Source organism: Erinaceus europaeus, chromosome 7, assembly GCF_950295315.1.
Source record: "Erinaceus europaeus chromosome 7, mEriEur2.1, whole genome shotgun sequence".
Classification (NCBI taxonomy): domain Eukaryota; kingdom Metazoa; phylum Chordata; class Mammalia; order Eulipotyphla; family Erinaceidae; genus Erinaceus; species Erinaceus europaeus.
The window spans coordinates 5,428,786-5,500,874 of record NC_080168.1 but is presented as its reverse complement, the minus strand read 5'-3'; the positions used below and the strand labels follow the sequence as shown (position 1 = coordinate 5,500,874).

At 43.6% G+C, this 72,089-nt stretch overlaps 1 protein-coding gene and 1 pseudogene across 1 annotated transcript; both read right to left on the bottom strand.

Moving 5' to 3' along the window:
* Positions 1-40,737: 40,737 nt before the first annotated feature.
* LOC132539221 (guanine nucleotide exchange factor subunit RIC1-like) lies at positions 40,738-50,631 on the bottom strand (the record flags this gene model as incomplete). The annotated part of the gene is made up of 3 exons (XM_060193362.1): positions 40,738-40,831; positions 49,963-50,036; positions 50,173-50,631. Coding segments are annotated over 3 exons (627 nt in total), but the record flags the coding sequence as incomplete, so codon positions are not given.
* Positions 50,632-53,611: 2,980 nt separating this feature from the next.
* Positions 53,612-60,354, bottom strand: LOC132539358 (ubiquitin-conjugating enzyme E2 C-like; annotated as a pseudogene).
* Positions 60,355-72,089: the final 11,735 nt, after the last annotated feature.

Genomic DNA, 72,089 nt, shown 5'->3' with positions numbered 1-72,089 from the left:
ACATTTGGGGGGCCAGGTGGTGGCGCACCCAGTTAAGCGCACATAGTACTAAGTGCAAGGAACCAGATTCAAGCCCCAGCTCCCCACCTGCAGCGGGGTCACTTCACAAGCAGTGAAGCAGGTCTGCAGGTGTTTGTCTCTTTCTCTCCCTCTCCACCTCCCCCGTTCCCCTCCCAATTTTTCTCTGTCCTATCAAATAAAATGGGGGAGAAGTACAAATTTTTAATGATTTATCAGTGGAAGAGAGAGAGAGAGAGAGAGAGAGAGAGCATCAGTCTGGCACCCATGATGCTGGACATCAAACTCAGAACCAAAGCCTGAAAGTCCAGTGCTTTACCCAATGTGCCACCTCCTGGGGCCATAAAGAAATATGACTTTTAAACACTGAGTCTGCTCAATAGTCTCTAAATTATTTTTAAAATCCTGCCACATATTCTAGGACTTTTTATTTTCTTCAAATTGTGTGAACCCTTAGGAAGTTTGGTTCATAGTGCCTTTGGGCTTGCTTAACTTTCAGCATCAGTTCAAAAGGAAGATCTTTCTTTTCAAATTGCTTCAAGGTGTGTTTCTGAAATGAAGTCTTCCATTTCCTGCAGAACTCACAAAGTTGTGTGTATCTGAAAGACTGTCAGAGGTGTACTTTGGAACATAAAACTACATTTAACTCACCTCTTAAAAAAACAGATTTGGGCAGAGGGTAGATAGTGTAATCGTTGGTAGGATTTGGGAAGTTATTTTTCATTCTGGGCTGGGAAAATAAGTAAATAAATAAAACTCATGTTCCTGTACCATCCCAAGAAGGAAAACATTCCACCACCTACCTCTTCTTTACAATCCTCTATTCCTTCAAATAGGCACCATAGTTTTCATAGAAACTAAGAGTGAGTTTGGTAATTGTTATTTTTACTCTTGTTTCATTTTTCTTAACTCCACATATGAATTAAGACTAGTCAACTTTTGCTTCATTCATCTTGTAACAAGTGACACTATGCTACATTTTAAATAGAGGGGTAATAATTCCATTAAGGAAACAACTCATAACTTTTTTGTCTAGTCATCTGTAAATAAATAAACACCCCCCCAAAAGCTTTATATATAAAAAAATATTTATTTACTCCCTTTTTGTTGCCCTTGTTGTTTTTATTGTTGTAGTTATTATTGTTGCTGTTGTTGATGTCGTTGTTGTTGGATAGGACAGAGAGAAATGGGGAGAGGAGGGGAAGACAGAGAGGGGGAGAGAAAAACAGACACCTGCAGATCTGCTTCACCACCTGTGAAACGACACAAGCAGTGAAGCAAGTCTGCAGGTGTCTGTCTCTTCCCCTCTCTGTCTTCCCCTTCTCTCTCCATTTCTCTCTGTCCTATCCAACAACGATGACATCAATAACAACAACAATAATAACTACAACAATAAAACAAGAAGAGCAACAAAAATGAATAAATTAAAAAAATCTTTAAAAAGAAGATATCACAGAAGCAGAATACATTTGGGGCTTCTCTTGTAATTTATTTATTTTTATTAGTGATATAATATAGATTCACAAAATTATAAGATATATTGTTGCCACCACTAGAGACCTGTGTCCCTCCCCATCCCCTCCATAGGAAACCTTGATAGTTCTCCGTGGTCACAGATATGGGTTGACTATTAATTTATCTACACATCTGTAACTATTAATTTATCTACACATCTGTTTTTTTCTGTGGTCCTGCCTTCACTTTCTTTCTAAGTCACACTTACACCTATTACTACTTTCTAGTGTTCTTCCTTTTATTCTCTCCTTTCAGAAACAGAGCCTGGTGTTTTCCAGATTCACTTCCCTTTCAGTGATGGCATAAAAACAAGACTCCTGGTGACAAATGCTGCAGGTACTGGTGGAATGCGACCCGAATGGGACCTATTCTTGATGGAATAGTCTTCCCCTATCATTTACCCAACTGTGAGTATGGACCAGAGATCTTTATGGGGTGCACAAGGTGGGAGTTCTGGCTTCTGTAATTGCTTGTCCACTGGACATGGATGTAGGCTGGTCCATCCTTACTCCCAGTCTGTTTCTGTCTTTCCCTAGTGGGATAGAGCTCTGGAAAGGTGAGACTTTAAAAGACATCAGTGAGGTCGTCTGCTTCCTGCACTTGTCATTGGTGATGTCTTTACTTCGACATTTATTCGCTTGTATTTGTACAACTTGCTTTGACAACCAAGGAAAGCACTGTGTTGCATATATCCTGCTCTCCACCTGCAGAGCAAGTTCAGGAAATGCCTGTGATGCATTTTCTGTCATGGGGTCCAGAAAGTAACTTTGGGTTGTGAGTCAAAAAAAACCCAAGTTCTACTCCTAGAATCCAATCAAACGCACTCCTGTAAGGTAGTCTTGTAGCCCACTGGAGTCCAGCTATCAGCTACAGAATGATTTACTAAGCTGACCTGGCACTGACAGATGGGTTAACTGTGACCTAATCATGAACACTAGGCCTTCTATGTACTATCAAGGTACTGTGTGGGGCAGGGGAGATAGCATGATGGTTATGCAAAGAAACTCCCATGCCTGAGGCTTCTAAGTCTGACTCTGGCAGTGGCTAGTTCTGGGTTTCTAGCTTCACCCTGTTGCTCTCTACCTTGAGAAATTCACTTGGTCTCTCTCCACCTTCATTTTGTCATGGGCAAAATGTTAATTCCTACCTTGGGGCTTTGCAGTAAGGATTTAATAAAATAATATAAGTTAAATGAATAATGGACTGAATGCCTGGTAGGCGTTCTGTAAATGGCAGTGATTACCCTTGTTATCCAAGGAGAGAATTCTAAAATACCACAAAAAGATAATTGGGTTGAAAAATAAGAGCTTCCTCAGGATTTTCTTTGAATAGATAATTAATGACCTTGAAAATCACCAGGCTTTTCTAGGTCTGAGTAGGTGGAGACATAAGCCCACAGAGCAGAGCTGCAGCCAGGCCCGCATGTGAGCAAGAAAAAGCCCACAAATAGTGTCTCTTTGGCTCCCGTGTGAGCACACCACCTCTCCCTGAATCCAGCTCCTCCAAACATGTCTAGTACCTTCCCTGACCCTCAAGAGAAGAAGTGGGGGTGAGCAGTGTTGGATTGCTTACAGGGTTGAGTGTGTGCCTCACCAAGCAAGAGTCCCTGGCTTGGAGGCCGGGCACCACATGGCAGCACTATGGACAGTGTCAAAACACCTCCATGAGTGGTGGAACTGTGGTGTGGTGTCTCTCCTCTCTCCGTTTCTTTCCCTCTCCACCTCACTATTTAAATAATAATGATCAAAAAAATATTGGGTCAGTGGTATCCTGCAGCCCAGAGAGTGTGGTTTCTGTCCCCAGTAGTACCACATTAAACACACACACACACACACACACACACACAACACACACACACACACACACACACACACACACACACGCCAGGCAGTGGCACACCTGGTTAAGTGCACACATCACAGTACACAAGGGCCCAAGTTCAAGCCCCTGGTCCCCACCTGTGTGTGGGGGGTGTTTCATAAATTGTGAAGCAGGGCTGAAGTTGTCTCTCTGTCTCTTTCCCTCTCAATTTCTTTCTATATCTATTCCATAAGAAATAAATGAACGGGAGTCAGGCGGTAGCACAGCGGGTTAAGCGCACATGGCGCAAAGCGCAAGGACCAGCATAAGGATCCCAGTTCGAGCCCCCGGCTCCCCACCTGCAGGGGAGTCGCTTCACAGGCGGTGAAGCAGGTCTGCAGGTGTCTGTCTTTCTCTCCCCCTCTCTGTTTCCCCCTCCTCTCTCCATTTCTCTCTGTCCTATTCAACAATAACTACAACAATAAAAAAACAAGGGCAACAAAAGGGAATAAATAAATAAATATTTTAAAAAAAGAAAAGAAATAAATGAACAAATAAAATATAGGAGAAAACACACAGAAGTGGGAAGAGAAGCTACACTGATATATATTTCTACATATTCATTCTCTCTCTGTATATATATGTGTGTGTGTGTGTGTGTGTGTGTGTGTGTGTGTGTGTGTATGTATGTATCAAGTGGATGAAATACAGTTGAGTGAATTATATCAATAAAAAGGAACACTGCCGGGCTAGCTTTGCGGGTGTTTCTTTCCGGGCGCATGCTCTCTGGGTTGGAGAGAAATCGACCGGAGCCAACCTGGGCTGCTGCTTACTCAGCAACGCAGGAACTCATGGCGGAGCGGGAACACAATGCAATGCCTTTATTGATCAGAGACAACACCTTTTATATCTTAGAAACCGGAAGTGGCAAATCAGAAAAGGAAATGGCTAGGAAAGGGGGTGTAGGAAAGAGCGCAAAGGTAGAAAGCTTCCATAGCAGCTGTTGTGAAGGTTCTAACTAGTGGGATTAACCAAGACCCTGCAGGCAAAACAATGATTATGTAAACAGACCATCCTGTCAGCGATGGAGCAGGGGGGCTGGCGTAATGCCCAACAGAACACAATCATTTTTGTCCCCATGGAAATAGCCAGAGACAACAGACAATCCTACAGGACTCAAGCCTGAAAGCAGACAGGACACCTGGACAAGTCTCTTTTGCATCTGTCTGCCACTAAGAAGGAAAAGAGAGTAGAGAGGAAGTGTGACCTGGGTATCTGTATTTATTACCCCCTCGCCTGCCATCAGAAGACAGCAGAGATTTATTTCATCCCCCACCAAAGGGATCTATCTTTTCTTCCAGATGGGGTTGGAGGTGGCCGATGAGTGTCAGATTATGGACGGAGGTCATCCGTTTGCACTCAGAGATGGGTTTGGGGCTGGGCAAATTACCCAGTTCTGACCAAAGCAAAGGGGGCATCTCAAGACTAATGAAGGCCTCTTATGAAAATGGACGGTCTTAGAAGGCTGTCACCATTCTGTCACCTGCAGCTGCTGGATGCAGGCAAAGGGTGAAGAGATGCCCTGAAAACCTGAATGTGGTGGCCTTGGAAAGAACTATGAACTCCAACCTTATCTGAAGGCTATATTTGGACTTTTAACTATGTGAGTGAATAAATTCCTCACTTCCCCATTTTCTATATTTATCAGAGAGATTGTTTTTTCTGTCACTTGTAGCAAGTTCTGGTTAGGGGGCTGACAGTTGACTCACTCTGTAGAATGCACATGTCACATACATACACATGGATCTGGGTTTCAGCCCTGGTTAGTACCTGTGGGAGAAACTTCACAACTGATGAAAGAAAGCTGCAATCTGACTGGGAGTATGGACCGACCAGTCAACGCCCATGTTCAGCGGGGAAGCAATTACAGAAGCCAGACCTTCTACCTTCTGCAACCCACAATGACCCTGGGTCCATGCTCCCAGAGGGATAGAGAATGGGAAAGCTATTGGGGAGGGGGTGGGATATGGAGATTGGGTGGTGGGAATTGTGTGGAGTTGTACCCCTCCTACCCTATGGTTTTGTTAATTAATCCTTTCTTAAATAAAAAAATAATAAATAAGAAAGAACTGTAAAAAAAAAAATAGAGTACAGTTCCACACTGTTCTCAAACCCTAGTTCTCTGTCTCCACTCCCTCCATCGGAAACTGTAGTAGTTCTCCCAAGGTCACAGATATTAAAAAAAAAAAAAAAAAAAAGAAAGCTGCAATCTCTCTCTCCCTCTCTCTCTCTCTCATCTGTATCTCCTCTCTCAATCTCCTTCCTCACTCCCCCCTTACACTTCTTTTTTTTTAAACTGAATTTTTTACTTTTTATTTACTTATTATTGAGTAGAGGTAGAGAGAAATTAAGAGAAGAGAGAAAAAGAAACAGAGAGACACCTGCAGGTGGGGTCCAGGGACTTGAACCTGGGTCTATCTTGAGCTCTATCTTTCTGTCTCTTATCTTCTAGCTAGAGGACAGACAGAAAAAAATGGCCACCAGGAGTAGAGGGATTGTGTAGACACCAAGCCCTAGTGGTAACATTGATGGCAAAAAAAAAAAAAAAAAAAAAATTAAAGAGGTCCTAGTGGCTGGGTGATGGTACACCTAGCTGAGAACACATTAACAAACAAACCAACAAAAACGGGGGAGTAGGCGGTAGCGCAGCGGGTTAAGCGCAGGTGACGCAAAGCACAAGGACCGGCATAAGGATCACGGTTCGAGCCCCCGGCTCCCCACATGCAGGGGAGTCGCTTCGAGTCGCTTCACAGGCAGTGAAGCAGGTCTGCCCGTGTCTATCTTTCCTTCCCCCTCTCTGTCTTCCCCTCCTCTCTCCATTTTCTCTCTCTGTCCTATCCAACAACGATGACATCAACAACAATAATAACTACAACAATAGAAAACAAGGGCAACAAAAACAGGGGAAAAAACCATAAAAACATAACACATTTAAAAAGTGTGCATTTAAAAATTTCTCAGTCAGGAGCCAGGTGGTGCACACTCGGTTAAGCGCACGTATTATTAAGCACAAGGACCTGGGTTCAAGCCCCCAGCTTTCTCCTGTGGCTGCAATGAAGCAGGGCTGCAAGTATCTCTCTCTCTCTCTTTCTCTCTCCCTGTCTCCCCCTTCCCTGTCGATTTCTGTTACTACCAAATAAATAAATACAGTGTAGTGGTCCGGGTGGTGGCGCATTGCAAAAGGCATTGGACTCTCAAGCATGAGGTCCCAAGTTCAGTCCCCGGCAGCACATGTACCAGAGTGATGTCTGGTTCTTTCTCTCTCTCCTATCATTTCTCATGAATAAATAAACAAAATCTTTTAAATAAATAAATAAATAAATACAGTGTAGTAGTATATTAAAAAAGGAAGTCCGGGGAGTTGGGCGGAAGCGCAGCGGGTTAAGCGCAAGTTTCGTGAAGCACAAGGACCCGCATAAGGATCCTCGTTGGAGCCCCCGGCTCCCCACCTGCAGGGGAGTCGCTTCACAGGCGGTGAAGCAGGTCTGCAGGTGTCTGTCTTTCTCTCCCCCTCTCTGTCTTCCCCTCTTCTTTCCATTTCTCTCTGTCCTATCTAACAACGACATCAATAACAACAACAATAATAACTACAACAATGGCAACAAAAGGGAAAATAAATATATATATATGTATTTTAAAAAGGGGAAGTCCTAATTAATGCCAGGTTTCTTCCTTCCTTGATGCCAGATGGAGTATTGCTGATGTGCTGACTCTGCCAGAAAGCCCAGCTGAAGTCAGAGCCTGGGAGTCCCACATACCTACAGCCCTGACCTTGACAGTGAGCTTCCAAAACACCTTGAAACACCTTGGGAAACAGGTCTTCACTACCAGAAGCAGTTCCTTGTTTTAAAATTTTTTTAATTATCTCTATTTATTTATTGGATAGAGGCAGCTAGAAATCAAGAGAGACAGGAGAGACAGCGAGGGAGAGAGACAGAGTCACCTGCTTCACCACTCGCAAAGCTTTCCCCCTGCAGGTGGGGACCTGGGGCCTCGAACCCATGTCCTTGCATGTTGTAACGTGCACTCAATCAGGTGTGTGACCACCCGGCCCCAGAAGCAGTTTCACTCTGAGTGACTGACTCTCTCTCTCTCCATATATATATATTCCCTTTTGTTGCCCTTGTTGTTTTTTATTGTTGTACTTACTATTGTTGTTGCTGTTGGATAGGACAGAGAGAAATGGCGAGAGGAGGGGAAGACAGAGAGGGGGAGAGAAAGACAGACACCTGCAGACCTGCTTCACTGCCTGTGAAGCGACTCCCCTGCAGGTGGGGATCCAGGGGCTCGAACCAGGATCCTTACACCTGTCCTTGAGCTTTGCAACCACCTGCGTTTAACCCGCTGCGCTACCAACCGACTCCCTCAGAGTGACTTTCTCTAAGATCCTATAGAAATGTCTGAAGTTAAGCACTTCACTACTTAATACTGTTTACCAAGTCACCAGAAACTACATATAAAGTATTTAAAATGACACATGATTATCCTAATCTTTTATACTGCATTGCAATAAGAGATATTTAGATGCGACTGAAAAAGTTTTATTTGATTATTTATTTATTTATTTGTCACCACAGTTACTATCTCTGGGGCTCGGTGCTGGCACTACAAATCCACTGCTCCTGGCAGCCTTTTAGTTTTTTCTATTTTTTAAAAATTTATTCATGAGAAAGATAGGAGGAGAGACAGAAAGAACCAGACATCACTCTGGTACATGTGCTGCTGGGGACCGAACTCAGGACCTCATGGTTGAGAGTCCAATGCTTCATCCACTGCACCACCTCCCAGATCACTTTCTGGTTTTTGTTTTTTTTTTTCTTAATTAGATAGGACAGACAGAAATTGAGAGGGAAGGGGAGTGATAGAAAGAGGAAGCCTTTTTCCCTAACATGAGAGCCTTGAAGTTGAGTATTTCAAAAATACAGGAAGTTAGATTACACGGAAGAGGAAATGACGCACTGTCTCTTGGTTGTGTGTAACATGAAATACCTTATTTTGAAACTGCAAGGGTGACCCCATTCTTTGTCAATATGTTATGGATGGGTAGTAACCCTATTCCTTTTTATTTCTTTTTTAAAATATTTATTTATTCTCTTTTTTTCTCTTTTGTTGCCCTTGTTTTATTGTTGTAGTTATTATTGTTGTTGTTATTGATGTCGTTGTTGTTGGATAGGTCAGAGAGAAATGGAGAGAGGAGGGGAAGACAGAGAAGAGGAGAGAAAGACACCTGTAGACCTGCTTCACCGCCTGTGAAGTGACGCCCCTGCAGGTGGGGAGCCGGGGGCTCAAACCGGGATCCTTACGTTTCGCGCCATGTGAGCTTAACCCGCTGTGCTACCGCCCAACTCCCACCCTATTCCTTTAAAAATTTAAAAAAAAAAAAATAATTGCAGATTCTCTTTCTTTCTTTTTAAAGAATTTATTTATTCATTCATGAGAAAGATAGGAGGAGAGAAAGAACCAGACATCACTCTGGTACGTGTGCTGCCAGGAATCGAACTCGGGATCTCATAGTTGAGAATCTAATGATTTATCCACTGCGCTACCTCCCAGACCACTTTTTAAAAAATTTTTTAAATTTTTATTTTATTTATTGGATAGAGACAGAGAGAAATTAAGAGTGATGGGGAGATTGAGAAGAAGAGAGACACCTCCAGCCCCGCTTCACCACTTGTGAAGCTTTCTTCCTGCAGGTGGAGACCAGAGACTTGAGCCTTGTGCACTGTGATCCATGCGCTTAACCAGTTGCACCACCACCTGGCCCCTTTAGCCCCATTCCTTGTCCATGTGTTACAGATGAGTAGTAAGAAGTTCCTTCACTCAGAAACAGAAGCCAGTTACGTGCAGACTTGAAAGGTGCTGTGGTTAGTACAAGAAAAGGAAATAAATTGATTTTCAACGTTGATGTACTTTGACTATTGATTGGCAGTTTAGTGCTGCATTTAAGTCTATTTAGAGGATATCACTGAGTAGAACACCTGTCTTTCCCAGTGTGTGGTCCAGGGTTAGAGACCCAGGACTATGTAAGACCCATTACTGGACTAATGAGTCTCCAGATTCTGTTGGCAAGATTGTTGGAAGCGTTTGGGGTTCTTGGGTCAGTGCAGCCGTTTGGGGTTCTTGGGTCAGACTGCCAAGAGAAAATAGACTTCCTGCACATCCAGGTAAGCAGGGTCTGAGTGATTTTTTTAAAAAATAGATCATTAAAGGGAGAGGTGACCTTCTCTGAACCTTGAACATGACAGAGCAGGTTACACTAATTAAAATAATACAATGCTATGAGTTCAGCGGGCACTGGGTACCCCACAACAATCATGCTAGACCCCATAAGCAGCCAGATAGGTATATTTGCTTCTGTTCCACTGTGCCCCTGTATTCCTGGTCAGAGTACAATTAGGCAATTACCCTTTCTTCCCTTTCCCTTTGAGAGAAATTGAGAGGGGAGGGGAAGATAGAGAGAGGGAAATGGAGAAGTGAGGAAAAGAAGGAAGAGAATGAGGGAGGGGAATGAGGAAGAAAGGGAAAAAAGAAAGGAAGACTGAGGCAGGAAGGGAGAGAGACAGGGAAGAAGGGAGGATGGAAGATTTAAGTGGGGAGCTATTTAGACACATAACAAAAGGCACAAGTCCCTCAGCAACCTATCAAGACATATTTAGCACAGTTTCAGCCAAGTTAGAGATGGGCATGGGATCAGTGAGAAAGAACAGTGAATTAGAATTCTGGTGCCATCACATTAATTCCATCCCATCTTTCAGTCTTCCCCGTAACGGTCTGCCTACCCACCTCTTTCTCTCTCTCCTCTTCCACCCCTTTAGTTCCACTGTGGGGTGGGGAAGAAGAGTAAGGCAATTATAAAAAATGAGTCACAGCTTTCAGGTAGAAGAGGTTAAGAGCTACTGTGAACTCCACTCATCCTGAACAAAAGGCTGTTATGTAAGACAGCAGAGACTAGCCAGGCGCAATTCATCTACCCTGACAGGACAAATGAAGGCCAGTGTCTCCAAATCTGTCCAGAAATGTCTCTCATGGAGTCACTGCAAAGACTTCTGGATGGTTCCTCTGGTCTCCTCACTTTCTCCTAGTTCATGACATTAGAGGTGTTGCTGCTGGGCTTTGTGATGGATGCAAATCCTTGTTCAGTCTTGGGAAGTGCTTAATTGTTACTGGATCTTACTGTTCTTTTTCCAGACTCTTAGCTTGGCTAGTATTAGATCTTCCTGTTCTGTCAAGTAAGGCCTATTAATAAAGACTGGGAGTATGGATCGACCAGTCAACGCCCATGTTCAGCGGGGAAGCAATTACAGAAGCCAGACCTTCTACCTTCTGCAACCCACAATGACCCTGGGTCCATGCTCCCAGAGGGATGGAGAATGGGAAAGCTACTGGGGAGGGGGTGGGATATGGAGATTGGGCGGTGGGAATTGTGTGGAGTTGTACCCCTCCTACCCTATGGTTTTGTTAATTAATCCTTTCTTAAATAAAAAAAATTTAAAAAAAAATAAAGTTTTTGTCTGATTCTAGATCTTCATTTAGTTTTGTCAGAGACTGTGTGTTCTCCTGTAACCATTCTATTTTCTTTCTTTCTTTATTTTCCCTTTTGTTGCCCTTGTTTTTTATTATTGTTGTAGTTACTATTGTTGTTGTTATTGATGTCGTCGTTGTTGGATAGGACAGAGAGAAATGGAGAGAGGAGGAGAAAGCAGAGAGGGGGAGAGAAAGATAAACACAGGCAGACCTGCTTCACCGCCTGTAAAATGACTCCCCTGCAGGTCTGGGAGCCAAAGGCTCAAACCGGGATCCTTACCCAGTCCTTGCACTTTGCACCACGTGCGCTTAACCCGCTGCGCCACCGCCCGACTCCCTCCTGTAACCATTCTAAATCTACGGCTTTTTTCTTTTCTCTCTCTCTAAGGTTATCACTGAGGCCTGAGTAAAAATCCCTGCAGCCATTTCTTCCTCTTTTCTGAGTCTTTTAAAGATAGATAGATAGAGAGAAAAAGAGGGAGGGGGGAGGGAGAGGGAGAGAGAGACCTGCACCACTGCTCCACCACTCATAAAATTTCCCCCCTACAGGAGTCCGGTGGTAGCGCAGCCGGTTAAGCACACGTGGCACAAAGCGCAAGAACCTGCATAAGGATCCCGGTTCGAGCCCCTGGCTCCCCACCTGCAGGGAAGTCGCTTCACAAGCGGTGAAGCAGGTCTGCAGGTGTCTATCTTTCTCTCCCCCTCTCTGCCTTCCCCTCCTCTCTCCATTTCTCTCTGTCCTATCCAACAACGACATCAATAACTATAACAATAAAACAACAAGGGCAACAGAAGGGAATAAATAAATATCAAAAGAAAAAAACTTAAAAAAAACAATTTCCCCCCTACAGGTGGGATCCTTGTACATGGTTTCATGTGTGCTCTGCTGGGTGCACCAGCAGTTGGCTGCTCCTCCTCCTTCACATCACCATCACCATCGACCTTCTCTCTCTTTTTTTTTTTTAGCACTCTTAAAAAATAATTTTAATCATATTCTTCTAACATTGTTCTCTCTTCTTTTTTAATATGAAGTATGGATCAGAATTTGTGCAACTAAGTTGGTAAGCAAAAAAAAAAAGAGAACAGAAACACAAAAATAAAGGCAGTTAAGTCCCATTCTGAGAAAAACTTAACATTCAGAGAGAATGATTTTTTGTTTGTTTGGATTGGTTTGTTTTGCCCCTGTTTTTTCGGCAGTTTCTCTGTGTTTCTATCTATTAGACATGGATCCCAGTCACTTTCAAAGCCATTGACTGGCTACGGAAGAAGGGCAAACGCTAGAAGAAGAAGAAGACAATAGAAGTCAACTCTGCTAAGTGATGCTATTACCATTTATCTCCTTGACCCAAGAATCTTTGTTTTATTTATTTACTGATTTATGTATTTTGCTTCCCAAGTTATTACTGGGCTCAGTTTCTGTATGGAGACTTCACCGTCCCCCATGGTATCTACCTATCTCCCTTCCTTCCTTCCCTCCTTCCTTCCTTTCTCTCTGATAGAGGGTGAGAGACAAAGAAATAAAGAAGGGAAAAAGAGAGGAACAAGAAACAGAAAGACACACTTCAAGCAAAGCTTTACCATCATGCACCAGGACTTGGTCCCCCTCCACCCCCCAAAGTCCTTTGCTTTGGTGCAATACACCTAACCTAATCCAAACTCTGCTTTGCGTTTCCACTTCCTGTCCTTAGTTCTCAGCTTGTGTCTGTGAGTGAGATCATCCTATATGCAGCCTTCTTTTTCTGGCTGTTTCTCTTTCTGTTCTCAGTTGACATGGCTCCTTCAAGCTCTATCCAAGATCGGGTGAAGAGGGTGAATTCCTCATTCTTCATAGCAGAGTAGTATTCCATTGTGTGGAGTCTTATTTTAGAAGTCATTCACCCAGGCCCTTTAAAACACTCAGATAGGAGGGAGTCGGGCAGTAGCGCAGCGGGTTAAGTGCAGGTGGCGCAAAGCGCAAGAACCGGTGAAAGGATCCCGGTTCGAGCACCCAGCTCCCCACCTGCAGGGGAGTCACTTCATAGGCGGTGAAGCAGGTCTGCAGGTGTCTGTCTTTCTCTCCCCCTCTCTGTCTTTCCCTCTTCTCTCCATTTCTCTCTGTCCTATCCAACAACAATGACATCAGTAATAACAAGGACAACAAAATGAATAAATAAATATAAAAAAGAAATAAAAAAAACACTCAGGGTGATTTTGAAATCCCTTTCTTCTGCGTTGCAAGACAGAGAGACTGAAGCACTGTTTCCATAGTATCCTCATGCAGTGTTCTAGCGGCTCAAACCTGAGCCCTACATCTTGAAAGACAGGCATTCTGCCAGGTGAGATAACCCTCTAGCACCATTAGTTATTTTTTTCAGATGCTGCCTTTCATGCTATGTGTGTAAGTCACCATCAGCTCATTAGCCATCAGCATAACTCTGAAGTTACCTCTGTGAGCCATTTTATTATCCTTTTTTAATGAACTGAGAAACTGCAACAAAAGCAGTGACATGTCCAAGGTCACACAAGAGATTAAAGACCCAACTTGAAATTATGAATCTTCCTTTCTTGGTCGGAGACATTCATCTTCCTGTTAATAAACATTTGAAACATTCAGGTCCTGGCACATATTTCATTAGGCTGGTAACTTAGAGACCGTAACAAACCTTTCTCGGTAAGACAATAGGCTTACTAGGATGAAAGTGTAAACTGAGGGGAGTCAGGTGTTAGCGCAGTGGGTTAAGCACAGGCAGTGCAAAGCGCAAGGACTGGCTTAAGGATCCCGGTTTGAGCCCCCAGCTTCCCACCTGCAGGGGAGTCGCTTCACAGGCGGTGAAGCACATCTGCAGGTGTCTGTCTTTCTCTCCCCATCTCTGTCTTGCCCTCCTCTGTCCATTTCTGTCCTATCTAACAACGACAACATCAATAACAACAGTAACTACAGCAAAAAAACAAGGTCAGCAAAAGGGAATAAATAAATAAATAAGAAAATATAAACTGAGGATTTCCTCCTCAATGTGGTTATAGCATGTACTAGATTTAAATGTCCCTTACCTCCCATCTTCAAGTTCATTCATTCATTTTTTTTTTTTTTATGGAGGCATAGAATCTCAGCAACAAGTGATATTAGTTTAGATAATACAAAGTAAGAGGGGAGGCACAAAGCAGTGCGAATGTCAAGAAAAAATGTATCTGTGGCTAGGACCTGTGGTTCATCAGGACAAGCAGAGCACCTGCGGGCCCAGGGTTGATCCCCAACACTGCATCTCACCAGAGCACTGCTCTGATCTCTGTCTCTCTCATTAAAAAAATGAATCAGTCAGGAGTAGGGCGGTAGTGCAGTGGGTTAAGCATATGTGGCGCAAAGCACAAGGACCCACTAAGAATCCTGGTTCAAGCCCCCGGCTCCCCACCTGCGGGGGAGTCACTTCACAGGCGGTGAAGCAGGTCTGCAGGTGTCAATCTTTCTCTCCCCCTCATCTTCCCCATCTCTCTCCATTTCTCTCTGTATTATCCAACAACAATAACATCAGTAATAACGACAATAACTATAACAATAATAAAAACAACAAGGGCAACAAAAAGGAAAATAAATAAGTATAAAAAAATGAATCATTCTAAATTTTTCTTCATTGAAAGGTTTTCATACTGGGCTAGAGGCAACATAACTTCCTCGTTCAGTAAGGAGAAGACCTACCTCCGTCTTCTTTTATTTATTTATTTATTTTAAAACATTTTTTTTTATTCCCACCAGGGTTATCAGTGGAGCTCAGTGTTGGCACTACAAATGCACTGATCCTAGTGGCCTTTTTTCCTTTTTTTTTTTTTTTTAATTCTTTCTATTTTTATTAGATAGGACAGAGAGAAATTGAGAGGGGAGGGAAAGATAGATGACAGATAGATAGATAGATAGATAGATAGATAGATAGATAGATAGATAGATAGATACAAACTTGCTTCATGGCTCCTGAACTTCTCCCCCTGCAGGGGCTCAAACCCAAGTCCCTATGCATAGTAATGTGTGTGCTTAACCAGGTGTGCCACTGGCTGGCCTCTACCCCCATCTTTTGTATTCTTTCTTGTTCCTTCTACTTGGAGGGATCCTATAAACTGCTGAGCCTTTTCATGTGATTTCTTTCAAGAGGAGAGAGATGAGTGGGAGTGTCTCAGTTGGCAGGCCACTCAAGTTCTTGGGGCTCTTGTGTTCTCATTATGAAGTGACAAGGATGTGGAGCTGATGCCAAGAGTCCCACTGAGTTCAGTCAACCCAAGAGTCTTCTTTTCTTTGTTCTTTGCCTCTCCCCAGTGTTACGGGTTTTAAAGGCCGAGTGCATTTTATTTATGTCAGCAAAGGTACTTTGTCTCCTTCTTTGAAAGTTTCATAAAGGCAAATTTTGTTGAAGGGCATGTGATTTATTTTATTTTTACTTGCTCAGTCTCTCCCTCCTTTCACCCCTTGTTTGTTGAACACCTACAGAATGAACATCCAACAACTTCAAAGACAACTCTTCTCAGATGCCTAAAGCTGTATCACGAAGGGCTGTTTCTCTCCCTTCCTTCCTTCCTTTCTTTCTTTCTTTCTTTCTTTTTTTCCCTTTCTTCCTTTTTTCTTTCTTTTTTGCCTCCAGGGTTATCTCTGGGGCTCAGTGTGTGCCTACAAATCCTCTGAGCCTATAGGCCATTTTTCTCACACCAGTTGTATCCTTGTTGTCATGATTATTGTTATCTTTGCTGTTGTTGTTGTTGGATAGAACAGAAAAAAATCAAGAAAGGAGGGGAAGACAGAGATAGAGAGAGGAAGACAGACACCTGTAGACCTGCTTCACCCCTTGTGAAGCGACCCCCCTGCAGGTGGGGAGCCAGGGGTTCGAACCGTGATCCTTAAGCTGGTCCTTGCTCTTTGTGCCATGTGTGCTTAACCCACTGCGCTACCATCAGGCCCCCATCTTTATTCTTTTTTTTTTTTTAATGTTTTTTATATTTATTTATTTATTTTCCCTTTTGTTGCCCTTGTTTTATTGTTGTAGTTATTATTATTGTTGTTGTTGATGTCATCATTGTTGGATGGGACAGAGAAATGGAGAGAGGAGGGGAGACAGATAGGGGGAGAGAAAGACAGACACCTGCAGACCTGCTTCACTGCTTTTGAAGTGACTCCCCCTGCAGGTGGGGAGCGATCCTCACGCTGATCCTTGCGCTTTGCGCAACGCCCAACTCCTGTACTAGTTATTTTCAAATAATTTTGAGGTAATTTTAAAAAATGATTTAATGGCACAATTATGTCAGGTGTGTGATGCACACCTGTGTGTGTGTGTGTGCACAGTTCACCAACCTCGTCACCCACATTCCCATGTCCTCCCCCACATGCAACGCCCCCCCATTAGCCACCAAAGTTCTTACAAAGTCTAAGAGATGTTTTTTGTTTGTTTGTTTGTCCTGTTTTGTGTTTTTTTCCCAGAGCACTGCAGGGCTCTAGTATATGGTAATGGTGAGGTATATGTGTTTGATGAGGTGGGAGATGGGACTGAACCTGGGGCTTTGGAACCTGGGGCATGAGAGTCTTTTTGCATAGTCATTGTTCTGTCCCCCCCCCCCCCCCCGCTGCCGCCCCGATAATCTGTATATGGCCCTCAAAGAAAGCTTTTTATATGAAACAATAGTCCCAAGTAGACTAATTTCACCCAGGATTATTTTTATCAGTGTTACCTCGGTCTAGACTCAATTTCCTTTTAAGGATATTCTTAGAAATGTCACAAATAAATTTCCTTCTATTAGGTCAGGATCAACCCTTTTATTGATATCAGCACTTTTTAGTGATCCTAAAAGAACCACACATTAATGGATTTTGTTTCCCCAAAAGAACATTATAGAAAGCAACATCTCTTTAATCCATGATACAAAAGTATTAATGACTAAAATCTCTTTCAATAGGATTGTTCTAAGAGCAGATCTTGTTAGGTTGCTCTAAATATTTCATCTGATACCAAAAAAATCAAAGATGTTAACTACCCCCAAACTCTGGTCTTTCTTAACTAAGTATACTAGCACTTCTGGTGACCATAGTTTAGAAACTACAGATTTTGATGTGAGGGGGGCTGGGCAGTAGCGCAGTGGGTTAAGCGCACGTGGCACAAAGCGCAAGGACAGGCATACTGATCCTGGTTCAAGCCCGGGCTCCCCACCTATAGGGGAGGTCATCTCACAGGCGGTGAAGCAGGTCTGCAGATGTCTGTCTTTCTCTCCCCCTCTCTGTCTTCCCCTCCTCTCTCGATTTCTCTCTGTCCTGTCTAACAATAATGACAGCAATAACAACAAGAATAGTAACAACAACAACGTTAAAAATAAGGGCAACAAAAGGGAAAAATAGCCTCCAGGAGCAGTGGATTTGTAGTGCAGACACCTAGCCCCAGCAATAAGTCTGGAGGCAAAAAAAAAAAAAAAAGATGTTGATGTGAGAACAAACATATTCTTCTCTGTCTACTTAAAGGTACATTCATTGCATAAGAGAATAAATTGTACCTATAAGTGTGTGCGAAACTATACTCCTGAAATGTTCTAAGTGCATAAAATAATGTTAAATTAATAACAATTAGATTGGGGATGAGGCATTTCTGGGGCTTCACTGCTTGCTCTAGGCTGACTTTTTTTGCCAAAAAGGCAGAAAAAGAGGGAGAGAAAAATAAATTAAAAAAAAAAAAAAAAACCAAAACAGCACCGGGGAGCCAGGCAGTAGCACAGCGGGCTAAGAGCACATGGCACAAAGACTGGCAAAAGGATTCCAGTTTGAGGCCCCAGCTCTTGCAGGGAGTTGCTTTGCAAGCGGCGAAGCAGGTCTTCGGGTGTCTTTCTCTCCTTTTCTGTCTTCCCCTCCTTTCTCGATTTCTCTCTGTCCTACCCAACAACAGCTATGACAACAATAACGACTATACAACATGAGCAACAAAATTGGAAAAATGGCCTCCAGTGTCGGGTTGCGTCAAGGGGGAGAGAACTTGACTGGAGCCAACCTGGGCTGCTGCTTACTCAGCGACGACGCAGGAGAGGAACCAGGAACTGAGTGGCTGAGGAGGAAAGCAATGCAATTTCCTTTATTGATCAGATACACCGCCTTTTATATATATACATATATATCTGGAAGTGCATGTGGGAAAAGGAAATGGCTGGGAGAGGGGGTGGAGAAAAGAGAAGAGCACAAAGGTAGCAAGCTTCCATAGCAGCTGTTGTGAAGGTTCTCACCAGTGCGGATTAAACCAATACCCAGGAGCAATGGATTCATAGTGCCGGCACTGAGCCCCAGAGATAACCCTGGAAGAAAAAAAAAAGGCACCAAAGCAGTGGGGGGCCCCACTCTGGGGAGAGAGGGGCAAAGACAGAGGACTGGGAGGCAGGTGGTTCTGGAGTCCTGGTACATAATGATGGAAAAGTAAGGGCCTAGAGTGCTTTGTACACCCTATCAGGGAAGATGAGAAATTGTGTGCACGAGTCAACAATTATACTGTAACCCATTAACGCCCAACAAAGTACATCAAATAATAATAAATAAAAGGAGGAGAATTGTGAATGATTTTTGAAAGAATTGATGCTAAAAGAATGCTCACTTTGGTAGACACGACTTACTTTATATTTCCAGTTACTAATTGTGTGTAGATCATTCCTTAATTCATTCTGCAAATTCCCTTTTCACTCAGGATGTAAATAAATGTGACTTTACATCTAGAAGGAGTGATACTTTTATGGAAGTTTACCAGGGACCAGGTTTTTTATGGATCAGCTTTTTATGGAAACCAGAAACTAGAGCCAAAGGGCTTAGCCCTCCCTCTTTGATTGGTTGCAGGGTCACATTACATCGCAGGGAAGGGCCAGTCTCTTGTGCCCATAAAATCGCCTTCAGCCACTCCACGTGATGGTGGAGATAAGCAAGTCTGAAAACACTCCCAGGTCCAATAGCAACCACCAAGAGAAACAAGTGAGCCCAAGCCAACTGTTGTTTGTGAAAGGCCCTGCACTGCCAGATCACACAAACCTGTTCATTGGTCCAGAATGCCAGGCTGCATTTCAAATACAAAAGGCTGAGTTAGTTACTGGAACCCAAATAGCTCGCTAGCTTTTGGCAAGTTGCATGACACAGCCAACTGCAAACCAGGCACTGTCCCTAGATGCTCCCTTTCTTTGGTTTATGTGACCTATTGTTTATTTTATTTTATTTTATCTTATTTTACTTTTATTTGTGGGGTGTTAATGCAACACTTTTTAAAAACATTTTCTCTTTTTTAATATATATATATATTATTTTCCCTTTTGTTGCCCTTGTTTTTTTTTATTGTTGTTTTAGTTATTATTGTTGTTGTTATTTATGTCGTTGTTGTTGGATAGGACAGGGAGAAATGGAGAGAGGAGGGGAAGACAGAGAGGGGAAGAGAAAGATAGACACCTGCAGACCTGCTTCACTGCCTGTGAAGCGACTCCCCTGCAGGTGGGGATTCAGGGGCTCGAACCAGGATCCTTTTGCCGTTCCTTGCGCTTTGTGCCACGTGCCTTATCCCACTGCACTGCCACCCGACTCCCCTTTTTTAATATTTTTAAATTTGTTTATTATTAGATAGAGACAGGAAAATTGAGAGAGGAGGAGGAGATAGAGAGGGAAAGAGAGAGAGACACCTGCAGCCCTGCTTTACCACTCGTGAAGCTTTGCCCCTGCAGGTGGTTACTGGGGTCTTGAACCTGGGTTCTTTTGCACTGTAGCATGTGTGCTTAACGGGTGTGTCATCTCCTGGCCCCTCAGAATAGACTTTAACATACAGGCACAGCCTCTCATCTCCCCTCGGTTGGTGTTTGGGAGACATAAAGGGACCCCATTGTCCCTTCATCCTGTCCCTTCCCCTCTTTCCCCAGAGTCCTTTGCTTTGGTGCAAGACCACCCAGCCAGCCCAAGTTTTACCGTTATATCCTTCCTTACTGTTTTTTTTTTTATTATTATTCTTTATTAGAGAATTAATGTTTTACATTTGATAGTAAATACAATAGTTTGTACATGCATAGCATTTCTCAGTTTTCCATAAAACAATACAACCCCCACTAGATCCTCTGTCATCCTTCTTAGACCTGTATTCTTCACCCCCCCCCCCTTCCTTGTTGTTCTTGACTCTTCAAGTTCCACCTATAAGTAAGGCCATTCTGTGAACTATTGTTTTTAGAAGGGGAGTGCAGCTCAGCCCTCTTTTGTGTTGAAGTCAAGGGCACTTAGCACAGGAGAGTCGTTTTAATGTTCTAAAAGCAGGTCTGAGTCACAGAGTCCTGACTACAAGATTAACCACACAGACTGGGTGGGCCATGTTTCTGTGAGCCTGACAGAGCATCTTGGAGTTCCATCTCCATGTACTTACCCAGCCTTCATGCTGATTCATTTCAGGGAAACGGACACCACCTCATCTGCAACCCATTCCTCTCTATGCAAAGCAGTTCCCTGTTGACTTCCTTTATTCTCACATGTGCTTCAAACCTTATCTAGGTGGAGGTGGTGGTTATAAAATAATAGATACTCATCTTTATCTTTCTTTCCTTTTTTTTTTTTTTTTTTACCAGAGCACTGTTCAGTGGCTTATGGTTCTTCTTCTAGCATTTGCCCTTCTTCCGTAGCCAGTCAACAGCGTCAGGTTGAGCCTGATATCAAGTTTCGAGACCTCCTTTGAATCTGGAGAGGTGGCAGTCGTTGACTATGTGGGTCATAGTCTGTCTGGAGCCGCAGGGGCAGTTCGGGTCGTCTCTGGCTCCCCAGCGATGGAACATAGCAGCGCACCGGCCATGGCCTGTTCGATAGCGATTGAGGAGGACCCAATCATAACATGCTAGGTCAAAGCCGGGTTGACGCTTGCAGGGGTCTGTGATAAGGTGTTTGTTCTTTACCTCAGCTGACTGCCAACTCTGTTTCCAAGAGACTGGAACAGAGAAGTTCAGTGTAGGCATAGGGGACCAGATTGGGTGACGAGACGTCAAGCGTTGGACAGGGTGGGCGAAGATATCCGCGTATATTGGCAGGTCCGGTCGAGCGTAGACGGGGGAAATGAACTTAGATGATGCCACATCCCGATGAATATCTGGCTGGGCAATGTTGCTAAGAACTGGCAGCCATGGAACTGGGGTGGAACGGATGGTTCCAGAAATGATCCTCATGGAGGAATATAATTTGGAATCGACCAGGTGGACATGGGGGCTACGGAACCATACTGGGGCACAGTATTCTGCAGTGGAATAGCATAATGCCAGAGATGATGATCGAAGTGTGGAAGCGCTCGTGCCCCATGAGGAGCTGGCCAGTCTTGCAATGATGTGATTCCTCGCGCCCACCTTTGCTGCAGTTTTTATGAGATGTTCGTGAAATGACAGGGTGTGATCGAGAGTAACGCCAAGATAGACTGGCTGGGCTTCATGCCGATTCTCGTATCGTCAAGCTGCACATTAAGCTAGTGGCTTATGGTGGTGTGGGGGGATTGAACCTGGGACTTTGGAGCCTCAGGCATGAGAGTCTGTTTGCATAACCATTATGATATCTACCCTCTGCCCATCTTTATCTTTCTGACTTAGCTCACTTAACATAATTCCTTCTAGCTCCATCCAAGATGGATCAGAGAAGGTGGGTTCATTGTTCTTAATAGCTGCATAGTGTTCCATTGTGTAAATAAATATAACACAGCTTTCTCAGCCATTCATCTGTTTTTGGGCACCTGGGTTGCTTCCAGGTTTTAGCTATTACAAATTGTACTGTTATGAACATAGGGGTACACATCTTTATGGTTGGGTGTTATCCCTAGGAGAGAAATTACTGGGTCATGTGGGAGGTCCATGTCTAGCCTTGTGAGACTGCTCTCCACAGGGGTTGGACTATTTACATTCCCAAAAGCAGTGTAGAGGGTTCCTTTGTCCCCACAACCTCTCCAGCATTTGTTGCTGCTGTCATTTTTGATATATGCCATTCTCACAGGGTTGAGGTGGCATCTCAATGTTGTCTTTATTTGCATTTCTCTGGCCATCAGCGACCAAGCTGGTCCTTCTTGCCAAAGGCAAAACATGTGAAACACAAACACTTAGAAGGAAACTGCTTCATCATCACTGACAGATTCTAACCACCATTCTGATAAAGTCAAGATGTAGTCCAATAAGGAAATGATGAAGTTGCCAATCTCTGTGGACAATCTCAGCCATATAGAAAAATATGCAAAGAAACCACAGGCCAGGAGTCGGGCTGTAACGCAGCGGGTTAAGCGCAGGTGGCGCAAAGCACAAGGACCGGCATAAGGATCCCGGTTCGAACCCTGGCTCCCCACCTGCAGGGGAGTCACTTCACAGGCGGTGAAGCAGGTCTGCAGGTGTCTATCTTTCTCTCCTCCTCTCTGTCTTCCTCTCCTCTCTCCATTTCTCTCTTTCCTATCCAACAATGACAACAACAATAATAACTACAACAATAAAACAACAAGGGCAACAAAAGGGAATAAATAAAATAAATATAAAAAAAAGAAACCACAGGCCAATGCCTTTTTTTTTAAGTATTACTATTACTATTGGATAGAGACAGCCAGCAGTTGAGAGGAAGGAGGTGATAGAGAGGGAAAGAGACAGAAAAACATCTGCAATACTGCATCACCACTTGCAAAGGTTTCTCCCTGCAGGTAGGGACCGGGGGCTTGAACCCAGGTCCTTGTACACTGTAATGTGCATTCAACCAGGTGCATGCAACCACCCGACCCCAGGGCAATGACTTCTTTGGGCAACATTTCAAGAGTTTGATAACTCAGAATACTGAGGAGCTAGGCTTCCCACTGGTGGGCATGCAGTAAAGTCACTTAGCGATAGCTCAGTAAATTATTGCTGCTTCTACTCTCTGCTCCGAAGACCCCAGTTCCAGGAATGTGTTATATGGCTGTGTCAGCACATAGAGGAAGTGGTGGGAGATCAAGCTTACTCACTGCAGAAATGCTTGAAAGGGCAAAGACTGAGGGGAGCCATGCATCTAAAAGAGGCACAAGCTTAAACAAAGGATGGCACCTCTGAAGAAGAAAATATCACTGTCACCAAAAAGGCCAATGCAACAACATGAACAGGCCTCAGAAACATGACCTAGAAACAGCCTTGAAAGGCAAAGCATGAGTCGCACCACTGAGCTTTGTCTTGAGTTCCTAAAGTGTGTATAGGTTTGTACTTTGGTTCATTCAAATGATGGTAAAAGTCTTAGCCGGAAGTGTGAAACAGACATAACAGAAGTGAACAAATTGGTGAACTAAATTCATTAAACACAGATCCCTGAGCTCCAAAGGGTGGGGGACACTCAGCCTGCATTCTGATTCTAGATCCTATGTGATGGAATAACCCTGGAGGTGAAAGAAAGAAAACATAAGAAAGAAAAGATATAAGAAATCTCAGTGAAGGTAACAGTGGACGTGTACATCCAAGTCAGAAGAGAACTTTGAAAAGAAGTCATGATTTCTAGTGCAAGCAGTCCTCATGCAAAGCTGACTGTCTCTCCCCATCCCTTTCTCTAAATGAGTAGTCATGTGTAAAATAAATTAAACAGCTAGATATTGCACACTGATAATTGATCTTGTCCTTATTTCTAAAGAGTGGTTTCATAGATCAATTTTCTTGCACGCTGATATCTAACTAAGGTCACTGACAGTTGGGCTGTCTTTAATGTTTTGCCACCAGAGTTATGACTGGGGCTCAGTGCATACATGGCTTCACCACTCCTGGTGGCCATATTTTTCTGTCTGTTTTTGATAGACGGTGAGAGATGGAAAAAAAGAGAGAGAGACAGAGGAAGAGAGGAAGAGAGAGGGGGAGAATGGGAAAGAGAAAGAGAGTAGAAGAGAGAAAGAGAGAGAGAGGAAGAGAGAAAGAGAGGGGGAGAGAAAGAGAGGGGGAGAGAAAGAGAGGGAGAGAGAGAAAGAGAAAGAGAGAGGAGAAAGATGGAGGAAGAGAATCACTTGCAGACCTGCTTCACCGCCTGTGAAGCGACTCCCCTGCAGGTCGGGAGCCGGGGGCTTGAACCGAGATCCTCACGCGGGTCCTTGCGCTTTCTGCCACATGCGCTTAATCAGCTGCGCTACCGCCCGACTCCCAAAAATAATTCTTATAGGTGAAGGGAAGCATGCTCCTTAAAATTGAAATGAATTTTGAAGCGAACATGACTTAAATATCACAAGAATGCATGTCTAGTTTTCTTTGTTTGCTCTCAGAAGCTATGATGCCCTGTTGGCTCTTGACACAGAACTCTTCATTCCTAGTGTACACAGGCAAGTCTTGTGTTATACTGTTTGACCATTCATATCCTCAGTGTCTCTGCCAGTCCTCGGGGGCATAGGAGTGAGCTTAACGTTTCAGTGTTCTGAAGTAGGCCACCCACAGAATCTCTGGTCAACCTCGTTTCCTGTGATGAGCCGGTACAGAGACATGGACCTGAAGCTGGTGGATGTCCTCCAGTGTTCTAGTTAGAGAGGGAGGTAAGCCAAGGAATCGTTATGAAGCTTCTGGAAGCCAAGCAGAGCCTGTGGGAATTCAGCTCTGGTTAGCAGGGCTCTTCTCTACATTGGAACTGATGACCTGATTCCCATTCCTCTGAGCACACGCAGATAGTCCAAGGAGAGTTTGGGAGGCAAGAGAGACTAACTCCACTCCACCCCTAGTGACATCTCCACTACTCTCTTTAATGAGATCTAACTTCACTTCCATGTCAGCAAAGGCTTTATTTAAGAGAGCAGACACTTTGCCTCATATTCCTTTGTGTTCATCTAAAGAGCTTATGTAAAATACAACTTTCACACTCCAGAGGTACAATGAAGGCTTGTCTATATAATTTGCCTTCTGCCATGTCAAACAGTTAAGGGGGTATTATGAGCACACACATTACCAAGTTCAAGGACTTTGGTTCAAGCCACCCGTCTCCACCTGTAAGGGAAAATCTTCATTAGTGGTGAAGCAGTGCTGTTAAGTCTCTCTGTTAAGTGACATGGCAAGCATGATCAGAGGACCGTGTGAGTTAAGACAAGTAGATGCCAGTCCAGTTGGATATGACTACTCGTGCAGTGAGTCGTGCTGGACCTCCCCTCTGACCTACCTTCAACACTCCCTCCTCCCAACTCTCACTGGGACCAAGAAAATAGCTCAAGGTCAAATTTCCAGGTTCTACGCATAATAACCAGCTTGCAATTATAGAGATAAAATAGTTAAGAAAAAGGTTACCATTCTCCTTAAAAACACCTAGCCCTTTCCCCCACACCTATGGACATTTAATCTTTGACAAAGGTGCCCAGATTATTAAGTGAAGAAAGGAGAGTCTCTTCAACAAATGGAGTTGGAAAAATTGGGTTGAAACATGCAGAAGAATTAAACTGAACCACTAAATTTCACCAAACACAAAAGTAAATTCCAAGTGGGTCAAGAACTTGGATGTTAGACCAGCAACTATCAAATACTTAGAAGAAAGTATTGGCAGAACTTTCATATAAATTTTAAAGACCTCTTCAGTGAAACGAATCCAATGACAGAGAAGATGAAATAAAAAATAAGCCAGTGGGACTACATCAAATTAAAAAGCTTCTGCATAGCAAAAAAAACCACTAACCAAACAAAGAGAATTCCCACAGAATGGGAGAAGATCTTTACATACCATATATCAGACAAAATATATTACATAATAACCAAAATACATAAAGAGTTCACCAAAGTCAGCAACAAGAAAACAAAATGGGGAGAGGATATGAACAGAATATTCTCCACGGAAGAGATTCATACAGCCAGTAAACATATAAAAAAATGCTCCATGTCAGTCACTGTCAGAGAAATGCAAATAAAGACAACAGTGAAATACCACTTCACTCCTGTGACAATGTCATACACCAGAAAAGGCAGCAGCAGCAAATGCTGACGAGACTGTGGGGACAAAGGAACCCTCCTGCACTGGTAGTGGGAATGTCAGTTGGTCCAACCCCTGTGGAGAGCAGTCTAGAGAACTCTCAGAAGGCTAGAAATGAACCTACCCTATGATCCTTCAATTCCTCTCCTGGGGATATATCCTAAGGAACCCAACATATCTATCCAAAAAGATTTGTGTTCATAGCACCACAGTTTGTAACAGCCAAAACCTGGAAGCAACCCAGGTGTCCGAAAACAGATGAGTGACTGAGCAAGTTGTGATCTAGATACACAATGAAATACTACTCATCTATTAAAAATAGTGATTGCACTATTTTCAGCCCATCTTGGGTGGAGCTTGAAGGAATCATGTTAAGTGAGATAAGTCAGAAACAAAAGGATGAATATGGGATCATCTCACTCATAGACAGAAGTTGAAAACAAGATCAGAAGGGAAAACACAAAGCAGAACTTGGACTGGAGATGGTGTATTGCACCAAAGTCAAAGACTCTGGGGTGGTTGGGGGAGGGTTCAGGTCCTGGAACAGGATGGCAGAGAGAGGAGGCTAGTGGAGGCTGAATTATTGTGTGGAAATATTATGCATGAATAAACCATTGTATTTCACTGTTGACTGTAAACCATTAATCCCCCAATAAAGAAATTTTAAAATACTACCTAATCCTTTATTTTTTAAATATTCATTTGTCTTATGTTATAAGACAGAGAGAAATTGAAAGAAGGGGTGGAGAGGGAAAGAGAGAGAGAGAGAGAGAGGGAGAGAGAGAGAGAGAGAGAGAGAGAGAGACTTAACAGCACTGCTTCACCACTAATGAAGATTTTCCCTTACAGGTGGAGACGGGTGGCTTGAACCAAAGTCCTTGAACTTGGTAATGTGTGTGCTCATAATACCCCCTTAACTGTTTGAAAACAGTTAATTTCTTTTAGTCAATACCACACAAGCCTTCAAGAAAGTAATAACAAAATTGCATGCAGGTAACAAACTATAAGATTTATAAGACTAGTGCTTTCTAGTAAGAACTCAGTCCTTTGGTACTGTGGTCAGATTTACAAAGCTGCTTTCACAGTGTTAGGCAACAAAACATGCACCATCCTGTTAATATTTTATTTAGTTTATTATTTAGTTAAATGAGCGATATATAGAGATAGAGAGAGGGGAGAGAGACACCAAAACACTGCTTAATTCTGGCTTATGGTGGTGCTGGTGATTGAATCTGGGACCTCAGGACATCGGCCATGAAAGTCTTTTTGCAAAATCATTATGCTATCTCCCAGGCCCCCAAAACAATGCAGTATTATAATGAAATAATTCCTTAAGAAAATTTACACTGTGTGTGTGTGTGTGTGTGTGTGTGTGTGTGTGTGTGTGTGTGTGTGTGTGTATGAGAGAGAGAGAGAGAGAGAGGTTTGACTACTATTTTGCACTGGGATATGTGGTGCCGTACTCGAACCCAGGACTTCACATATACAAGTCTTGTGCTGCATCTACTGAGTCATATCCTTGGCTGATAAACTCTTCATGCATTTACAAGAATAGCAGGAATGATCTGGATTTATGTATAGCAAGCCCTAAATTGTATGACAGGAAGCAATTTATCCATGGGGAGAAATCTGCCAGCAGCTTCAGCATAAATTTGACTCAAATGTTGACTAGCTCCATGCATAGATTTCATTTCTGCCATCTTCCACAATGGCTCCCTTTAAGATGCCACAATGTGGCTGTGAAAGACTTCCATAGCTCTTGAACATAGGCCAACCCCACTAGATCTAATTTGGCCATGGACCCGTTCTGCCTTAGGTGGATGTGTTGAATCATATCACGTGCCTATACGTGAAATTAGACTCCTCAAATCTTTTTAATTTTTTATTATCTCTATTTATTCATTGGACAGAGATGGTTAGAAATTGAGAGGGGGGCGTCGAGTGGTAGTGCAGTGGGTTAAGCACATGGTGCAAAGCGCAAGGACCGGCAGAAGGATCCTGGTTCGAGCCCCCAGCTCCCCACCTGCAGAGGGATCACTTCACAGGTGGTGAAGCAGGTCTGCAGGTGTCTGTCTTTCTCTCCCCTTTTCTGTCTTTCCCTCCTCTCTCCATTTCTCTCTGTTCTATCCAACAATGACGACATCAACAACAACAACAATAACTACAACAGCAATAAAGAAACAAGGGCAACAAAAGGGAAAATAAATAAATAAATAAATATAATAATAATAAAAGAACTTGAGAGGGAAGGGAGAGATAGGAAGAGAGACAGAGACACCTGCAGCACTGCTTTACCACTTGCAAAGCTTTCCCCCTGCACGTGGGGACTGGGGGCTCGAACCCGATCCTTGCGCATTGTAACATATGCGCTAAACCTGGGGCACCTCGACCCAGCCTCTACTTCCCAAATCTTTATTTTTGTTATTAATAGTATGTTGACGATTGTAAGACTACAAGTTCCACATCACATCTACCACCAAAGTTCTGTATCCCCTGTTGTTAAAATTTCCGGACGGCTCCAGCTGGCCGGGCTAGCTTCACGGTGGTGAACAGAGACGCGGAGACAACGGCTGGGCAGGGCAGCTGTATTTCTTTATTCAGGAACAACGATTCACAAACTAAGACAAACTAATCACCAAACAGAACTCGGCTGTCTCTTTGCGGCGGCACAAGCACTCTCTCTTACTCTGGAACTCAGGAACCCTCTCCCTTACTCTCGAACTCAGAAACTCAGGAACTCTGGCACTCTGGAACTCTCGTACTTGAGAGCCCTCTGAAACTCTGGCACTCTCGAACTCCGGAACTCAGGAACTCTGTTTAACTCAGGAACTCAGGAACTCTTGGACTCCGGAACCCTCTCCCGGGGTCCCTTGGGGCGGGGCCAAGCAGGCCCGCGAAATTAGCAGGACTCATCCAATTCTCTTGGAGGGGGAGGGCTAGAACAAGCCAATGTAAAGCATACGACAATCCCCCATCCTCCCACCTCCCAAAGATACCCACCAGAATCCACACAAGGCTTATAAACAATTTGGTTTTTGTTTGTTTCTTTGTTTGTTTGGGGTTCTGTGTGTGTGTGTATGTGTGTGTGTAAGTTCATGTGATTTAGATCTCTAGATTTTATGTATGAGTGAAGCCATCTTGTAGTTTTCTTTCATCTCTTTACTTATTTTCTGAGCATAATCACCTCCAGGTCCATCCATTTTGTTCCAAAGGACACACTATCATCTTTTTGATTGCAGTGTAGTATGCCATAGAAAATATATCCCATAACTTCTTTAACCAGTCATCTGTTAATGGGAATTTAGGCTGCTTCCACCCATTGGCTATTGTGAATAATCCAGCTATGAACATAGGGGTGCATATGTTGCTTCTAACTAGTGTTTCAGTGTTCTTTGGATAAATGCTTAAGAGTGGTATTGCTGAATACTCCTAAAATCTTAATTATCTTGTTTGTTATAATCTAATGTCAGATAAGTCAGAATACAGTCAATTTAAACAAAAACAATTGCATATTGTCTAGACAGAACTTCCATTTCTGTCTAAGTGCCACTCAGAAACAGGAAGCCAAGTGTGTTTTAGTCACTGGGGTTAAAATAAGCCTTTAATCATCCTCTTTCTGAGTCTAAGCCTCCCTATCTCTGAGAAGCACAATCATTTTCAAGCCAGTAAGTCCAGGAATAGAGTAATAGGCAGAGTTGGTGACTGAATGACTTGAGGCTTTTTTTTTTTTTTAGCAAGGTCAGGAAGAGCAGGCATTCAGAACTTCCATAGGCAATAGTAAAACATCTCCTGGCAAAAAGCAGATGGCATAAGTTCAAAAAATAGACTCAAAATAAGATGTCTATACCTCCCAGAGCCCAAGAAGACGAGGAGGTTGTGGGGGAGATGGGGATCCTATTACCCTCTTCCAGAGCAGCGTAAACTTGAGCAAGTGTCGGCTGTGTTTACTTGCTGGGGGTTCAGAGAACTGATAGCCTGCAGAAATCCATTCTAGAAAACAACAGAAGGGAGAGAGAATAGAATAAATGAGGCAGAAAACAAAATTAGCAAGATTGAGGATGAATTAGAGAAAACTAATAAAAAAGTAAGAGATCTAAAAAAGAAATTAAAAGATACTGAAAACAGCAACAGAGACCTATGGGATGACTTCTAAAGAAATAATATACGCATTATAGGCCTACCAGAGGAAGAAAGAGAGGGAGGGGAAGATAGCATTTTTCAGGACATAATAGATGAGAACTTCTCTAGTTTAGGCAACATAAAAGACATAAATGTTCAAGAAGCCCAGAGGGTCCCAAACAGAATTAACTCAGACTTAAAGACACCATGACACATCATATTTAGAATGAAAAGGAATAAGGATAAAGAAAGTATCCTCAAGGCTAAAAGAGAAAAACGGAGTCATTTACAGAGGAAAACCCATAAGATTAGCAGCAGATTTCTCCATACAAACACTACAAGGCCAGAAGAGAATAGCAAGATATCTATCGAGTGCTCAATGAGAAAGACTTTCAACCAAGACTACTGTATCCTGCTAGACTGTCATTCAGACTAGATGGAGGCATCAAAACCTTCTCAGACAAGCAACAGCTGAAGGAATAAACTATCACCAAGCCTGCCCTGAAAGAAGTTCTGAAAGGTCTCCTATAAACAGTCACACCACCATAAATATGTCATCTCTGAGAACACTCTAAAGATCTATAAGAATAGGGAGCTGGGCAGGTTAAGTGCATGTGGCACAAAGCACAAAGACCGGCATAAGGATCCCAGTTTGAGCCCCCTGCTCCCTACCTGCAGGGGAGTCACTTCACAGGCGGTGAAGAGGTCTGCAGGTGTCTATGTTTCTCTCCCCCTCTGTCTTCCCCTCCTCTCTCCATTTCTCTCTGTCCTATCCAACAATAACGACATCAATAACAACAACAATAACTACAACAATAAAACAAGGGCAACAAAAGGGAAAATACAATTTAAAAAATCTTTTAAAAAATCTATAAGAATAGTATTAAAATATCTTCAATCTTTGATATCAATAAATGTCAGTGGCCTGAATTCACCTATTAAAAGGCATAGAGTAGGAAGATGGACAAGAAAACAGAGCCCAACAATATGCTGTCTGCCGGAATCCCAACTAACTCAACAAGACAAACAAGACTCAAAGGGAAAGGATGGAAAACTACCAAAGAAGCCAATGAACTACAACAACAAAGGCAGGAACAGCTATGCTCATATCTGACATGATAGACCTTATAATCAATAAAATTTAAAAAGATAAGGATGAACATTACTTAGTGCTCAGAAGATCGATCAATCAAGAATACTTAATCATTATCAACATCTATGCACCCAAGGAGAGGTCCATCTAAATACATCAAACATCTTCTGAAAGAGTGACAGCAATATGTTAACAGCAACACAATAATAGTTGGGGACTTCAACACCCCACTCTCGCAAACTGACAGATCATCTAGGCATAAAATCAATAAAGAAAGGAAGGAGCTAAATGAAGAGATAGATAAACTAGAACTACTGGACTTTTCCAGAGTAAAAATGGTGATGTCACTGTTTTCAGCCCATCTTGGATGGAGCTTGAAGAAATCATGTTAAGTGAAATAAGTCAGAAACAGAAGGATGAATATGGGATGATCTCACCCACAGGCAGAAGTTGAAAAACAAAATCTGAAGAGAAAAAACTAAGCAGAAATTTGACTGGAGTTGGTGTATTACAGCAACGTAAAAGCTCTGAGGTGCATGGGTGGGTGGAGAGTTCAAGTCCTGGAACAGGATGGCCAAGGACCTAGTGGAAAAATGAGAAATGTTATGCATGTACAAACTACTATATTTACTGTTGATTGTAAAACATTCATCCCCCAATAAATAAATAAAACAGAAAAAGAAATCCATTCTGACGGGATTAAAGTCTCTTGAAAATGATCCTGCTGTACAGATCCCAGGCAGTCTCTTCTTCAATGTTAGGATCAGAACTGCTTTTCAGATTCTTACTGCAAATAAGACAAACTGTCCCCAGGCAGAGCAAGCCAAGGTCTTTGACACAGAAAGGATAGATTTTACGGCACATAGCTTAGTTGTAGAATGCCTGTCATGGATCCAAATCCTGGCACCTGATGAGAACAACAAAAATAGAATGTGGGGAGTCAGGCAGTAGCGCAGAGGGTTAAGTGCAGGTGGCTCAAAGCACAAGGACCAGCATAAAGACTCTGGTTCGAGCCCCCAGCTCCCCACCTGCAGGGGAGTCACTTCACAAGCGGTGAAGCAGGTCTGCAGGCGTCTATCTTTCTCTCCTCCTTTCTGTCTTCCCCTCCTCTCTCCAGTTCTCTCTGTCCTATCCAACAATGACAACATCAATAACAACAATAATAACTACAACAATAAAACAATAAGGGCATCAAAAGGGAATAAATCAATAAATATTAAAAGAATAGAATGTGAACTGTATGGATGGTAGAACAATGCTATGTTTTCTTTCTACCCTAGCGCTCTCTCTCTCTCTCTCTCTCTCTCTGTGTGTGTGTGTGTGTGTGTGTGTGTGTGTTCTGTCTGCATTGCTTCTCCATTCACCCTCTCATAAGAAAAAAAAAATTACAGAATGTGAAAACGAGAGTGAGAGAGACTAGGACATAACTCACCTTATAGAATGTGAACGTTATCATGTTTAATACGCTGGTTTCAAGCCCTGGCACCATACTGGTGCAACACGAATGATAGTAAGGAAACTCCATCAATGATGGAGAGATTCTAAGATGTCTCTCTTCTCTCTGTCTTTGAACAAAAATGGAAAGCAAAGAAGAAAGAATAGAAAATTGAGCTGAAGGGAGCCAGACAGTTGTGCAATATGTTGTATGAGTGTTGCCATGCTCAAGCCCCTGGAGGGGTCCAGCAGTGGTAAAGCAGTGCTACAGGTATCTCTCTCTCTCTCTCTCTCTCCCTCTCTCTTTCTCTCTCTCCTTTTCTCACTTGCCCTCTAATTTTCTCTCTGTATTATCAAATAAAAATTTAAATATTTTTTTTAAAAAGAAGTAAAAGGAAAAATGTTTTTTTCCCATTTTCTTTTTATTTATTTTTTTAATTTATTTATTCCCTTTTGTTGCCCTTGTTGTTTTATTGTTGTAGTTATTATTGTTGTTGTTGTTGGATAGGACAGAGAGAAATGGAGAGAGGGAGGGGAAGACAGAGAGGAGGAGAGAAAGATAGACACCTGCAGACCTGCTTCACCGCCTGTGAAGCGACTCCCCTGCAGGTGAGGAGCCGGGGTTCCAACCGGGATCCTTACGCCGGTCCTTGTGCTTTGCGCCACCTGCGCTTAACCTGCTGTGCTACAGCCCGACTCCTGCCCATTTTCTTTTTTAATGTTTGTTTACTATTGTATAGAGACAGAGAGAAATTGAGATAAGAGGGGAATATAGAGAGGGAAAGAGACAAAGAGAGATCTGCAGCCCTGCTTCACCACTTGTAAAGATTTTACCCTGCTGATGGGGACCAGGGGCTTGAACCTGGGTCCTTGAGCACTGTAATGTGCAAATAACCAGGTGCACCATCACCTGGCCCCGAGATTTTTCCATTTTCTTGTAGGACTGTTGGAGTCATTGTATAGACACCAAGACTCACTGATAACCCTAGTGACAAAGAAAAGAGATAGGAAGAAAGAGAGAGGAAAGAAGGGAGGAAGGAAGGAAGGAAGGAAGGAAGGAAGGAAGGAAGGAAGGAAGGAAGGGAGGGAGGAAGGGAGGAAGGGAGGAAGGAAGGAAGGAAGGAAGGAAGGAAGGAAGGGAGGAAGGGAGGAAGGGAGGGAGGGAGGAAGGGAGGAAGGGAGGAAGGGAGGAAGGAAGGATGGATGGAAGGAAATGGGCTGGGGAATTGTTCAGTGGTATTCCTATGCTTAAGGCCCTGAGTTACTTCCTTGGTGTCAAATAGAGACAGTAATACAAATTTTTTTAAAAATAATATTTATTTTATTTATTTTATATGAGATATAATTTCATATGAGAGAGAGAGAGATCAGAAAGGGCACAACTCCAGCACGCCTAGCACCACAGAAGGAGCTAGTAGCCTCAGGCATGCAAGCCCCAAGTTCCACCAGTTGAACTATTTCCTCCAGTCACATTAATAAAGTATTTTTCTCTAAGGGCCAGAGAAATAATTGACCAGGTAACTGCAGGAGCTGTTTGGTTGGTTTTGTTTTACCAAAGCACTGCTCAGCTCTGCTGTATGGTGGTACAGGGGGTTGAACCTGGGACTTTGGAGGCTCAGGCTTGAGAGACTCTTTGCATAGCTGTTATGCTATCCACTCCCGCTCAAGGTCACATTCTTTAGCTCGGCAGCTCATGCCACTGCCTTCCGTTCCCAGGATGACCACCACACCAAGATGACCCCCGAAGAACAGACAATGCCCAGAGACCTGATGTCAGCCCTGGCTCTGTACAGTATCTGGCCCAGGGGCCACTCTGTTCATGTTCACTGAGTGACAGACATCTGATCTTGAGCACCATGGCGCCACTGCTAAAGTTTCCAGTCCAGGATTAACATTGCTCTTTCCAGATGTCCCTCATGTGTTGGTGTGTCAGAGACTTGTGCAGTGCCAATATGGAAACAAGCAGTTCTTGGAGCCTGGGGGCAGCAAACCTGCCTCACAGGGAGAGTTGACATGGGAATGTCACAGTTTTCTGTGCCTGGGATTGTCCCTGGGACCCAAAACCATAGAGGCTGTTTTCCAATATGGCCAGACTGATGTTCTCAGTCATTTCAGCCAAGGTGCAGATAGAAAATTGATCAGTCCTCACACTTAGTCTGAGCACAGGGAACCACGGGAGGAGGAAGAGTTTTGGGATGTTTTGGGAGTAGGGAAGGTTCTCTGCAATCATCATCACAAGCTCTATCTTTCTCTCCCCGTCTCTGTCTTCCCCTCCGATCTCCATTTCTCTCTGTCCTGTCCAGCAACGACAGCATCAATAACAATAACAACAACAATAATAACTACAACAATAAAAACAACAAGGGAAATAAAAGGGAATAAATAAATAAACAAATATTTAAAAATTTAAAAAAAAATAGAGAATCCTTACTTGAATACCTACTGATATTGGTTCATATCAAGGGTGAAACAGCTCACCCTCAAAAAAAAATTAAAGAATATACAAGCAAGAGAGGAGGGGGAAAAGAGTAAAAAGCACTTAGAATAGGAAGAGCTGCATTGTGGGGGAGTACGGCTGAGATCACGCCTCACATGACTGTAGATTCGTCACACATAAACTCAGCAATGAATTGGGGAGAAAGCATGATTTTCAAGAATTTTCTTTTTTTTTAATTAATTAATTATTTATTTATTCCCTTTTGTTGCCTTTGTTTTTTTTTTATTGTTGTAGCTATTATTGATGTCATCATTGCTGGATAGGACAGACAGAAATGGAGAGAGGAGGGGAAGACAGAGAAGGGGAGAGAAAGTTAGACACCTGCAGACCTGCTTCACAGCCTGTCAAGCGACTCCCCTGCAGGTGGGGAGCCGGGGGCTCAGACCGAGATCCTTACGCCAGTTGTGCTTTGTACCACATGAGTTTAACTCCCTGCGCTACCGCCCACTCCCCCAGGAATTTTCTTAAGAACTTAAATTCTTATAAATTTATTGAGGTTTGTTTCTTTTTAAAAATTTTATTTGTGATTTAATAATGATTAACAAGATTGTAAGATAACAGGAGCACCATTCCATACAGTTCCCACCACCCGCATTCTGTGTCCCATCCTTTCTATTGGAAGGTTCCCTATTCTTTATCCCTCAGGAAGTATGGACCAAAATCCTTTTTGGGGTGCAGAAAGAAGGTGGGAGTTCTGGCTTCTGTAACTGCTTCTCCACTGGACATGGATGTTAGCAGATTGATCCATACTCCCAGCATGTTTCTATGTTCCCCTAGTGAGGTAGGGCTCTGGGGAGGTGAGGCTTCAGGACATGTTGGTGAGGTTGTCTGCCCAGGGAAGTCAGGATGGTGTCATGGTAGCATCTGCAACATGGTGGCTGCAAAGTGGTAAGCTCTAAAGCAAGACAAATTGTTTAATAAACAGGAGCCCAAAGGTAGGACTAGAGAAGACGAAAGTAGGTGTCTTTGTGTGGGAAGAAGCTAGGAAGTCTATTTTAGGTATTTTCTAAGGGGCCCATGACTAATAATTTTTGCCTGAGCCTGATAACTTATGTCGTTTTCGACGGGTTAGGTTGTTTTCGCTGGGCTGGCTTCACAGGCAGGTAACAGACGACCAGGGACTCATAGTTGAGCTGTAGGCAGTATCTCTTTATTCATGCAGGACGCAGCACAATCTAAGACGAGCTAAGCTAAACTCAAGGTAAAGTACTCTAAAACTCACAATGCTGTCTTTATATATACTTGCCAAGTAGGGTGGAAACAGGGTGTGACATAGAGAGGGTGGAGAGAAAAGTGACTGGTGACAATCAGAGTGTGACAAGGAGGGGGGGTGGAGCAAAAACATATCATGAAACAGTGGGGATTGAACCAATGCCCTGGAGGGAGGTACTTGTTAACAGCGGTTATATAAATAGAATGAAGTGGTTATGTAAATAGAATAGTGTTAAGCAGGGGGGATTTAAACCAAATGAAACAGAAAGGGTCTCATGCATACCAACAATTCCCCCTTTCTTTTTAACTAATGGCCATTGTGGGGTGAACAGAAACGTATATCGTACAGGCGTTTTCAAAATAACTGGCATAAGACATGGAAAACAAAATAGGCGAACAGCAATAACCAGTGTGATGCCAAGTGGAGCTTTTCTTGCCTCAAAGGGCAAGGCCTAGCAGGCGAAAGGGCATTTCTTGCCTCTGGGAACGCTTCATGCCTCTGGGGGCATCTCTTGCCTCAAAGGGCGTTTCCTGCCTCTGTGGGCATCTCTTGCCTCTTGGGGCGCTTCATGCCTCTGTGGGAATAACCTAATAAGGAGGGGGAGTTTTCTGCCTCTGGGACAGAGCCTGCAGGCGAGGGGACATGGTCTATAAAGTCTCAAGGCAATTGGCTGAAGTTAGTCTTTGAGAAACACAGCTGTGTGTACCAGTAAGTCCGATGGAGGTGTCAGTCCAAAGTAGCTGACCACAGAAGAAAATGCCGGAGGATGAAACGCTGCACGTCTGTCTCGATGGGGAATGTTGGCCATCAGAATTCTGCTTTTCTGTAGAGAGTGAGCTTTGGAGTCTGTGAATCTGTTTCTTCAGGTCGTGCCAGGTCACATTATTGGTTTCCGGGGGCAATGTCAGAGAACAGGGGTCCAAATGGATTTCCGGGAATTCCATTTGAGTAGATGCTTTTTCATGTGAAGACTTGACAGCTGAAATTCACTTACTTGTCAAACAAAACTTGTAGCAGATTAGAAGTTTACTATCATTGATAACTCCATTATAATTGGAAGTCCTTTCTAGTATCATTTCAAGGTTGTTAAAACACTTTAAACTCAATAAAATGTGGAAAGGTAAACAGAAGAACCACGGTTAAAAGCCTTAGGCATGAGAATAATTAACATAATCATTGCACTATCTGCCCCACCCATAACTCATACAGTTTTCAGGATTAAACGTTTCAGATTCATGTCAAGACGTAAAAGAGAAATCATAGGAGGGAAAAAACAATTTTTGAATTGTTTCTGGATGTCTCTAGAAATCATGGCTGCGTCCAGCATTTTTTTTTTTTTTTAAGTCAATGTCAAACAAAAATTCAGTCATTCAAATCATTCTCTTATGAAACGCAACTTGAACCAGATTATCAAGATCTCACCATGTAGGATTAAGAATCCCCGGAGGGCGACCTAGTCCAAAAAGGTCCTCGAAATTCCATTTAGGGTGTTTCTGACTGTTCCTGCTGGATTGCTTCAGGCACCCATTTTTAAAAGCGTCTTCCCATTGAAGAAAGAATCTAATCAGGAGAGTAGAACTAACCACATGTCTCCATACTTGGGAACTGCCAGGGTACTCGAGAATGTTCTTCAAATTAGAGTAGTCCTTCTCCATGGGAAACATTCGAGAAGAAGTCCAGAAAGTTCCAGGGGAAATCCCCATGCATATCCCAAGGTCTACGATCACGGTCATAAAGAACCAAACTGTGGCCCGGAGCAAAATGTAGTCCTTTTCCTCAGGAAACATGGGAGAGGGAATCCAGAAAGTCCAAGGAGAAATCTCCGTGCATCTCCCAAGCTCTATGATCCCGGTCATAAGAAACCAAAGTTCCCTGTGAGGGAACCGAAGTGTGGCCCAGAGTAAAATGTTCCAGAGACAGAGAAACTGTCTCATAATGAAACAGTAGAGGCTTTGGCAAACCTCTTCGTAAGTAGAAGAGAAGACCATAGTGCATAGGTAGGCAAAGTCTTCACTTATCTGGGAGTTGCGCAGGTCTGGTCCCACGTTGTTGCGCCATATGTCGTTTTCGACGGGTTAGGTTGTTTCCGCCGGGCTGGCTTCACGGGCAGGTAACAGACGACCAGGGACTCATAGTTGAGCTGTAGGCAGTATCTCTTTATTCATGCAGGACGCAGCACAATCTAAGCCGAGCTGAGCTAAACTAAAGGTAAAGTACTCTAAAACTCACAATGCTGTCTTTATATATACTTGACAAGTAGGGTGGAAACAGGGTGTGACATAGAGAGGGTGGAGAGAAAAGTGACTGGTGAAAATCAGAGTGTGACAAAGAAGGGGCAGAGCAGGCGAGAATCCTATCACTGAACCACAGTGCCCTGGAGGGAGGGTGGAACTTGTTAACAGTGGTTATGTAAATAGAATAGTGTTAAGCAGGGGGGATTTAAACCAAATGAAACAGAAGGGGTCTCATGCATACCAACAAACTAACATGCAGGTGGACTGAAAGTATTGTCTGGGAAGATGGTGTCAGAGTTGGGAATAGGACTAGAAAGCTGGATTAGGGCAGAGAGTAGATCCCAAATATGAGGAAACTGTAAGGCCAATCAGTCTGACCCAGGGCCCAAATCTATTCATATTTAGCACAGGAGCCTGTGTGACCTCTGCATCCCTGTCAGTCCAAGCTCACAGTCCATAGTCACAGTGGGAACATTCTAGGCCGCACTCATTTCAGGACCAGTCTTCTTTGACTGGCAGAATAGGATGACTCAGCCTCCCTTCAGAGAGTGGGGCAATTTCTACTGATTTTCATGAATTATAAATTTTATTCAGGAAAACTGAGAACACACACATGTTGGAATACACATGGGCAGTGAGTGAGAGAAAGAGAAAGGGAGTGTGAAAGCAATTCATGTGCATGTTGACACTCCCAGCTAGGTAGAGAGAGAGCAACTATGCACGGAACAGGTATATATATATATATATCCTTTATTTATTTATTGGATAAAGACAGTCAGAAATCGAGAGGGAAGGAGGTGATAGGGAGAGAGATAGAGAGGCACCTGCAGCCCTGCTTCACCACTTGTGGAACTTTCCTCCTGCAAGTGGGAACTGGGGCTTGAACCCAGGGCCCTTGCACACTGTAATGTGTGTGCTCAACGAGGTACACCACCACCCAGCCCCTGACTTGAACCTTTCACTATGACCTGGTAGACTTGGGTGACTCAGGACTCATCATCTGAGTCTCACAAGTGGTGGATTCAGAATCAGAACTCAGATTTTCCCAGTGCATTTCTTTTCATTACAACACACAGCATCACAGAGCACTTTTTTTCATCATTGATTTGAAAAGTACTATAAACTTTCTGAAAAATGTCTGCATGGCGCCACACCCCACCCAAGTCTGTATAGAAGCTGACAGAAGCAGCTTTGCTTTGAGGTACTGGGGGTGTAGGGTTTCCTGAGACGTGGTAACTAGGTGATTTGAATGGGCTGTGCTGATGGGAAACGTGCTGCTGTGGGCTGACGCCTCCCCTCTGGTCCTTTCATCATGTCCTGGATCGGCTTCTCTTCATTTCGGGTAGCAGGTGCTTCTCTAGTGGGTCCTTGTGACTTCTGAACGCCAAGCCTGGCAACCCTTTCTTAGCAGAGCACTTTGCACTCTGTGATCTTATTTTCTGCCTACTGCTAAGGTTTCTTCAACCTTTTCTTCTTCTAGCGTTTGCCCTTCTTCCGTAGCCAGTCAACAGCATCAGGTTGAGCCTGATGTAAAGTTTCGAGACCTCCTTTGAATCTGGAGAGGTGGCAGTCGTTGACTATGTGGGTCATAGTCTGTCTGGAGCCTCAGGGGCAGTTTGGGTCATCTCTGGCTCCCCAGCGATGGAACATAGCGGCGCACTGGCCATGGCCTGTTCGATAGCGATTGAGGAGGGCCCAATCATAACGTGCTAGGTCAAAGCCGGGTGGACGCTTGCAGGGGTCTGTGATGAGCTGTTTGTTCTTTACCTCAGCTGACTGCCAACTCTGTTTCCAAGAGACTGGAACAGAGAAGTTCAGTGTAGGCGTAGGGGACCAGATTGGGTGACGAGACGTCAAGCGTTGGACAGGGTGGGCGAAGATATCTGCGTATATTGGCAGGTCCGGTCAAACGTAGACGTGGGAAATGATCAACCTTGATCCTATGTGATCCCACCCTCAGTGATGATTCTGGATGTGACATACGGGACAGCTTTTTATGAACTTTTAAGTCCCACCTTCACTTCCTTTCTAAGCCACACCCACACTTGTTACCGTTCCCATTTCCTGTGCAACATTTACTTTCTGCCTCACTGGCATGGTGAACACGTGTGCCTAAGGAACATGTGTTCCAGTGTGGTGCAGCAGTGTCTGTGCTCCAGAGGCTCCCCCATATGTTCTCTGACCTAAACAGAGGCGTTTACTGAGGCAGCAGTAAAGTACCTGTAGTTAAGGAGGAACACTCAGGAAGAGGCATGGTGTTTGGTATTTCATGATGGATAATCAGACTGAACTTCAAGTCCTAGAATTGGTCCCATAAATATGTGATCTATGCCTTGAGCCCCCTGCTCAAATTCATGGAAAGAGGCAAAAGACCCCAGACACACTCAACACACACACACACACACACACACACACACACACACACACACACACACACACACACACTGTGGAAACCTCCACCAGATTGTTCCCAGCAAGGCAGCAGAAAGACCAAATGGTGCTGAGTCAGCCAGATGTGGCTTCTATTTGACTTCTATCCTAGTTTCTGCTGCACCATTTCCTAGTTGGGTGAGCTTGGTCAATTCACTAAACCTCTTTAAGTCCCCTACCCCCTATCCCACACCACCTTTTAAAAACTTTTAACTTGGGGGCTGGGTGGTGGCACATCTGGTTGAGTGTACATGTTACAATGCACAAGGAGCTGGGTTCAAGTCTCTAGTCCCCACCTACAGGGAGAAAGCTTTGCAAGTGGTGAAGCAGGGCTGCAGGTGTCTCTCTGTCTCTCTTCCTCTCTAACTCCCCTTGTCTCTTGATTTCTGACTATCTCTAGCCAATAAATAAAGATAGTAATTTTTTTTAAATAATAAAAACTTTTAACTTGGGAAACGGGATACTTTAGCAATCATGACTTGGAACAATAATCACTTGGGTGATTTGCACTCTGTCTTCTTTCTGACAGGTCTGCACTCAAACCCTAGCAATTGATATGTAGGTTGAGTATCACTTCCAGTACAATATGCTTCCTGTACGTAGCAAGAATGCTATGTTTTTCTTTCTTTTTCTTCTTTTTTTCCTTTGCATTCTCCTCTCTTCAGGAGAGCCTGATGCCCAGTCCACATATGCCTAACTCTAAGACAGCGCAAGACTCAGCGAAGATGGCAGGACTGTAACTCCCCAGCAGACACTCGAGTCCAAGCCAAGGCCTCTCTCTTTCTCTCTCTCTGTCTGTTGCGTCTGCTAAAAATGCCTGTTCTCGGCTGGGAGACCGTGTTTGGCCTTGAGCCTGGCCCTTGTCAGAAAGGGCCTGTGGTCAATGTAATTACTGCAAGTGGAAGTTGAGGACATTAAGAATTGGCATTTAAGAGGCTGCCCTGCTAACGACTTGGCAAAAACTCCCATTGGGCAGCCAGTGGAAGGACACACACAGCTGGGAGCACATAGCGTTCAGTCACCATGTCCCCAGTCCCAGGCAGTGGTTTTGTTCTGGGCAATTCAGCTTGAATGAGGTGTCCAGCTAAGACATCAACTAACTGTCCTGCTCACAATGAGGAGGAAAAAGGCCTGAGCCTGAACAAAGGAAAAGGGCTGTCCTCACCCCCAAACGGGTCATTTTTGTCCCATTTCCCTTCAAATAATGTCCCTGTGCAAAAATATTGATGAGGAAATGTCTCCACTCTGTTTTTTTCAATGAGCATTCATTGTGTCTTACAGAAGACTTTCTGGATACAATCCTGTCACTGAGAAATTGGTCTCTGTTTTGATTTATTTTTATTTTTTAGAAACATTTATTTTATTTGTTTTTTTTTAAACTTTATTCATTTTATTTGATAGAACAGAGAGAAATTAAAAGGGATGGGGAGGGAGAGGGAGAGAGAGAGACAGAGAGAAACCTGCAGACCTGCTTCACCACTTGTGAAGCTTTCCCCCTGCAGGTGGGGGGTCTCTGTTTCTAAATTGAACATATAAGATGTGAAGCTCAGAGGGCCAAAGGGAACACATTCCCACATCAACCACAGGAAACTGTTGCTCAAGTTAACTTCAGGCAGGTGTGTAGGGAGGGGGTGTTTGTTTGGTTTTTCATTACAGAGCACTGCCCAGCTCTAGTTTATGGTGGAGCTGGAGATGAAAACTGGGACCTATACGCCCAGAGGGATGAAGAGTAGGGAATGTTCTAATGGAGGGGATGGGATATGACACTTTGCTGGTGGGAATTGTGTGCAATTGTACTCCTCTATTCCACAATCTTGTTGATCATTTTTCAATCACTAATCATAATAATAAAAAGAAGTTGAAAAATAAGAAAACACAAGGCAGAACTTGGACTGGAGTTGTTGTAGTGCACCAAAGTCAAAGACTCTGGGGTGGGAAGGAAATGGTTCAGGTCCTGGAACATGATGGCAGAGGAGGACCTGGAGGGGGTTGAATTGTTATGTGGAAAACTGAGAAATGTGACACATGTACAAACTATTGTATTTTATTTTTTACTATAAACCATTAATCCCTCCAATAAAAAAACAAAAACTGGGACCTTTGGTGCACCAGAATAGCAGAGTTTTTTTTTTCCCTTTTTCTTTTTCTTTCCTTTCTTTCTTTTCTTTCTTTCTTCTTTCTTTCTTTTTCTTCTTCTTTTTTTGCATAACTACTGTGTTATCTGCTCAGCCCTGTTATTTTAATATAAAAACATGAGGTTTCATTGTTCTTCCTGAAAGGCACACAGAGTGAATGAAGCCAGAGTTCTTAGAAATGAAATGAAAGCACAGGTTGCTCTGTTAATCTGAAATACCTGTGCTAAGTGGCTTAATTTCTTTTTGTTTTTTAATATTTTACTTATTTATTTATTTATGAGAGGGATAGGAGAGAGAGAAAGAACCAGACATCACTCTGGTACACGTGATGCCGGCAATCGAACTCAGGACCTCATACTTGAGAGTCCAGTGCTTTATCCACTGTACCACCTTCCAGGACCACATGTGGCTTAAATTCTTTTTTCTGTTTTTTTTTTTCTTTTCTTTTTTCCCCTTTTTAAATTTATTTATTGGGGATTAATGTTTTATAATCAACAGTAAATACAATAGTTTGCACATGCATAACATTTCTCATTTTTCCATTAGGTCCTTGGCCATCCTGTTCCAGGACTTGAACTCTCCACCTACCCATGCACCTCAGAGTCTTTTACTTTGGTGTAATACACCAATTCCAGTCAAATTTCTGCGTAGTGTTTTCTCTTCTGATTTGGTTTTCAACTTCTGCCTGTGAGTGAGATCATCTCATATTCATCCTTCTGTTTCTGACTTATTTCACTTAACATGATTTCTTCAAGCTCCATCCAAGATGGACTGAAGACAGTGAAATCACCATTTTTACTCTGAAAATGTCCAGTAGTTCGTTTATCTATCTCAGGGCAGGCTTGATGATAGTTGATTCCTTCAACTGTTGCTTGTCTGTGAGGTAGGGGCGGACTGGCCTCCTTCCTGCTCCCTGGTTCCCTCTGGGTCTAGTGATGATGCATACAGATCTACCCGTGGTCCTGGTAGTTGGTTTCACTTGATACCTTCAACAAGCTCTTAGGAAAACCAAGGGTAGTCAAGCAAGATCTTTACTCTGTCCAAATGAGAAAGCAAAGAGAAATATTACTGTGGTGAAAGAGGGGGGGAGAGGGAGAGTGAGAGAGAAAATATGGAAGAAAGAAAGAAAGGAAAAGAAAAGAACAGAAAAGGAGAGAAAAGAAGAGAAAAGAAAAAAGAAAGAGGAGAGGGGGAGAAAAGAAGGGAAAGTAGTGTGGTCCAGGAGGTGGTACAGTGGTTAAGGCACTAGACTCTCAAGCATGAGGTCCTGAGTTCGGTCCCCGGCAGCACATGTACCAGAGTGATGTCTGGTTCTTTCTCTCTCCTATCTTTCTCATTAGTAAATAAGTAAATTCTTTAAAAAGCAAAAGAAGAAGAAGAAGAAGAAGAAGAAGAAGAAGAAGAAGAAGAAGAAGAAGAAGAAGAAGAAGAAGAAGAAGAAGAAGAAGGAGAAGAAGAAGAAAAGGTACTGAAATAGTCACCAATTAGGATGACTGCCTTGCCTTATCCACTGTCCAGGTATGAGTTTCTGGTTTATGAGGTGAGAGTATTACAGCCCTGGGAGGACCATCAAAGCTCCCTCTCTCTCTCTCTCTCTCTCTCTCCCTCTCCCTCTCCCTCTCCCTCTCCCTCTCCCTCTCCCTCTCCCTCTCCCTCTCCCTCTCCCTCTCTCTATTTGTCTGATAAAGTCAGCAAATAGAGTGTGTCAAATTGATGAAAGAAGGAATGTTGGAACCCATGATTATGGAAATGGAAATGGAAGTGGAGCAGGTTCCAGGAAAAGACTCCATCTCAGTGAGAAAGAAGGAAATGAGAGCAGCGGAGAGCAGTCTTCCTGATGAATAAAGCATGAACATTTCTAAGAGCCAGAAGAGCAACAGGAGGCCAGGACGTGATATTCCAAAATCAGGAGGCATGTGTTTAATTAGTACTGGTCAATGCCCTAGATCTCTTTGCTTCTTGTTTGCTTAATCATAAAAGTGAAACAGGATACAAAATGTTCTGAAGATTCTATTATTCAAGATTAAGCATCTGGAATATGAACCTCTTAATCAATGGCTTTCAAACATTCTTTTTTTTATATTTATATTTATTTTATTTATTCCCTTTTGTTGCCCTTGTTGTTTTATTGTTGTAGTTATTATTGTTGTTGTTGTTGGATAGGACAGAGAGAAATGGAGAGACGGAGGGGAAGACAGAAAGGAGGAGAGAAAGACAGACACCTGCAGACCTGCTTCACCGCCTGTGAAGCGACTCCCCTGCAGGTCGGGAGCCGGGGTTCGAACCAGGGTCCTTATGCCGGTTCTTGTGCTTTGCGCCACCTGCGCTTAACCCACTGCACTACAGCCCGACTCCCCGGCTTTCAAACATTCTTGACTGTCACCAATAGTAAGTGCTTTTTACATAAAAGTCTGACACACACACACACACACACACACACACACACACACAGACTTTGGTTTTACTATAGGTAAATGTACTCTTTTCTTTTTCTTTCTGATAGAGACATAGAGGCAAAGAGAGAGAGAGAGTGAACAGACCAGAGTGCCAAAGCTTCCTTTACTGTGGTGGGGGCTTGGGCTCAAGCTTGGGTCATGCACAGGGCAAAGCAGTGTACTATTCAAGTGAGTTTTTTTAGCATGTCTAGAAAAATGACTTCTTTCGAAAGTGGTGCTGATCACCATTTAGCCAAGGTCCTTCAACACATGAAGAATTAATTTCAGCTCCACAGGGTCACTCACCTGGGAGGGTATTGACTTTATCATGGAGTGTGAGCCCAACCTCCACAATACTGGAGGAAGCTTTGATGTTGTACTGTCTTCCATTCTCATTCTCATTCTCTCTCTCTCTTTCTCTCTCTCTCTCTCTCAGATGTCTTCCATTCTCTCTCACTCCCCAATGTTGTCAGGAGTAGCAAAGTCTTGGTGACAATAAAAGAAGAAAATTTCGTTCTGTTGGGTGACAGCATAGTGGTAACAATTGGGACTTGCATGTGAATGTTTTGAAGCCCTTCACCTGCCACCAACAATAGCCAGAGCTGAGCAGTGTTCCAGCCCCCCTCCCCCCCCAAAAAAAAAACAATAACAGAATTCACTTTATGATCATTCAGCCCACATTTTACTTTTTATCCAAAGGATTCTCTGAACTGCTCTGCAAACATTCCCGTCTAGTAATCAGACTATCAGGTAACTTGGAAGTGAAGTGTATGTGGGAGACATTTTTCAGGGAATCTAAACGTCTTCCTCGAGAGCACAGGCCTTTCTCCAAGTTCTTCCCACGAGTCTTTTCATATTCCAGCCAAGAATTTTTCTTTTTAATGACCATGATACCCTCTTGATACTGGTAACTGGGAAATTTAATATAAATTTGGAGCTGAATCACTGCAACGGCTATAAAATTGCTCATTAAACCAAGGGTTGGCACACAGGCCAAAAAAAAAAGTATAATTAAAGGTATCTTTGAAAATCCCTTGAATGACTCACAAAACAAACCTTGCATAGTGTTCTGTGCAGAACCGTGTACAGCAACTGTCCTCTATGCCAAAGCTCAGGAACCACTGGAATAAACTGAAGCAAATTACAAAAAGAACCTCACCACTGAATATTTAAACCATTTTAGTAACTCCATCACTAAAGAGTGGGGGGGGGGGAGATAGCGAGATATTCTTGCTCTTTAAAATTTTTTTTTATTTAGTTTATTCATTTTTTGGATAGAGACAAAAAGAAACAGGGAGGGAAGGGAAAGCTAGAGAGGGAGACAGAAAGAGAAACACCTGCAGCCCTTTTTTCACCAGTGGTGAATCTTTCCCTCTACAGGTGGGGACCAGGGCCTTGAACTTGGGTCTTTATGAACTGTAACATGTCTGCTCTACCAGGTTCACTGCTGTCCAACCCCTTCAGAATTTTTTGTAATGTCACCTGATGTTTTTTTGTTGAGCCTGGACTTCATGCATATAAATCCACCTCCCCTACATAGACTTTTTCACTGAGAGAAAGAGAGAGAGAGAGAGGGGAGGAGAAAAGGAGAGGGGAGGAGAGGGGAGGCTATGACAACAATAACAACAACAATAATAACTACAACAATAAAAACAACAACGGCAACAAAAGGAAATAAATACATAAATACTTTTTTCAATTTTTTTTAAAAAAGGAGGAGGAGGAGGAGGAAGAGAAGGAAGACAAGGATAGAGTAACAATTCAGGTAAACTGTCAGGAAACCACAAGGAATAACGCAGTGAAATCTGTCACCATAAGCCCTAGGCCTGACAGAGGAGGGGAGGGAGCAGTAACTGGGACTTGGAGCTGTGATTTCTGCTTGGAGGACTTAGCCAGCCTGATGCTAGTGCCATAAGGAGGAAACCTCAGAGTAAGCTCCATAATTCCTTCTCCCTCCCTCCCACTCTTGGCTGTGTTTCTCACTATTTGAACCAGAAGCAGAATCTGTCCTGCCTGCATGGCTTCACAGGCCAATGCCACCATTTTTTTTTTTTTTTCCTTTTAAGACAAAGTGAGAGGACAGAGGGAGATAGAGAAGGAAAGAAGAGAGACACTATAGCACTGTTCCACTACTTATGAAGCTAAGCCCCTACAGGAGTTTCTATGTGATGACCATGGGGCTACCTGTGTCTTCAAGCTTGGGGTGTTCTCTTCTGGGTGAGATGACTCCTGGATCCCCTTTTCAAATTTACGTGAGAGACTGGGGAGATAGCATAGTGGTTATGCAAGAAGACATTTATGCCTCAGCCTCTGAAGTCTCAGGTTCAATTTCAAGCCAGAGCGCTCTCTCTCTTTCTCATTAAAATGAATAATATATTTAAAAAATTAAATTGCTGGGAGTTGGGCGGTAGCGCAGTGGGTTAAGCACTGGTGGCACGAAGTGTAAGGACATGTGTAAGGATCCCAGTTCAAGCCCCGGGCTCCACACCTACAGGGGAGTCACTTCACAGGAGGTGAAGCAGATCTGCAGGTGTCTATCTTTCTCTCCCCCTCTCTGTCTTCCCCTCCTCTCTCCATTTCTCTGTCCTATCTGGCAACGACGACAGCAATAAAAATAACAATAATTACTACAAAATAAAATAAAAAGGGCAACAAAAGGGAAAATAAATATATATTTTTTAAAAAATTTAATTGCTTTAATTATTTTTTGGCAAATCCAGACCCTCTTGCATACACCCTTTCACAGCTCCCTTGGGCTTTTTCATTGTGATAGAGCAGAGACATAGGCAGAGACAGACAAAAAGAAAGAGCTATCACCACACTAGAGCTTCCCCCAGCCCCACGCCCCCGGTCAAAGTGGTGCAGGGCCACTGCACATGGCAAGGCGCATGCTCCACTCAGTGAGCTGTCTCTCCGACCCCTGTAAGAGTTCGAATCTGCAGGTAGCTAAGCCTGTGCTCTCTTTACATTCCAGTCTGCCTTCCTCTGAACTGCTCTGGAGTCACACGGAGTTGTGAGCGGTCGCTGGCTCAGCTGAGGGGAGGCTAAATACTCTGTATGTACGTAGTGAGGGAGTCACAGGGTCACTGTTTCCTGGGCTGCCGGCAGCCTGCTCGAGAGAAGGAGAAAAGACCCTTTGTGCCCACGTCAAAGAATGGCCCTGTGTGAGTTTGTTGATTGAAAGGGCCAGGAGACTTTGTTGGTTTAAGACTGAGTTAGAGCCTGGTTTTGGTTGGTTTTTTTTTTTTTTAATTTATTTTGTTTTGTTTTGTTTCTGCGAGTTGCCTCAACGAAGTACGGACTGCAAGGCTCATGTTAACAGAAATACAGCTTGTCAATGCTAGAGGCTGGAAGTCCACAACCAAGGGATCAGAAGGACTGCTTTTCTTATTTTTTTTATTTTTTTAAATTTATTTCTTTATTGGGGAATTAATGTTTTACATTCAACAGTAAATACAATAGTTTGTACATGCATAACATTCTCCAGTTTCCCATTCAACAATACAACCCCCACTATGTCATTCATCATCTTTCATGGACCTGTATTCTCCCCACCCACCCACCCCAGAGTCTTTTACTTTGGTGCAATACTCCAATTCCATTTCAGGTTCGACTTGTGTTTTCTTTTCTGATCTTGTTTTTCAACTTCTGCCTGAGAGTGAGATCATCCCATATTCATCCTTCTGTTTCTGACTTATTTCACTCAACATGATTTTTTCCAGGTCCATCCAAGATCGGCTGAAAACGGTGAAGTCACCATTTTTTACAGCTGAGTAGTATTCCATTGTGTATAGAGACCACAACTTGCTCAGCCACTCGTCTGTTGCTGGACACCTGGGTTGCTTCAGAAGGACTGCTTTTCTTTTCTTTTTTTCTTCCTTAGTGAGTTGACTATGGTTCACAAAATCTGTAAGACTTGAAGGCACATTTCCATACCCACGTGTATTTGTGTAGAACTCACCACACCCACTACCCAGGGCCTGTGCCCCACCCCCTCCTGAGAATCACCACAGTTGTCACAGAGGTCATTTGGTTACTATCCATTTTTTTTTTTTTACCATTACCAAATGGGCTTTATTCCAGGAAAGTAAGGGTAGTTCTATATAAAAACTAAACTAATGTATTTATAACCTTAATGAAACAAAAGAAAAATTCATATATGCCTCTCAATACAGAGAAGTATTTGACAAAATCCACTACATTTTCATGATAATGAAAACTTTAATATATATGTATATATATATTTTCTGATTTTCTTATTGTTGTAGTTATTTTTTATTTAAGAAAGGAGACATTAACAAACTCATAGAATAAGAGGGGTACAATTCCGCACAATTCCCATAACCCAATCTCCATATCCCATCCCCTCCCCTGATAACCTTCCCATTCTCTGTCTCTCTGGGAGTATGGACCCAGGGTCGTTGTGGGTACTATCCACTTTTCACATGCCTTTGTTTCAAGTGTCTGTACTCCACATATGGGCAATGCCTCTCGGTAGTTGTCTTTTACCACTTAACTTATTTCACTTGACATGGTTTCACTTAACTTTCAGTCCCATCCATTTTGTCCTGAATGATGCCATTTCATAGATAGATAGATAGATAGATAGATAGATAGATAGATAGATATAGATGGATGAGTGGATGGATAAGTAAGTAGGTGATAGATAGCTATATGGTGAGTGGATGGATACATAGATTGATGGATGGATGAGTGGATGGATAGGTAAGTAGGAGATAGATATATAGATGAGTGGATGGGTAGGTAAGTAGGTGATAGATGGATATATGGTGAGTGGATGGATACATAGATAGATTGATAGATGGATGAGTGGATGGATAGGTAAGTAGGTGATAGATGGATATATGGTGAGTGGATGAATACATAGATAGATTGATAGATGGATGAGTGGATGGATAGGTAAATAGGAGATAGAGATAGATAGATAGATAGATAGATAGATAGATAGATGAATGAGTGGATGGATAGGTAAGTAGGTGATTGATAGATAAATGGATAGGTAAGTAGGAGATAGATGGATGAGTGGATAGATAGGTAAGTAGATGATAGGTAGATAGATACATGGATAAGTGGATGGATAGGTAAGTAGATGATAGATAGATACATGGATAAGTGGATGGATGTATAGGTAAGTAGATGATAGATAGATAGATAGATAGATGAGTGGATAGATAGGTAAGTAGATGATAGGTAGATAGATACATGGATGAGTGGATGGATAGGTAAATAGATGATAGATAGATGGATAGATAGATAGATACCCCAACCACAGCCCTTAAGCTCCTCAGTGCCACAGAGGGTGAGCTTGAACCTGGTCACACAAACTCCCCACTTGTCCCTCAAAGCCACAGGCTGCTAAGTGTGGATGGATGTGTGACTCATTTCAAAATAATGAGATACAAGTGGGTGTAACTTGAGATGCTTCCAAGTGCTGCCCTCACTTCACACTTCACACTTTCCGCCATGTGTTTCACCGCACTGATCACAATACATCTAGTCCGACTTTTGTTTGTGAGAAAATGAAATTGTATCTTACTGGATCACACCTGGTTTGAGTGTCTGTGGTTGAGAACTAGTACCAATATTCCCAACCCAGATTTTCAATCAGTTAGACTCAACAGAAAACAAATAAATTGACTCAATTCCTTCTAGTTTCTATGAAGGTGATGTTCATTTGCAAGAGAGAGACACACCCACAGACCTGCTTCACCGCTTATGAAGCTTCCCCTTCCCCACCGCAGCTGGGGAGCAAGGATTTCAACCCAGGTCTGTGTGCATGGTAGTGTACACCTCAACCAGGCGCTCCACTAGCCAGTGCCCTAAGGGCATGTTTGTATTTGAACTTGTCTTTGGTTCTTTACACTCATTAGCTGTTTGTCTTTCTCCCTCTGAGTTCTTTTGCTTTTACCATAATTCCCTCCAGCTCCACTCATGTTGTAGCAAAGAGCAAGGTTTCAGCTTTTCTCACAGATGAGTCATATTCTTCAATGCAGATAGACCACAGATACTTAATCTGCTCATCTCTTGTTGGCCACATGGGCTGTATTTCATATTTTGGTAGGTAGTGATTCAGTGAATTAACAATGCGCATATGTTTCTGAAGGTTTCCGTGTTCTTAGACTAGTTTCAAAATGTACCTCTTCAGAGTTCTTAAAGATCTAGGAGAATTCACTCTGAACACATTTGAACTCCACCTCGACTATTAAAGAAGGTTATTATTGAGAGAAAATGAGATTCCACTACTTAGTTCTAGAGAACTAATGAAATGATTCCTTTAATTATCTGAGTTTCTCTAGACCTGAGATAGATGTGGGGAGAAGGGGTCCAGATATGATAGTCTACTGTGGGAAGCATCTGGCTTCTCCAGAGAGCCCAGTGAACTGACTGGAAAGATCCAGAACTGACTCAGGGTCAGGACAACAGGTCTCTAAAAATGTGCAAATGGGCTTCATTCCAAGATATCTGAACAGGCTTTTTTTTTTTTTAATGTGTAATAGTGTGGTGTGTCCTCTAGATTTTTGGAGAAAATATAGCGCAAGAATGAAGAATGAAAACTAGTTAGATTTAAAATAATCTCCAGACATAACTTTTTTTTTTTTGAGAAACCTACCTCAATGCAGGAACTGATCTCAATGCACACAAACATTCAGAGGCAATGTTTTGTCATATGGAATCATCCCCTCCGTGTCCTGTTGAGTCTCCCTCTCCTATTTCTTTGACGTACCAGATCTGTCCCATCCCTTAGCCCAGAATTTACAGCCATTCCCTATGGAAAACAATCTGGAGATCGATCAGAACTCTAGAAACAGACCTACCTTATGACCCAGCAACCCCTCTCCTAAAGATTTAATCAGAAGAAAAACCTACACCTATCTGAAAATACTTATGCTCACCAGCATTCATTCATAACAGCACAGCTTGTAATAGTCCAAACTTAAAAAAGCAACCCAGATGCCCAATAACACATGAGAGACTAAGGGAGTTATGGCACTTATACAACTGAATACTATGAAGCTAAAGCCAATAAGAAGGGTGAAGTCATCTCCTCTGCAATAGTGTGGTCAGAACATGAAGGCAGGATCCTGTTGAGTGAGACAAGCCAGAAAGATAAAGTCACTGGCAGGTGGAACTTAAGAACAAAGAACAGTCAGGGGAAACATAAGGTCAATTGTGGACTGGGGATTATTGAACCAAAGCAAAGGACTCTGGGGAAGGTGGGAAAGAGAAAGAGACGGGATGAAGAGATATTGGGGATCATGTCATGTCTCCTAGACATCGATCAAGAAGGAATGAGAGGCTGTGCCTGTGTGTCACAGACTACAATTACTGTAAAACTAGTAACATCCCAGTTAAAAAGATACAGCTACGTAGCTTCTTCATACATACGTGATTGCATTTTCTCTTTCTCTCCTAATCAGCCTGAGGTGCATTCCTTCTCTCAAACTAGGAAAATTCTCAGCTGTTACTAATTCAAATGGGGCTTTTTGTTTTGTTCTTCTTTCCTTCTCTCTACAGGATTCTTTTTTCTGCCTCCAGGGTTATTGCTGGGGCTCAGTGCCTGCACCATGAGTCCACTGACCCTGGAGGCCATTCCCCCCTTTTGTTGTAGCCGTGTTGTGGTTATTATTATTGTTGTTGTTAATGTCATTTGGTATTGGATGGGACAGAGAGAAATGGAGAGAGGAGGGGAAGACAGAGAGAAGGGGGAGAGAAAGACAGACACCTGCAGACCTGCTTCACCGCCTGGGAAGCGACTCCCCTGCAGGTGGGGAGCCGGGGGCTCGAACAGGGATCCTTACTTCGGTCTTTGGGCTTTGCGCCATGTGTGCGCTTAACCTGCTGTGCTACCGCCCAACTCCCAATCCTCCTCTTTTAAAAAATATTTTATTGGCTAGAAACAGGGAAATCAAGAGGTAAAGGAGAGAGAGAAGGAAAGAGAAAAGGAAAGAGAGATACCTGCAGCACTGCCTTACCACTTGTGAAGCTTCCCCCCTGCAGATGAGGACCAGGGGCTTGAACCTGGATTCTGGCAGATAGTAACCTGTGTGCTCAACTGGGTGCACCACCACCTAGCCCCAACTCCCCACTCACCGCTACCACTGCCCCTTTAGGCTGACTGCATAGTCCAGGACTCCCAGCAAGTCCGGGTTATCAATTAACCATCTTCAGTGGTCCAGTGCTGATCTGCTGTTTCTGCCGCCCACGTCATTCCCAAGGGTTGCCGACCAAAGAATCATCTAGGAGGTGTGGGTTCAGGTTACAACCTGACTGACATCCCCGTCACAATCATTGAAGAATATGGACAGAGGCAATTCTCTTAAGTCTACAGCTGCCATCACTTTAAAAAGCAATTTCCCCATCACACACTGCTTTCAAATGTGGGTGCTCCAGACTCAGACTAGAAGCTGGAAGTATTGTAAGTGATTACGATCCTCAATCCTCGGGAGTGGATAGATGAGGAGGGACTGGGTACTCAATTTCCACCAAGCATGTGCTTCCCAAAGCTAGAACTCCAGCTTTTTCCTTTTTTTAAAAATTTTTTCTTTTTAAATTTTTAAAAAATATTTATTTATTCCCTTTTTGGTTGTCCTTGTTTTATTATTGTAGTTATTATTGTTGTTGTTGTTGATATCATCGTTGTTGAATAGGACAGAGAAATGGAGAGAGGAGGGGAAGACAGTGAGTGGGGAGAGAAAGACAGACACCTGCAGACCTGCTTCACTGCCTGTGAAGTGACTCCCCTGCAGGTGGGGAGCTGGGGGCTTGAACCTGGATCCTTACGCTGGTTCTTGTGCTTTGCGCCACGTGCGCTTAACTGCTGTGCTACCGCCTGACTCCCGAACCCCAGCTTTTTTTTATTTCTTTATTGGGGAATTAATGTTTTACATTCGACAGTAAATACAATAGTTTGTACATGCATTACATTTCCCAGTTTTCCATTTAACAATACAACCCCCACTAGATCCTCTGTCATCCTTCTTGGACCTGTATTCTCCCCACCACCCTCCCCAGAGTCTTTTACTTTGGTGCAATGCGTCAATTCTGAACTCCAGCTTTCTACACCGTGGGGGAATTTAGGCGACATCCCTGCCCTAGACTCCAGCCATTAGGGCTTCAAGCACCTTCAGCCCTTAGACTGCCCAAAGTCCCAGACTCTTTGGTTGGCTCCTGGATGTTTGGATTCAGTCTTTGCTGGAGCCATGAACTTCTGTCTCCTGGTGCCCCCTTTCTGCTCATTGTGCACCTAGCTACGGATGCTGCCCTTAGTGTGATGGTCCCCAAGTCTCAGAGTCCCCAGCATTGAAGGTGTGAGCCTTCCAGTCTCAAAGGCTGGGCTCAGCGTCATGGCTTCCCCCGTGCTCCCACATAAGGCACCCCAGGGGCACGTGGGTGAAGCTGTCAGAGCTGCTCCTCTTCTCTGATGTCTGACATCTCTAGTAGCCTCCCCTTGTGAAGGAGGGTCTTGCTCCTCTCATGCCTTCTCAGGATGTCTACTTCACTCTGTCATTTAGTTGAAACTGCAGAGTGTAGGGTCAGCTTCTTTGTCAGCCATCTTAGCCCATCTGATGCTGATTTGTTTGCTGGTCTGAGAAGTCAGAAGAGCAGGAGGCGTTCCCATGTGCCTCAGCAGTGCCTAGAGCTTTTGCTTGATGGGTCCTCTGGAGAGCTATCCTAACCACTATGATTTATTGAGACTATGCTAGGCACAGTGTGCTAAAAATCTTGTTTAACCCCCAAAACATACCTGAGAGTATGCTCATACTACTGTCTTATTTGAATTAAAAAAAAATCAAAACTGCAGCTTGGATGAGTGAAGTCATTGATTCAAGATAAATGGGTCAGTTTTAAAATGGATCCATTGGTTTTAGAACCAACATTAGGTCTAGAGATGGAATTGAATATCCTGGAAAAGTATAATAAAAAAACTCAATCAGCGTGAGATCACTTTTGAATGCTGTTAAGTCACCCATTAGAATCTGGTTTGGTATTAAACTTTTTTTTTTTTTTTTGCTTTATATCTTAATGCTTTTCAACCACCAACTTGCAGATGCTACCATGACACCAACCTGACTTTCCTGGGCAGGTAACCTCACCACTGTGTCCTGGAGCCCCACCTCTCTAGAGCCCTGCCCCACTAGGGAAAGACAGAAACAGGCTGGGAGTGTGGATCGACCTGCCAATGCTCATGTCTAGTGAAGAAGTAATTACAGAAGCCAGACCTTCCATTTTCTGTACCCCATAATGATCCTGGGTCCAAATTCCCAGAGGGATAAAGGATAATAAAGGGAATCCCAATGGAAGGGATGGGATACAGAACTCTGGTGGTGGGAATTATGTGGAATTGTACCCCTCTTATCCAATGGACTTGTTGATCATTATTAAATCAATAAAAAAAAGATATGAGGGAATCAGGCAGTAGCGCAGAGGGTTAAGTGCATGTGGCGCGAAGCACAAGGACCGACATAAGGATCCTGGTTTGAGCCCCCAGCTTCCCACCTGCAGGGGAGTCCCTTCACAAGCAGTGAAGCAGGTCTGCAGGTGTCTGTCTTTCTCTCCCCCTCTCTGTCTTCCCCTCCTCTCTCCATTTCTCTCTGTCCTATCCAACACCAAATGACATCAACAACAACAATAATAATAACTACAACAAGGGCAACAAAAGGGAAAATAAATAAATAAAATATTTTTTAAAAGATGAATATAAAAAATAATCTGGTTTGAAGAGAGAAGCAAACAACCTGTCTCACTTTTTTGTTGAAATGTAATAGAAATGGTTAATTGTTTTTGTTTTGTTTTGGTGTGTGCATGTGTGCGTGCGTGCGTGTGTGCGTGCGTGCGTGTGTTTCCAGCTTGGGTCCCTTATGAGCCAACAAATTGTCAACACATAGTGGAAAGTGAGTCTAATGCAATGACTGCAGAGTTTATGTGGCAATCAGATGTGTGGGAACCAGTAGAAAGGATTGAATGGGTACTCTTTTTTTTAAAAAAAATGTATTATCTTTATATTTATTGGATAGAGATAGCCAGAAATCGAGAGGGTAGGGGAGATAGAAAGGGAGAGAGAAAGAGAGACACCTGCAGACCTGCTTCACCACTTATGAAGCTTTTCTCCCTGCAGGTGGGGATTAGGGCCTCCAACCTGGGTCCTTGAGCACTGTAACATGTGCGCTCAACCAGGTGCGCCGCCACCTGGCCCCTGAATGGGTACTCTTATGATCTAAATCATCAATACCAACAAGGAGTTCATGTAAGGACACTGCTTTGATGGGAATTCAGCATTTGCTTTCTCTTTGGAAGCTCTGAATTACCTGTTTTACATCCCTGGCATTTTGAAAATTTTTTTTTAATGTCCAGGCAGAAGCTCAGTGGATAGGGTGGGTACCAGGGCTGGAACTCTGGTACTATATGAAGAAGAGTTGCCCTGACCTCTGGGGATAGATACTCCAGTGCTGTGGTGTTTTTCCTCCTCTCCAACTCTCTCTCTCTCCCTCTCTCTCCCTCTCTCTCCCTCTCTCTCCCTCTCTCTCCCTCTCTCTTCCTCTCTCTTCCTCTCTCTCTCTCTCTCTCTATATATATATATATATGATAAAATTCAACCAGGGGACAGTGAATTTGCTCATATGCAAGGCCTTAGGAGTGTAAATATGTAAATAAAAACAAATAGCTATAAGAATGATTTTTTCCAGGAGTTGGGCAGTAGTGCAGCTGGTTAAGCGCACATGGCGAGAAGTGCAAGAACCGACCTAAGGATCCCAGTTCGAGCTCCCCACCTGCAGGGGAATCGCTTCACAGACAGTAAGTCAGGTTTGCAGGCGTCTCTTTTTCTCTCCCCCCTCTCTGTTTTCCCCTTCTCTCTCCATTTCTCTCTGTCCTATCCAACAACAACAACATCAATAACAATGACAATGATAACTAAAACAGTAAAACAACAAGGGCAACAAAAGGGAATTAAAAAAAAAAAAAGACTTTTTCCTTTATTGGGAGATTAATGTTTTACATTTGACAGTAAATACAATAGTTTGCACATGCATAACATTTCTCCGTTTTCCATATAACAATACAACCCCCACTAGGGGTCTTCTGTCATCCTGTTCCAGATGTCATCCTCCCCCTACCCACCCACCCCAGAGACTTTTTCTTTGGTGCAATACACCAACTCCAGTTCAGGTTCTACTCTAAGAATGATTTATACTTTAGGTCGATTAAATATTTCAGGTGAGAGGCTTTTAGACTTCTGGAGCTGTGGATGTAGAGTGGAAGCCAGCCCGATCAACTAGGAGAAGCAATGAAAATCACCTGCAAACTCAATAAAATGTGGCCAGGATCTCTTCATAAACTCAACCAAGCCACAGGTGAGTACAGGCAGGTGTGGCTCATGGGCAGAAAGGGGATAAGGGAGTGACTCCCAGAACTAAATGGTCATACTCAGAAACAGCTAGTGCCAGAGTGGGAGTTTGGCAGCTGGGCCTCATTTCTTCTTTAACTTCTTCTGAGTTAAAGAAACGACTGTTAAAGAGAGAAAGGAAGGAAGGAAGGAAGGAAGGAAGGAAGGAAGGAAGGAAGGAAGGAAGGAAGGAAGGAAGGAGAGGAAGAAAGGGAAAAGAAAGTCACCTAAGCCACAGGTGAGTGCAGGCACATGTGGCTGTGGACAGAAAGGGGGTGAGTGAGTGGTTTCCAAGACTAAGATCCAGTGCTCAGAGATGACAGGCACCAAATCAGATTGGCGGCTGAAACACACCACTCCTGGGTCTCAATTTTAGCAACAAAAAAGACTATTAAAAAGAAAAAAAAATCTCCTAAAAACTCATCAATTCACAACTGTGACTTCTCGAGTCTTTTGATCCTGTGATGTTGGAATCTGGAGCCTGAGAGTTTGCATTTTTTTACTTTTAAGGTGCATTGGTTGCTGCTACTTCAGAAACAGTGCTATTGAGTAAGCAAGCTCTTGCCTTACATACAGAAAAGCGCTACATTAAGTAGGATAGGGAGTGTGCTTGCTGCTGTCTCCTGTTAATGCATCTGAGAAATGACCGTGACCTTTGGGAGTGTACAGATGCCCTTTACAGCAGTCATGAGTATGGAGGTCCGCAGAACACCAGGAGTCCCAGCATCTTGTAGTCAGCTGGCCACCTGCAGCATGTTACGTCTGTAATATTAGTCACCTGGATAGCTTTCTCTTTAATGGCCATGTCATTAATCCCTTCCACTGCAGGAAGCACAGTTATAATTTGATCCTCACTGGAAGCAAATGTCTCCACTCAGTCACATAACTCTCTAATCATACTCCATCATTTAATCGAAGTCCATTTTTGGATCCTGCGTAAAAATGCTGTCTCTTTAAATAGCCTGGCAGCCTGTCTTTGAGCTGATGTATATTCAAATTGTCCACCCCAGGGAGACTCACATGATGGAACAGATGCCTTTCTGAAGAGCTCAATTGGGAAACACATTTGCTAACGTTTAAGAATATTTTTCTCCCCCTACTAGGGAAAGATAAAAACAAGCTGGGGGTATGGATTGACCTGTCAATACCCATGTCCAGAGAGAAGCAGTTATATAGAAGCCAGACCTTCCACCTTGTGCACCCCATAAAGAATTCTGGTCCATATTCCCAGAGGGATAAAGAATAGGAAAGCTTCCAGTGGAGGGGATGGGACATGGAACTCTGGAGTTGGGAACTGTGTGGAATTGTATCGCTGTTATCTTACAATCTTATTAATCATTATGAAATCACTAATAAAAATTAAAAAAGGAGAGAATCATTTTTTCCATCCTATGTAACTGTGTGACTATTTTTTTTAATTTTTAAAAAATACTTTTATAAACAACAAGGGCAACAAAAGGAGGAAAAATGGCCTCCAGGAGCAGTGGATTCATGGTGCAGGCACCGAGCCCAGCAATAACCCTGGAGGAAAGAAAAGAAAAAAATGTATTTTTATATTATTTATTTTCCCTTTGTTGCCCTTATTTTTTTATTGTCATTGTAGTTATTGTTGTTACTGAAGTCATCGTTGTTAGGACAGAGAGAAATCGAGAGAGGAGGGAAAGACAGAGAGGGGGAGAGAAAGATAGACACCTGCAGACCTGCTTCACCGCCTGTGAAGCGATTCCCCTTGCAGGTGGGGAACCAGAGGCTCGAACTGGGATCCTTATGCCAGTCCTTGCACTTTGTGCCACTGTGTGCTTAACCCTCTGTGCTACTGCCTGACTCCCAATTTTTTAAAAATATTTTTTTAATTTATTTTTACAAAACACCTCCAATTTATTTATTTAATATAGTCATCACAAGGGCATAACAAGAGACTGCACACACTACAGTTAAAGACAGAGTCTTATACAGACACAAATAAAAAAGTCACCATCCAAGGGGGGAGAAAAAAGAAAGCAGCTTTCTTGCAGGTACTTCTTAAAGGCTGTGGGATTTTCCCAGAGCTCAGCAGCCTGTGTGTTCAAAGGGCTGTGGATACTGGGTTCTCCTAGCAGGCTCTGGACGCAGAGCAGGATAGTCCTGACATCATACAGGGCAGGCCACTTGTCTTTCAAGATGTCCAGGCAGATGTTGCCCTGGGTGTCCACGCTGGGGTGGTAGCAGGCTGTGAGGAACTTCACGGTGGGTGTGTTGTAAGGGTGGCCACTGGGGAACTCCAGGGAGAGCTTACACCTCAGGTCCTCATATACGGTGCCTGCGGCTCCACCTATTTGAAAAAGTTGTCTGATTCAGGGAAAGCAGAAATTCCTTTGTCACCAGACATCATGAGGTTCATCCATTGCTGCCGTAGCCTCTTGCCCACAGGGCCTGGCACGCCCCGCTGGGCTGAGCTGCTTTGCGGGTGGCAGTGACTCGGCGGCAGCCGGGTCGAGGTTCTGTGAGGCCATCTTGGCGGTGGCGCTGAAAGAAACAAGGGAACAACACAGTATTTTATTTATTAATGAGAAAGGAGGAGAGAAAGAACCAGACATCACTCTGGTACATGTGCTGCCGGGGATTGAACTCAGGACCTCGTGCTTGAGAGTCCAACGCTTTATCCACTGCACCGCCTCCTGGACCACCTGGGTGACTGTTTCTACCCACAAGGATAACCTTAGAAGACAATGTGCAGGACAACGTCACTGCTAGTGGAATCTGTATAACAATTCTGTTTGTTGCATATTTGAGACCCCAGTCTGTATTTCTGAGAGAGAGAGAGAGAGAGAGAGAGAGAAAGGAGAGAGGAAGAGACAGAGAGGAGAGACAGAGAGAGAGAGAGAGAGAAAGGAGAGAGGAAGAGACAGGAGAGACAGAGAGGCCATGCATCTCTTAGTGCTGTCCATGGTACTTCCATGTGTTGCTGAAGCTTGGACCCAGGACCTTGTGCATGGTAAGGTGTATGCTCTTCCAGGTGAGCTAATTTCCAGTCTTACCTGGGTAACTCTCCAGATGTGGACAGTTTCCTCGGTCTGGGATGCAGCCCCAGAGAGGGGATTAACAGCATCCAGGGGCTTCTAAACAGCAGTTTGAGAATCCAGCCCTGGATTCATAGCGAGTTTCTGTACCACCTCCTACCACTTGCTCTTGCAAGAATGCCCCCAGAGAGTGATGTTCAGTGATCCAATCCTGCCCAGCTTTCCCGGAGCCTCCGTGTCCCCAGCTGTTGAATGAGGGGAGTCAACCTGGATTTATCTCTTGCCATTCATAATATTGTGATTCTGTGACATGCTTCATATGTTTGCTTATTTAAGCGCAGGGCTGAAAGCCCATCTTGGGCAGGCAGTGTTTTTCCCAGCTGGAGGAGGTAATGTGATATTCCCTGCAGACTCCCTCTCTGTCTCATTGCCTCTCCAAAGCAAATGTACTTTTCCATCCCTTTCAACTGTGGCATGAAAAGAGGAGCCTGCAGTCAGTAGAGTTATTTGTGATATAATGAAGGCAGACAATGCCACGGCTCTCAGCCTGCTCTCCAGGTAAACACAAGGCACATGTAGAAGCCTGAAACTTGGACTGGTGCTGGACAAAACACAGTGAGACTATGTCTCTTTCCTGTACGAGAGAGAGAGAGAGAGGGAGAGAGAGAGAGGAGAGAGATCACTGCATCAAAGCTTCCTTCACTGTGGTGGGAGCCAGGCTCAAACCTGGGACAAGCACATGGCAAAGCAGCACACCGACCCCACGATGTCCTCTTTTAAATTCCTTTGGCTATAATTCCAAAAGACAGGAAGTGTTCCTTTAAATGCCCCCCAATAAAAGGGGGGATAGAAATAAAGGCAGGTACTGCTCTCAGAGGCCTAGAGCTCACTAAAGGGCTCTGCTTGGGTTAATGGCTGAGGCTATGAAATTCCAGCTCAGACAGATTAGCCAGGGTAAATCCTGCAGTTAGAAACTCCCCTAATCCCCAAGGATGCTGAGAAGCTTTCAACCCCCCACTTCTCACCAATCCTCCCTCAACTCCCAATAATAGTAACTTAATCCAAGAAGAAAGCAACAAGGTGCAGCCTGCGCTATAGAGCTGACCGTCAGAGACACTGCTGGAGAGGAGAGAGAACAAGAAAGAGCCTCATGCTGACATGTGCAAGGCCTGTGACTGAACTTGGGACCTCATGCTCATAAGTCAAACCCTCTAGCCACTGTGCCAGCTCCTGGCCCTGGGCTTTAGAAATAGGCCGTGAGCCATGCAGGTGGTTTCACATGCTCTAACAGCCATATCAGACAGGGGTGTGTGTGTGTGTGTCCCTCTATTTTAACCAAGCAAGAAGATGTTAAAATAAACACACACACACAATATGGTTTAGAAATTCTAGTTAGCATCTACTATTGTTAAGATAGAAACTTTAGTTTGAAAAGACTTTAATTTACATTTACTACAGCAAAAAAATAATAAAATCTTTAGTCTATATATCCTGTGCTAAAAAGGAACACCCAGGGAGTCGGGCGGTAGTGCAGCAGGTTAAGCACAGATGGCACAAAGCGGAAGGATCCCAGTTCAAGCCTCCGGCTCCCCACCTGCAGGGGGGTCGCTTCACAGGAGGTGAAGCAGGTCTGCAGGTGTCTGTCTTTCTCTCCCTTCTTTCTGTCTTCCTCTCCTCTCTCCATTTCTCTCTGTCCTATCCAACAATGATGACGTCAATAACAACAACAATAATCACTACAACAACAATAAAGAAAAAAACAACCAGGGCAACAAAAGGGAAAATAAATAAATATTAAAATAATTAACAATAATAATATTAAGGAGGCTAGGTGCATCAGCTCTCGGAGTTCCTGGCATAAACACAGCTCTGAAAGCCTGATGGTTTGCACTGTAGATGCACAGCTTCAGGGATGCACACCCTGCATCTCAATATTTTGGTGGATTTGAAAAGGACAAGAATATGAAAACACAGAAGGTCACCCACTTTCCTTCTCAATTCACATTCTAAAGCAGATGCTGCATTTGTTCTACTTCCCGGGGCCTTTGTTATGCAGATCGGAGCAAGGTGCAGAAAGCAGGATTACAAGTAACAGGAGAGGTAGGATTGATTTACCTAAAGGTCAGCACACCAGTACAGAAGGAAAATGAGAAGAGATCTGGGCTAGATAAAATGTGCTTTCCCAACGTTAAAACGCTCTATTCTTTGCTCAACAATGTGTTTGGCCTTGTATATTAACTCTCTTTTCAGCCACCAGGTTCCAGATGCTAACAGGATGCTGACCAGACTTCCCTGGACAGATGACCCCACCAATGTGTCCTGGAGCTCTGCTTCCTCAGAGCCCTTCCCCACTAGGGAAAGAGAGAGGCAGGCTGGGAGTATGGATCAACCTGTCAACACCCATGTTCAGTGGGGAAGCAATTACAAAAGCCAGACCTTCCACCCTCTGCAACCCACAACAACCCTGGATCCATACTCCGAGAGAAATAGAGAATGGGAAGGCTATCAGGGGAGGGGGTGGGATGTGGAGATCGGGTTATGGGAATTGTGCGGAATTGTACCCCTCTTATCCTATGGTTTTGTTAATGTCTCCTTTTTTAAATAAATAAGAACAAATTTAAAAAAAAAAAAAAAGTTCTATTCTTCCAAGGACATCATCGGGACAGTGAAAAACAACCCACAAATTGGGAGGACAGTTTTGCAATTGGAAAGTCTGACAGGTACTGTACCCAGAATAGATGAAGACAACTTTGCAATAAAATAAACAAAGAACCCAATTTAAAATGGGTGAAAGACATGACGAAGACATGTCTCTGAGAAAAGTAGACATATTTCTGATAAACTCATGAAAGGACATCATGAGTCTCATTAGTCACTGAAGAAATACAAACCAAGACCACTGTGAGGCCACTTTAGACCCACCAGCATGGCTCCAGTAAAAGGGGCTGAAGTAATTGTTGGCATGGATACGAAGAAATCAGAAGTCTCACACGCTGCTGTTAAAGAAGTAAAAATGGTGGACTGGATAACAACTTGTGTGGTAGGACATCTGCCTTGGAGTCGTTTGGCCCAAATTTGAGCCCTAGCACCACATGGAAACACCCCACCACTGAGGGAAGTCTGGTATTGTGGTCTCTCTCTGTCTCTTTCTCTGAATCAAAAATAAGGCCTGGCAAGAGAGAGAAAAAGAAAGAGAGAGATTAGATTTAAATGGTTTAGCAGCAGGGACCAGGCAGTGCCACATCTGGTAGACTGTATGTGTTACAGTACTCAAGGTTGGGGTGCATTGGATCGACCTTCTCGTGGTGCATCCCGTGAGTCCCCATTCATTGGGGAAACTGACGATCCTTCCTAGCCGACTGAATCCACATGGATCCCAGTCACTTTCAAAGCCAGCAACAAGCAGCTCCTGACAGCTTTCAACCTGACGCTGTTGACTGGCTATGGAAGAAGGGCAAACACTAGAAGAAGAAGAAGTACTCAAGGTCCTGGGTTCAAACCCCTAGTCCCCACCTTCAGGGGGGGAAACCTCACAAGTGTGTTTTTCTCTCCCTCTTTATCTTCCCCACTCTCTCTTGATCTATCTGTCTCTATCCAATAAATGTAATATTTTTAAAATAGTTGAGCAGCTATGGGGAACAATTAGGAAGTTCTGAAGAAGTTGCACATAGAGTTTCTTTCTTTCTTCCTTCCTTCCTTTCTTTCTTTCTTTCTTTCTTTCTTTCTTTCTTTCTTTCTTTCTTTTTTTGCCTCCAGGGTTCTTGTTGGGGCTCAGTGCCTGCACCATGAATAGTCCACTGCTCCTGGACGCCATTTTTACCCCTTCTGTTGCCCTTGTTATTGTAGCCTTGTTGTTATTATTGTTGTTGTTGATGTTATTCATTGTTGGATAGGACAGAGAGAAATGGAGAGAGAAGGGGAAGGCAGACAGGGGGAGAGAAAGATAGACACCTACAGACCTGCTTCACCGCCTGTGAAGCGACCCCCCTACAGGTGGGCAGCCAGGGGGCTCGAACCGGTATCCTTATGGCAGTTCTTGTGCTTTGCGTTTAACCCACTGCGCTACTGTTCGACTCTCTGGTTTTTGTTTTTTATTTGAGAGGGGAGAGGGAGATAAAGAAGGAGAGAGAAAGAGAGACACCTGCAGACCTGCTTCACCGCCTGTGAAGCGACTCTCCTGCAGGTGGGGAGCCGGGGGCTCAAACCCAGATCCTTACGCCAGTCCTTGAGCTTTGTGCCATGTGCGCTTAACCCGCTGCGCTACCACCCGACCCCCGCACATAGAGTTTCTATACATATATATGGCCAGTGATGTCACCCTTGGCACTCTACCCAAGAGAACTGAAAAGACAGGAAAATGCTTGATGAGTAACTACAGAGGGCCAGGCTGGCTGGAAGGACACTGGGGATAAAAACAGAGTGAGATGTTGCCCTACTGGACTTCACAGCTCGGCAGTCTGTGCTTGCTTGCATGCGTGCCTGTGTGACTGCACGTGTGTGCTCATGTGCACAGAATGGAGCGCTCAGACAACAGTTTCATGAATAAAGTAAGGACACAACCACCTCCTCATTTCAATTTGCTTCACTTGAGGAGATGTAGATTCTGGGGAATTAACCCGTGACCCTATTGCTGCCTTATACTGCCTCCCAGCCAGTAATTTATCTGTTTGTTTATTTATTAGATAGAGGCAGAGAGAAATTAAGAGAAGAGAGAGAGAGCAGAAAAGAGACAGAGAGACACCTGCAGCCCTGATTCACCACTAGAGACACTTTCCTCCTGCAGGTGGGGACTAGGGGCTTGAACTCGGGTCCTTGCACACTGTAAGTATAGTGTGCTTAACCGAATGTACCACTGCCTAGCACTTGCCAATAATTTTTTTTAGTTTACGCTTCTCTAGCAATAATACTACTAAACCACCTCCCAATCCAACTTACTTTTAGTATATATATCATCCAGGGTTATTGCTGGGGCTTGGTGCCTGCACTATGAATCCACTGCTCCTGGAGACCATTTTCCCATTTTTGTTGCCCTTGTTGTTACCCTTGTTGTTGTTCTAATTTCTTTAGGTATAGGGAGAGAGGAGAAAGGCACAGCACCATGCCACCACCCACACAGTTCCATTGGTCTTGTCTCCCATGTGGCACCAGGGCTTGAAATCAGCTCCTGAGGTGTGAGTAGGGCATGTGTGTTTATAATTTATATTTTAAAAAAAAGCAGAGAAAAATCAAAAAGAATAATGGGACTTTTAAAGGGTTACATTTTACAGTCAAGGAGGCTTCAAAGCCCATGGATTTAGGGACCCTAGCTCCAGCATCCCTGAATAAGATCATGTCTAAATGTTTCATTTATTTAAAAAGAAAAACTTGGTGGCTGGAGAGAGGGCCCGGTGTTACAGCACATGATTTGCATGTATGAGGCCTTTGGGCTCTGGTCTCTCTCTGCTTTTCTCCCTCACCTTAGTTCCTTCTCAAAAAGTAAATAAGTCTTTCAAAAAACAGTAGTGCATGGAGCAAATATGAGAGAAAAGCAACAGGTACTCCAAAATAAATCCAATGCCAATGATTTGGAAGCTGCCTGTCTAGAGTATGTGCTAAAAATGAACGGGCACTTTCCCAAGATATCAGTATATTATCCATAGCAAGAGAGTTGTCTATATTTGCAAAATAGACTATTATAATCAGACCACTTCACTAGCTTCCTGCACGAATGAACTCGCAAGCATTCCCTGAGGGTCTACGGAGACTGAGAGAGAGACAGAGGGACACTAGGTGGGGGCTGAAACTGGAAAGCACTGGGGTGATGATCTCACAAGGACTTCAATCCCCTCATTGTACAGAGCGGGAAGCTGATACCCAGAGGCTCCAGGGAGCTGGCCAACTCTCCACAGGGACTGGTCACTGAGCTGGGATTACCATCCAGGTGTCCTCATTCCAGGTTCAGCCAGAAGCTGAACTTAAAAATCATTGTTATATTAACGGAGGGTGGTCTGTTTACTAAACCCAGGACCTAAAATGCCCTCTGGCACGATGCATTGCTTCTTAGTACCGCCTCCCACAAGGAACAATGATGAAACAGCGCCTTGTCTCTTGTTTTTTTTTTTCCTTTTATTCACATTCTAATGAAACAATACATAGCCTCTTTATTGTTTGGTCAGTTAACAATAATGATTGATTTTTTTTTCATTCATTCAGCACTACACTAGACACCAGTTAGGAAGGACATATCATTCAAATATAGTGCCTGACCTCAAAAAGCAAAAATTCCACGGAGGACTTGAAACATGTTCACAAATACAATGGCCATAATGCAGGGGACAGGGGTAGGGTGAGGGACATATACATATTTTTTTATATATATTTATTTAGTTAGTTTCCCTTTTGTCGCCCTTGTTGTTTTTTATTGTTGTAGTTATTATTGTTGTTATTGATGTCGTCATTGTTAGATAGGACAGAGAGACATGGAGAGAGGAGGGGAAGACAGAGAGGGGGAGAGAAAGACAGACACCTGCAGACCTGCTTCACCGTCTGTGAAGCGACTCCCCTGCAGGTGGGGAGCTGGGGGCTCGAACCGGGATCCTTACGCCGGTCCTTGCGCTTTGCGCCATGTGCGCTTAACCCACTGAGCTGCCGCCCGACTCCCGAAATATACATCTTAATGACAACTTTAGATGCTACCAAGAGTCCCAAGATTCTAGAGGAGTAAAGTCAGCTTCATGTGGGAGAAAGGAAAGGTGGAAAATATATTCTGAGGGGTAAAGCAGTAGCGCACCTGTTTAAGTGCACACATGCACAAGGTCTTGGGTTCAAGCCACTGGTCCCTGCTTGCAGGGGGAAGGCTTCATGAGCACCAAAGCAGGGCTGCAAGTGTCTTTGTCTCTCTCCCTCTCTGTCTATTTTCCCTCTCAATTTCTCTCTGTCCTATCAAGCAAAATAAAGCTTGGGGGAAAATAAATGAATAAATAAAATATATTCCAACTTTACAAAGTATCTGAAATTAATGGAAACTGTTTAATTCTCTGGGTAACAACAACAAAATCATAAACTAGCAGAAGAAATAAAAACCCAGAAATTTCCTTAAAATTTCCTGCCTGCCTGACCATTAACACCTTCAGGTAGTGTTCTGCTCTGCCATTGTTTACAACTCAGGCTTAAGCCTGTTCTCTCTACACTGGAGGAAGCCTCAGTACTGTACTCTCTCTCTCGCCCCTCTCTCTATCTTTCTCTCTCTCTCTCTCTGTCTCTCTCTCTGTGTGTCTGCCTTTCTGACTTTATCCAAAAACAAACAAGCAAAATAACAAAACATACATGTGGATTAAGAAAAAGAACCAGGAGGCCAGGTGGTGGTGCACTCACTTAAGTGCACACAGTACTAAGCACAAAGACCCTCAAAAGGATCCTGGTTCGAGCCCCCAAGCTCCCCACCTGCAGAGGGGACACTTCACAAGTGATGAAGCAGGTCTGCAGGTCTCTCTCTCTCTCTCTCTCTCTTTCTCTCCTTCCTTCCCCTCTCAATATTTCTCTGTCCTATTCAAAAAAATTGAAAAAATGGCCATAGGAGCAGTAGATTTGTAATGCGGGCACCGAGTCCCAAAAATAACCCTGGAGGCAAAAAAGGAAGGAAGGAAGGAAGGAAGGAAGGAAGGAAGGAAGGAAGGAAGGAAGGAAGGAAGGAAGGAAGGAAGGAAGGAAAGAGAAAAGAAAAAGAAACCAGTTAAACATATAGCTCCACCTGGGATCTTCTGCAGAACATCCGCGCAGACCCAGACCCAGGAGATAATGTATGGAAACCCCACGTATAAATCTCAAAGCCTGGCGTCCTGGCATGTTTTTTTTTCTTGCTGGCTCAGAGGAAAGAATCTGACTTGTACAGCACATCAAGGCCCAGCTGATAAGGCAGTGCTGAGGAAATGTCTACGTGGAATGGAATGATCCCATTGATGTAAGCAGGTCATTTTATCTTCTTTCACTCAGCTGCTCTAGGGAATAGTACCTGATCGCCAAGGTCATATCACTTTTATAAAAAATAATAATAATACAATGACATTCTTTTAAACCACAGGCTTCTTTTTTTTTTTCATTTTTGGCTGTGCAAAACAGAAAATCAGATTCTCCTGGGGATTTTTTGCTCTTGCATAACAAGGAGACATGACTTAGTCACTGGAACTGGTTTTGGATTTGAGCTTTGGACCAGTGTTCTGGGAAATTCCTTTGGCCTTAGCCGTGAGGTTGCCAGTGGTCACAGAGAACTCCAGAATGACGCTGTCCAAAGGCAGGAAGAGGGTTCTTTCTCCGTGTGCACCAAGTGCTTATCAGGAAGCGCAAAAAAAATCCCAGAGGCCCTTCACAGACCTTCTTATATTTCATTGACCAGTAAAAGGACAAACTGGCATCTTTGCTGAGTGTAAGGCTGAGTAAGCAAATATCCCACTGGGTTAATGGTGCCATTCAGGGAGGAAGAAGTTAGAGGACCCACTTAGTTTTTGACTTGATAATAGCACAACCTTTCTGGCTATAAGGTAAGCGGGGGGAGAGAATTCTTCATTTCCCAGTATGATCCAAAAAAACTGTTCCTTATAAAAACAAATATATTTAAAAAAATTAAGCAGAGCATCTGCTAATTTCTTTTATTTTTTAAATATATATATATTTATTTATTGTCCCTTTTGTTGCCCTTGTTGTTTAAGGTAGTTGTTGTTAGATAGGACAGAGAGAAATGGAGAGAGGAGGGGAAGACAGAGAGGGGAGAGAAAGACAGACACCTGCAGACCTGCTTCACCGCCTGTGAAGCGACTCCCCTGCAGGTGGGGAGCCGGGGACTCAAACTGGGATCCTTACGCCGGTCCTTGTGCCACCTGCGCTTAACTTGCTGCACCACCGCCCGACTCCCAGCATCTCCTAATTTCTACAGCATCTGTCTGGTCTCATTTTGGCAGCATGGTCTATGATGATTTACTCAGATTTCTTAAAATAGAAAATTTCACTTTCCCTTCTGGAAGTTCTAGGCTTCTTTCAGATGGCTTCATTCATGTCATTGTTTGTTAAAGATGGAGACAGAGCTGGAGAGAGGGAGGAGGGGGCAGGGAGAGAACCATGGCACTAAAATTTCTTTCAGTGTGGAGGGTGCTAGGTTCAAACCTGAGTGGTGCACATGGCAAAGTAGCACCCTGTCCAGGAGAGCTGTGTCGGGGGCCCAAATGTCTTCATGTCTTAAGTCCATGAGTCTCTTGTAAACTCTTTCCACCTGGTCCATCCGTGCTTCTCCCTCCTAGTTACACAGAGATTTTAGTGCGTTCATATCACAGCAGATTTTGGGAAAGCCTTTGAGAGATGGGACCTTCAGATTTGATTATTTCAAAGTACATGTAAAATATATTTTTAGGGGTGGAGGGTAGATAGCATAATGATTATGGAAACAGACTCATGCCTGAGGCGCCAATGTCCCAGGTTCAATCCCCCACACCCACCATAGGCCAGAGCTGAACAGTGCTCTGGTAAAATACACACACACACACACACACACACACACACACACACACACACATATTTAGGGGAGTCGGGCGGTAGTGCAGCGGGTTGAGCGCACGTGGTGTAAAGTGCAAGGACCAGCGGAAGGATCCCGGTTCGAGTCCCCGGCTCCCCACCTGCAGGGGAGTCACTTCACAAGTGGTGAGGCAGGTCTGCTGGGGTCTTTCTCTCCCCCTCTCTGTCTTCCCCTTCTCTCCATTTCTCTCTGTCCTATCCAACAACGACATCAATAACAACAACAATAATAAGTACAACAACAATGAAAAACAATAAGGGCAACAAAAGGGAAAAATAAATAAAATATTAAAATTTTAAAAATATATATTTTTTAATTGGGAGCCTGGCAGTAGTGCAATGGGTTAAGTGCACATGGCGCAAAGCACAAGGACCAGCATAAGAATTCCAATTTGAGTCCCCAGCTCCCCACCTGCAAGGGGGTCACTTCACAAGCAGTGAAGCAGGTCTGCAGGTGTCTGTCTTTCTCTCCCCCTTGCTGTCTTCCCCCTCTTCTCTCCATTTCTCTCTGTTCTATCCAACAACAGCAATAACAATAACAATGATAAAAAACAAGGGCAACAAAAGGGAAAAAATGGCATCCAGGAGCCGTGGATTTGTAGTGCAGGCACCAAGCCCCAGCAATAACCCTGGAGGCAAATAAATAAAGTCCTTTAAAAAATTTAAAATATATTTTTTTGATTCTGGTTTATTTCTTATTGGATAGAGACAGAGAGAAATTGAGAACCAAGGAGGACATAGAGAAGGAGAGAGACAGAGAGATACCTGCAGCCCGGCTTCATCATTCATGAAGCTCTCTCTCTACAAGTGGGGGCCATGGACTTGAACTTCGGTCCTTGTGCACCCTAACGTGTGTGCTTAACCAAGTGTGCCACTGCCTGGACCCCACAGAAAATATTTTAAATAATATCAATACGAGGAAAAAGCTCTCACAATATATTCTAATGGGATTACAGGCATGAATTAGTAAGTCACATTCATAAGTGAAGCGTTGGTTTGTAATGACAAGCAACCATCTGCTTCCTCACTTTCCAACACCCACTTCATGAATCTGTAACTTCTAACTCATCTGGCTGTTTTTCTTCTCATACTACCATTTAAATTACATGTTTTTATTGCTATCTCTTGACCTTTTTGGTGAGGAGGAGGGCTTGGGCTTTGTCAGCTGAGTCTCTTCTACAGAGTATGAAGACGTGGCTCTCTCATACCCACCCACAGCCTTTGCCTCTTCCCCACATCACCTCGGTACTGTTAGGATATTTCCACTTTGCTTCTTTTGACACAGCACTCAGCGCCTGTAAAATTCTCTCTGCTGGGAGTCGGGTGGTAGCGCAGAGGGTTAAGCGCAGGTGGCACAAAGCGCAAGGATCCCAGTTTGAGCCCCGGGCTCCCCACCTGCAAGGAGAATCGCTTCACAGGCGGTGAAGCAGGTCTGCAGGTGTCTGTCTTTCTCTCCCCCTTCTTCGTCTTCCCCTCTTCTCTTCATTTCTCTCTGTCCTATCTAACAATGACGACATCAATAACAACAACAATAATAACTACGACAACAATAAAACAACAACAAGGACAGAGTATGGATCAACTAGTCAACACCCATGTTCAGCGGGGAAGCAATTACAGAAGCCAGACTTTCTAACTTTTGTACCCCATAATGACCTTGGGTCCATGCTCCCAGAGGGATAAAGAATTAGAAAGCTTAGGGGTCGGTCAGTAGCAGCGGGTTAAGTGCACGTGGCACAAAGCGCAGGGACCGGCGTAAGGA